Source organism: Diorhabda sublineata, chromosome 5 (assembly GCF_026230105.1).
Source record: "Diorhabda sublineata isolate icDioSubl1.1 chromosome 5, icDioSubl1.1, whole genome shotgun sequence".
Lineage (NCBI taxonomy): Eukaryota > Metazoa > Arthropoda > Insecta > Coleoptera > Chrysomelidae > Diorhabda > Diorhabda sublineata.
In genome coordinates, this window is record NC_079478.1 from 27,648,083 (window position 1) to 27,720,171 (window position 72,089).

At 31.7% G+C, this 72,089-nt stretch overlaps 1 protein-coding gene and 3 non-coding genes across 4 annotated transcripts; 2 read left to right on the forward strand and 2 right to left on the reverse strand.

The window, feature by feature from the left end:
• Positions 1-577: 577 nt before the first annotated feature.
• LOC130443907 (zinc finger protein 888-like) lies at positions 578-13,278 on the forward strand. Its single transcript, XM_056778800.1, has 8 exons — positions 578-951; positions 1,003-1,211; positions 1,320-1,507; positions 1,565-1,850; positions 5,402-5,585; positions 7,627-7,817; positions 8,912-9,067; positions 9,843-13,278. The coding sequence occupies exons 1-8, from the start codon at positions 805-807 to the stop codon at positions 10,009-10,011; spliced, it is 1,530 nt and encodes a 509-aa protein (XP_056634778.1). The 5' UTR covers positions 578-804; the 3' UTR covers positions 10,012-13,278.
• A 13,571-nt stretch (positions 13,279-26,849) lies between these two features.
• Positions 26,850-27,065, forward strand: LOC130444776 (small nucleolar RNA U3). Its single transcript, XR_008909992.1, has one exon. It is a non-coding gene; the product is annotated as a small nucleolar RNA U3 (small nucleolar RNA).
• A 1,156-nt stretch (positions 27,066-28,221) lies between these two features.
• Positions 28,222-28,430, reverse strand: LOC130444768 (small nucleolar RNA U3). The gene has a single exon (XR_008909985.1). It is a non-coding gene; the product is annotated as a small nucleolar RNA U3 (small nucleolar RNA).
• A 1,787-nt stretch (positions 28,431-30,217) lies between these two features.
• LOC130444767 (small nucleolar RNA U3) lies at positions 30,218-30,433 on the reverse strand. The gene has a single exon (XR_008909984.1). It is a non-coding gene; the product is annotated as a small nucleolar RNA U3 (small nucleolar RNA).
• Positions 30,434-72,089: the final 41,656 nt, after the last annotated feature.

The following is a 72,089-nucleotide window of genomic DNA, read 5'->3' on the forward strand; positions in this document are numbered from 1 at the left end:
AGCATTCTGGTTTTTTTATAAAATATGAGATACATAATAGGAGTTCACTTCACATCGGTAGGTACCTAAATAAACTGCAGATATTTTATAATAGGAATTGTATAAATTGCGAAATTGTATTACTCGTATAACATTTTTTCAATAAAATAGTTAAGTAAATTCTCTTATTGTATTTGCACTGAAAGTTTTCAAACAATATATATAATTCTGTAGTTTATTACGACATAAACAGTCTTGTTTTATAAATATGAATGAAAACTTTATGTTATTTTACTGTATGTAATGATTGTTACTAATATAATTTTAAAATAAACTTAATTTCACTTAGGTAGAATCCATATTAATTGATGCATCCAGAGATTTTAGTTTATGAATTTATAAATTCTCAAACTAACATTATTTGTAGTATTTTCAATAATGAATACAAATTTGAAGCTCGCGCTTTTACGGACAAAATTATTGACGTCCATTATTAAATGATGGCGCCACATTGGCTAAAGATTGGAAATTGTCATAAAATGTTTCTAAATTACTGTTCTAATTATGTGGCGTTTTTGCTTGTAGTCCTAGCTTTCTTGCCATATATGTGATTAATGTTTAATCCAATTATGAACACGTGTTCTAAAATAACTGTAAATTCAATTTAGTAGATGTTATTATGTATAAGACAAGACCATAAAAACTTAATAGAGTTAGGGAAAAGAAGTAGTTATTTTATTTATGTATCGTTGTTTGGTCTGTGAAATTTCGTCATGAACATTGAATTTACTAAAATCAAGAGCTAACTATAGTAGTCTTAAAAATATGGATGTCACAGCAGAAATTAAAGAAGAACTCAGAAACGATATAGATATATCAAATTTATGTCGAGTTTGCTTAAGTACAAAAAATTTAGTGCAAAGTTTAGAACCTCAATTGTCCAATATATATGAAAAACTAACAGAATTGAAGGTACGCATATATTTCAAAACAAAACATGTGTATTTAAAAAAGAAATTTTAGATTGAGTCTGAAGGCATATTTCCTCTTTTAATATGTGACGAATGTTTGACAAAACTACAAGATATATCAAATTTTATACAAAAATGCAAAAATACTTATAACTATCTAGAAAAAATATTAAAAAATAGGGAACAAGATAATAATGAAACAGTCATAGACGATACATTCGTGGACAATGATGATGATTCAGAGGATAACTTTGAAATTGAGTGAGTAGAGACATAGATAATAAAATTCAAAAATTATAAAATAACTTTAATCAGAGAATATTTAGAAGATAGGTGAGTTTTATGATTTCTATTTGGTTTTATGTCAAGATCACCCAGAAAAAAGAATAGACTTAAAAAATCCTCATGTGAAACTTGTGGCAAAACATTTTCAAGATGTGGAGCATTGGCAAGGCATATGAAAATACATCTAAAAATTAAACCATTTCAGTGTAAAGGATGTGACAAAAGCTTCACGCAAAAGTCCACGCTTGATAGGCATTTTTTAACCCATACAGGTATTAACATAATGTCTAATTTCAGTTTTCAGTTAGTAAATAAATATTCTATTGCAGGTGACAAACCTTTCCAATGTAATTTATGTGACAAACACTGTGCCAGAAAAAGTCAGATAATCCAACATATTAAAAAGCAACATTCAAAAGTTAATGCAAAAGATTATAGTACTGCATATAGTGAGAGAGATAAAATGGTGTATTTTGATGACAACCAATCTTCCAAACAAACTAGTACACTAGGTATAGATACGGAAGTTATAAAGGAAGAGGATGTGAATGCAAAAAGTGAACCAATATTAGAACAAATCATAGATATAGAAGTACCCAAAATGAAAAAGAAAAGGTATAAAAATCAGAAAACTGTTGCTATGTATATTGTACTCAATTGGCAAATTCAGACAATGACAAAGACTTCAGTTGGATTTATAAACTCTAACGTTTGTGCCTGCATTAACTCTATTTTTAAACTTACTACAATTGACATGAGTAGTTTTAAACCAGATGTTTGGTATAATTCTATGATAGAAAAGGTCTCACATAAACCTGTTTCATACCCCACATTTTAAGGTTGACAATAATATTTTGTACAAACATATTTTCTCGTCTAATTGAATTTTTAGTAACTTATTTAATTGGAAGATTGTTGTTTCTACCTTGTACAGAATTGACATATTAAAGTTATTTCATGACAATTAATTAGGAGCTCATTTGGGTATATTTAAAACTACTTCTCGTATCTCTGAATTTTACTATTGGTCAAAACTCAGAAGTTCTATATATTGCTACATGAGTGCTTGTGTTTCTTGTAAAACCCCAAATTTACATAAGGTTGGTGTTATGCTTCATTATAAGGATATTAATTTTCGCTGATTTGCTAGGTTCCTATCCAAAATGAAAATCTGGTAACAGATTTATTCTAGTAATTACTGATATATTCACTAAATTTTGTCTTGTCCATTCAATGCCTCAAGCAACAGCTCAAGGTATTGTGAAGTTTTTTAGAAAATCAGATTTTTCTTATTTTTGGTAGTCCACAGGTTTTTGACAATGGTACTGTTTTCACTTCATCTATTTTCAAGAATTTAATGTCGCAGTATAGAGTGTAAACAAGTCTTTATAACTCTCATTATCATCCTCAACAAATCATACAGAAAGATCAAATAAGACAATTATTATTGCTCTAAGGTGTTATATTCATGAAAATTCGTCTCATAATAATTGGGATGCTTTTTTACACTTAGTTGCACAAGAAATTAGAACCGTGAAACATGATGTTATGGATTATTAGCCAGCTTTTCTAAATTTTGCTCACAACGTTAAGTGGAGATTTTTATAGTGCAATTTCAGAAAATTCAAATAACATAATTAACACTAGTGATAAATTGCAATTGATCAATAATGTTCAAACCCTTTCTAAACCTTCTGTAGAAATTCAAAAGAAGTTGAAAACTGCATATGAAAAAAATGTAAAACATTATAATTTACAGTAGAAAGATTTGTAATTTCATGTTGGTGACAGGTTATGGACAAAGAATTAAAAGACTGAAGTTGAACTTTACCTTCAGCCTCTGAAGACCATAACTTGGTTATCAAAACGCACGTCAGACAGTGTAATTATAAGTGTTGGTGTAGTGGCAGTGTGCTTATTATTAATATCACCAACAGTTCCAGAAATTAGTTAAGTAAGGTTGTTGTGTGGGGTCTATAAAGCCCTGTTTTATTTTTTAAGACAGTGTTTTCAAATGCCATTTTTTATTTCATTAATTTATAGGTAAGTACTAAATATGAAAATATATTTTTAACTCATATATTAAGTAAATAATATGTCCTTATAACCCAATAAAATTTTTATTTGAAGATACACATTTTTCACTTATTCATATTCACTTTTATTCAGGAGCTGCTACATTTTTTTTTGTATGAAGAAATTTTGTGGAAAAGGTGATTAATATCTAAGTTTCAATTTTTTAGATACATTGATTTATGAGAAGTTATACAAATTAAATAAATAAGCCAACTAAAAATTGTCATGAAAGAAGAGAATTTATTAATGGAACCTCTGAATTATGATGTTACAATAATTTCATATGTTTCCGATCTTGATAATATCACACATCCACTTATTGCAGACGAGGAGAATGTCTTGAAAAAATTGAAGATATATAAATCGAAGAAAGTCAGATTAGTGGAGATTAAGAGAGCCATAATAATGCTTTAGAAAGAAAATCTGAAACTGATAAGAAGAATGACGTTAATGAAGGAGGTGTGTTCAGTTTGGATATAACTGTGACAACAAATCTATGGTGATAAACGATATGGGAACATAAAGAAGAGAAACTTCAGTTGTGTTAGAACAAATGATTCCTAGGCAGAAAATAGAAAAAAAAAAGAACTGGAATCATCTTGCGTAAGCAAAAAAAACAGATGGAAATTGGGACTATCTGGTAAGAAGATAAGAAAAAATTAGTGTAGAGTGAATAACAAAGACTTACTATATTTTAAATAATTACAAAAAAAATGTTAGTGGTCTTCCCAAACTACATCCAGTTAAACGTCGAAGATGTAGAGGTTCAAATTCAAGACACCATTATTCCACAAATTATTATTTGGAATATAAGTATCAGAAGTAGCAAGTTTGTAAAATCACATTCCATACTCTTGGGTTTAAGCATAATTGTACTTTATTATGACTTGAAAATATTGTGTCTGAAGGAGACAGTGAAACAAAGAATAGTGATTCCAAGTACATCAGGAAATAATTTTCATGTTCCTAAGTTATCATCTTTTTTTTTCACAGAATAAATTTTTATTTGTGTAAACAATAAAATAACATAGTTGTTGTTTTGTTATCTGTAGATGACCTTGAATTTGAAACATATAAATGTGATGTTGGGATTATGGAGTATGTAAAGGTGTATTTATGAAAAAAATAATTAAATACGTTATCAATTGGAAGATTATTTTATTTTTATTAGAGTTTCGGAGGTATGCCCTAACAATGTTAAGGATCGGAGAGAACTAACTACCTAAACTTATATACTTAATATATTTTGGGTTTGTATTATCGATTCTATATTTAAACTTATACCAGGTTTTATGACCTGTAGTTCGAATATCTTTTTAGGAAATACCAAAATATATAGATAAAAATAAAATATATAAATAACACAAATGTAGCTATAACTCCAAAATTATGGCATTCAGGTATAGGGAACACTAGATGAAAAATAATAAAGATTTCGAAAAGCGAAAAATATACAGGGTGATCCATTTGAAATACCAAAGTTCATTATTTTCCGGAAAAAGGAAAGATCTAACAACAAACAATGTAAATATCACCATAATACCGGCCGTATCACAAGACTCACTCTGTAACACCAGAAACTATTGTTTTGGTAAGCATAGTAAACAGACTTTCGCTTGATCCATAGTTACAGTACTCAAATTGTTTGTGAGTGACAAAAATGATTCAAAACGTAATTATCAAATAAAAGCGAGAGGAGTTGAGTCTTGAATCACTTAGATAGAAGGATACCTGTATGATACTTTCAAAGAAATTGTGAACGTAAACAAAAATTGGTTAAATTCCCTTCTAAACCATTTGAGTGCTACAGATTTAGCCTAACATTGATATAGATGATTTATTGTATGCATATAAATTGAAGCACTAATTTATAGTGTATAGTTTTCACTAATAGAATCATCTGTCAGACTCATTGAAAATATCCATATGCTTTGTATAAAATTTTACAGCGGGGTTTCAGCAAATTTATAAAGTATTTTTACATAGTATTAACAACTTTCTATTCTAGTCATCTGTTCTTGATAAATGTTGTTGAAAAAATCATTCGTTTTAACGATAGTCAATATTTGTTTATAAGTGTTCACTTACAGGATGGAATTGTGTTTATGTAATCTCTGTGGTAAAGAATTTAAGAGAAGAGAATATTTACGTAACCATATGGCGATACATAACAACATCAAACCATACACATGTCAAATTTGTGGTTCTGGGTTCACTCAAAGGCAGGCTTTAAGTAGACATAAGCTGGTGCACACCAAAGAAAGACCTTACCAAGTAAGTGTACTTATATAACTATTATATTAGTTAAATTGGAGAGAAAGTAAGTAACCCTTTAAAAAAGTAACAAACACATTTGAGAATGTTTTTTATTCTATTAGTTAATCATCTGCCCATATATAATCCTGACTATATGTATGGAATAAATTCAATTTTAACGTTATTATGTACTATGTGCAAAAAAAGCGGAAACAAAACGACTTTTATTATTAAATTGACAACTTATATTGTGAGTATATTATCCCCCTCCAGCACTTTCTCTGAATTATTAGCACCCCTTTGATAAAATTAAATTTAGAGAGTCGTGTGGCACCTTATTGGAAAGGGGTTGTAGTCCTCTATTAGAAAATTAATTTCTAAGATGTAAAATTTTGATGTCTCTATTACAAAACATTATGTAGAATGAAGATAATAATGTCGCATAATATTTAGAATTTATTTTTCACTGTACTGAACAAATAAATTAAATGCTCAAAATTACCACCATTCACTTCTGAGGCGATTTTGGAATTCTCATACAGTAATATTGTCTGGTCTATTGAAATAGGTTTTTGATTTTAAATAACCCCATATGAAGTAATCGAGAGGAGTCAAATCGAGGTTATTCGATCGTTCCTCGTCGTCTAATCCACCTATTGGGAAAAACCTCGTTTAAATAATTTATAACTGTATATACAATATGCGGTGAAGCTCCGTCTTGTTGGTAGTTAATAGATCGATCTCATTTCAATGATTAACATCATGAAAAGTCTTTGTAATGTAGGCATTAACAAATTAACCAAAAAAATAAGGGCCAATTATTTTTTTAGCTAATGATACCAGCCCGAACGTTAAATTTTTTAGGATATTGAGTGTGAACCTCACACATTCAGTTAAAACAAGTTTAAATGAAACGTCGTTCAACTGAACTTTGTAAGGGTGGTGTTCTTCTTTATGCAAAACTCTCTAAATAGATTATTCACTTACATCATTGACCTAAATGACACAGCAGCCTTCTAGATTTATATCAATAGCTCATAAGGCTTTTTGACTAACATTTCAGTCAAAGATTTTTTCCTGAAGTTTAGCAGAACAGATACCAAAACACCTGAATTATTTCTAAAGTATAATTTAATAGTCCAGACAATATTGCTGATTTAAAGGTATTTAAAGTTACTAAATGTCGGTATAATATTTATGCGCGTATTAAATTTAATTATGGATCATTTGTCCAAGACTCAAAGAATAAACATTTTATTATGTTTGGTTGTGGTAATAAAACAAGAACTCAATAAAATCCTAAATCAATAAATACCCTAGAAAACACGTTTTGCAGTCTACATCTAGCAAAATTAAAACAAAAGTTTATTGGAACTGGACATGTGAAGAATATTTAAAAACCACGTAGAAATGTTCGGAACGATTAACAAACAAAACTGTAGATATTGTAGCAGAGAAAATCCTCACTTGATGTGTGATTCTCACACTCAATATCCTAAAAAATTTAACGTTCGGGCTGGTATCATTAACTAAAAAAGTAATTGGCCCTTATTTTTCCTGATGTTAATCATCGAAATGAGATCGATCTATTTACTACCAACAACACGGAGCTCCACCGCATTTTGCACGTACAGTTAGAAATTATTTAAACGAGGTTTTTCCCAATAGATGGATTGGAAAACGTGGAACGATCGAATGGCCGGCTAGATCCCTCGATTTGACTCCTCTAGATTACTTCTTATGGGGTAATTAAAAATCTAAAATCTATTTCAATAGACCAGACAATATTGGTGATTTAAGAGTTAGTATAATGGAAAAAATAGAAATTGATTCTATAGAGAGGGCCATAACATACTGTACATAACAATTCAATGATTTGCCATTTTATAACCATTCATTTCTTAAATATGATTTTTGCCATTAATTTTTTCACTCATATCTTTTAGATTTTGCTTTATCTTTTATATTATTACAAAATTTATTTATATAGATTTTTTTATTTTTGAATTCAAGCATATATTGAAGAGTAGTGAATAGATGCATCTATCATGTGTTGCAGTGTAATATCTGTGGAAAGACTTTTACTCGCAAAGAAAAATTAACAGATCACATAAGATGTCACGAAGAAGGTGTTGATCCACATCTTTGTCAGCACTGCGGACGAAGATTCAAAGACAGAGAATATCTTAGAAAACATTTGAGGTACTACCTTATGGGTGATAAAGGACGATGGAAGAAAGAAGCTAAAAAGTAAGGGACAATTTGAATATACAAATTTTGAATACCTTATCAACCAAATTTCTATCAAGGTCTTGTTGGGCTTAGTTTATTTTTCCACACTTATATATTTCAGTCACTATAGTTTTTTGGTACTAATACAATATAAAAATATTATTGCGTTAAAGACTTTGAAAATGAGGTTAAATGAATAATTTTGGGGAAAATGAACTACTCTGTTTGGTTTTAAATGTGTTGAGTTTCTCTAGAATTATACAAATCAATGTTATCAAAAGTAATACTTTTAATGACATCAAACAGTGTTAAAAGTGATTGTTTACGTGAAAGTATCTATAAGAAAATTTAACACATTTTCTCACGATGAATACTGAATAATTCACTGTGTACACCAGCACTACACTAACATACACTGCCTGACGCGCGTTTCGATAACCAAGTTATCGCCTTCAGAGGCTGAAGGTAAAGTGTTTACCTTACTTGGAAGGCACAGAACATACCCTAACGAGAAATGCAACGGGGGATCAGTCTCACCTAGAGTAGAATCTGGTTCAGACTTTATATTGGTTGCGCTAATACCTTTCAAATAAAAGTATTATATCACATAACGATAACCATTTTTTTTCCTTATTTACCAATTCACTGGAAACATTCACTATTGATAGCTGCCAAACAAATACTAATCAATCTTCAAACTTGAAACATGTGCTGTATAGATTGTCTATTTTCTAATTCGGTAATATTTTTCAAGCAACTACAGTCATCTCTAGGTCTGGCCAGGTACTTCTGCTATCATCCTCGTAGGCTTTTCTGGTGAAGTTAATCCCAAACAACATCATTATTTTTACAGATTTTTAAATATTTGTAGTTTCAAATATAATATTCTATTTATCTAGATTGGCGGCTTTTTGCTGATTGAATGTTAATATTTTTCAAATTTTTGTCACATTAGCCACAGAGCTACTCACAAAACAGTTCATATGCTACAAATTTTATAATAACAATAACAGTAAATTTCTCGAAAAAATATATAGTCAATTTTTCAACCATATTAGATGATATGCAATTGTGTCATAGTAATTGTTTTTATTTTTTCATTTTCCTATTAGATGTTTGTGTCCAGAATGTGGGAAAGAAGTTCATTCGGAAGCATACCTCAAAATACATCTCTTAAGTCACAAAGGCGAAAAACCATTCAAATGCGATCAATGCGATAAGAAATTTACAGTTAATGCAACTCTTCAGCATCATCTCAACATACACAAGTAAGTTGTGTTATCACTTTTTATAAATAAAATGGTTAGTGGTTATGAGTTTCCTGCCTATTACTATTGGAATATGACATATCGTGGAATATTTATTTTATCAAAAATATCTTGTTAACTAAACTTAAGAAATTATCTAGTGGAGTACTATATTGGGGGCCATCAAAAGAATCATCATTTAATTATTCTTGGATGGCTTTGTAATATTGATTGCAAACTATTTCTTATTAAATCAACATCTGTTGTCCAATTATTATCATAAAAATTCTAGATTAACAATTGACTTATTTTTAATTGAACAGAATACATCAAATTGTTATTTTCTAATTACAAATAATAGAGCACGAATCCAAATATAATCTTGCTGTTTGAAGGAAGCCTTATAAGATCTATCATAGATTATCAGTCAATATTTCACGCTACTGCCAGAGATACATACTTAGAAAAATTGATCCATTGAAGAACAAATGTTATAGGCTAGCATTGCGATTATTGACAAAATCAGTGTGTTGTAGTAGATGTGGGCGCTCCACATCTGCTTTTTTTAAGTATGTACTCATGTTATACTGGATATTCTCCAAATAAATTTATAATTTCATTATAAACAAATTCAATTTTCAATAATTTTCCATCTCGACCAATTTAATTGGCTTCTTATATGAAGTTATCAATTATTTAGTTCATAACAATAGTATGATGATTATATTTTACTATACTAGTAGCTGTCTAAAAATTATATCTATCCATTTAATCACACTATTTATTTTTGTTTTAGGGGAGTGAAACCTTTTGCATGTCCACAATGCACCAAAGCATTTAGAACCAATCATTCTCTAAAAATCCATCAAATGATGCATTCAGGAGTGCGTCCTTATAAGTGCAATACCTGTGATAAAGGTTTTGTTAGAAGTAGTCATTTAAAGAGACATATTCGACTTCACTAATAAATATATCATGGAAATAATTTATTGTACATTTAAATTAACTAAAGTAAGATGGTGAATTTTTCAACTATTGATCTCATCTCAGTATTATCAAGAATAGAGTATACTAAGCCAAATACCATAATATCACTATCACCAGATTAATCCTTCAGACGGAACATCAATCTCACATATGGATATGAGAATTTAGCTTCTTTTTTGTGAACTCAGTCAATATTTTAAGGAGTTTATTTACCTCATCTTACTTTTTTTAATAGCACACAAGACAGTGTTCTGACATAATAATTTCCTATTTGAAATAAGGCAACAATGCAGGAATGTTACCCAGACAGAGATACAACCTCTTGTGTAAATTATCTCCCACTCCTGATAGGAATCACTAGGATCTGTTAATCATATAGTTAAGTGATACAAAGTTAAGATTAATACTCCAAGTTGTACACTGACCGCTCCTAATGCTAACCAACGTCATAGTTAAGTGATTCCAAGTGTCCCTTAGACACTTAGTTACTTTTATTTTAAATTGATGTGACTCTAACGATCATAAATATCCCGCATGTTTCTAGTCGTGGAAAAAAGGCTGCCATTTTCATTTGCGATCAGAAATACCGTTTGCTGATGATGCTGTTTTATGATGAACTAACTTTTATCTAGCGGTTTACGGACTTAAACGTCGTATACCAAATCGATGGTGTTTTATGTATCTCTGTATACAACAATAATATCAATCTCAATAGACTGATTTAGTCATGTTAGAAAACTAACTAATAAAACAGGACCCTCATTGTTTTGAATAGAGTCACTGTAATCCAGCCAGAATCGCAACATAAAAATACAGTGTGTATCGAGGTAGTCTTTTCATTTTATTACATAATTACAAGCATATCATGCTACATAATTATTGGTATTAGGACGTTACTCTTTATAAATTTCGATAGAACTCGAAAAGTAAAAAACTAGAATTTGTATTAGTCAAAATATGACAACGGTTAATTGTTCATTCTGATTGGAGGATGAGCAGAAATCAAATCCACATATATGAGCCGCTCAGTACATCGATTAACGCTTGACAATTGAAAAATCTCAAATGTCGAAGCACTTGATATAGACATAACTTTTTATATTTATAATAACTTTTCTAAATAAAAAAGATTAGCACCACTAAAGGGCAAATTATTTTGGCTATTGAATAATAAGTAATTTATTTTTTGCCATTTTGATTTACTCCACACTCTAATGTAAATTGTTTCAGTAACGCTGTATCTGCTCTGGCCGTACATCAACGCTTTTTTTAAACAGCCAAAGATGCTTTCTCCCTTTCAATAATATACTCAATAAAATCGCATCAGTAAACAGATAAAAAGAAGCGCAATGCAAACGTTAATTAATATAGCAGTGATCTCGCGCCCTGAATATACTACACAAATATTATATGGACTACATATTTTCTTGGTCTTTTCAACAATTCTCCCAGAATATTTTTTAAGAAATAAATATTATACTGTTATAATCAAGATGAGTGAAACTAATAACGATGTGGGTGAGGCAAACAGTGAAAATTCTTCAATACGTTTTATCAACACACAGTCTGGTTCAAGAAGACGTTTATCATTTTCCTCGGATTCATCTGATTGCAACAGTACAAACACATTGATTGGAAGGGGAAGAAGTCATTATCCTGATAAATGGATACGAAATTTACAAAGGCATAACAGATAAAAAATTTTGGCACATAGGAATATTAGAGGGAGGAAATTTAATACCCGCAAAAACATTTGTAGATATACAATGCAGATGCCGTCAAAAGTGTAACCAAAAAATTATTTCGGATGAGAGAGAAGCTTTCATGAAGGCATTTTATAGTTTTCATAGTCAACCAGACTAAAATATTTTCTTAAGAGGTTGTATCAAATTTAATGAAATAAAAAGAAAGCGCTCCACGAATGAAACTAAAGAACGAAGATCACATTCGTTTATATATTACTTTTGAACAGAAATAATTGATATTCCTGTTTGTAAAAATATTTTAGAGACACTTATCATGGAAGTGATGGGCGGATTGTTGATCTAAAGAACAAGTTACATATTTGGTTGATCATCGCAAAGGCCGCGTTGCAAGCTATAAAATAGATAATACAAATGTAATAAACATATGAAGTCACTTCCAACCTACAATGGTCACTACACTAGATCTCATAATCCAAGAAAATGTATGCACTGTACGACACACAATGTTAAATAAAAATGTAGCACCTGTCAAAATTGTAATGCTTTTCAATGAAAATTCAATCTTCAGGCGATGAGGGAATTAAGATGACAAAAATTGAAAAGGAAACTCTCTTAGAAGAGGCTGAATGGACTCGCATTCAAATGGCAGCCGATCGAATGGCAACATCAGAAAAAAATTGCGTATTTTCTTTTGGACTTGGACAAATCTTTAGCTGTTATCAAGTTTACCACATCCGTAGCTTATTATAAGCGAAGGGAAAAATAGAGAGTTATGATTAACCTGCTAAATTTCATTCCTCATATTAAACATGATTACTATAAAAACTTGACAACAAATCGAAATGACGGATACAGCTGATGAAGACATTATTTATAATATTCCTGAATGATCCCAAAGAATAATGCCGCTAATATAAAGCTGCTATGAATTAATCACAAAAAATATATTATAACATAACTGCCAACATTCTTTTTTGTGAATAAACTAATAAAAATATATAATAATTAACTCTTTCTTTAATAAAAAATTTAAAAGTGTAAAGAATAAATTTAATTTTATAACTTTTTTCAGATGCCATATTGATTAACTCCACCAGTCACATAAAAACTGTAACATTATTGACGATTATTTGTTGGATATTCTTTATTATTAATTTTACAAACCATTAGATGAAATCTATATCTGTATTTATGCATTCTACATTATATATTTGAAATTATATTATAAAAGGAATTTTAAAAAACAATATACATTATTTCATCGCTTTTCTCAACTTTTTGTTTTATGGAGTTAATCGATGTTTACACTGAGCGGCTCAAATATAAGTAAGCTATTTTTGTAGTTTCATCCGAATAAAATAGTAGCTAGATCTAAAACTCTAGTAAAATGTATTTGCATGACAATTTGTTAATAATGTAAAAAATGTCGTTTTTGAATCATTCCACATTTTTATAGTCTCGACAGTTTATTCAAAATGTGAATAAGTAATGCCTGTATCATTGATTTTGTATAAGCACAATAAAAACTTGAAATTTGAATTGAATTTAATTCATAACACACACTGCACTTTATTCAATGAAACCATGATGTAGGATTTAGTAGCTCAGTCTATGAAATGTTCTACAGTTAGAATTTATTTATTTACCAGAGTAACAGTACATCACATTACAAAGTAATACAAATCACAAGGTAATCCGACAGAGAAAAACGAGTTTCCTCTTCGTCAGTCTGGAGACGCGAGATAAGCATGGCTATACTCCATGCTTGTTCAGCTTGAAAACTAATATAAACAGTTATGTTTAATGTAACAGTATATAAAATATTTTTATACAATAATACTTATTTTAATATACGTCGCTATAATCTCTATGTCCACACTTTCTTCGATAATCTTAACAAATGGTTTAGAGGTAAAGCAAACTAGAAATGCGACATTGGATGATTTGTCCTCAGTAGTATTTGTAAGATCTGTCTCAATTGTAACGTTATTGCAGGACCTTTCACATTTGATGCACATATTGGTGCATTTGACCTTCGCGTTTTTGTAGCTACATGCCTTTACACAGATCTCAGCATCTGCATGCCACTAGATGCACCAATTCGGCCTTCTTATAATTAATCTATCTCAGTCGGTTTATCGACGGTTCAGTCCTGGGTACTCGTACATGGTGATCAGGAATTTCTTCCAATTGCTGCAAAATTTTCTGAACTTGCCTCAGGGTTTTTCATGATATTTACAACATCGGAAAGGGAGGGGCTTTCTGATACTAAAAATTTATGTCTTCTTTATTGGTTTCCAGAGCGTGGGTAAAAGAGTAAGTGGTTGGTGGAACGTCTACTCGTCCCAGTTACTTTTTGTTGGTTGGTAAAGACCCGTAAGGTCAATATCTCCTTCAACCATCACCACAGTAAATTTATTTTAGGAAATGTATAATACCTACATATTTTCTTAGTACCACTTGAGTCCAGTTACATATTATATTGTATCAGATACATTTCACGTCAAGCCTTTATCATATAGTAAATTCCACTAGATATGGAAAAATGGCCTTTTTGAGCGCGTTCTAGCAGCGAGACAATTAGTTTCTTAAAAAAAATGTTAGGAATGAGAAACGTAGAAAATTCTGTCTATTTTAATTTAACATAGAATGGGCTTGTCGAAAAAAAAAGCTTTCCTTCTAAAATATAGGCCAAAAACTGAAAAAAGTGACAGAATTTTGTCAAAAAGTGCTCTAAAAATAATATACCATACTACACAGAAGCGTATATAAAACATATCATAACATCTTCATTCGGAGGTCTACTTTATCATCTTGGTAACCATCGTTTTGAATAATAAATAATTAGAAATTTATTCAAATATTAACAGAAAATTTGCTAACAGAATTGTTTATTAACTTTTATACTCAAGTCAAAGTATATTTATTCTCACAGATGTCGTTCTAGTTTTTTTTTTTATATAGCACTGAGTTTTAAGAGCAACTCTCCTGAATTTTTATCATGATCAAACACAACAAATGATAAAAAAACTGAACATCTACCATTCCTATCATATTCCACTACCACAATCAGCTAGCATATAGTATATAATACGTATCTGTATTTTCATGTACACATGGAATAATGTAAAGCAGAAATTTTTAAACTGTTATTGCAAGCTTCGTCGAATCACAATTCGGGTATAAAATTTAATATTATATGCTTCTACTATGGAATATATTAAAAGTATGGTAAAATGACATTTTAATTTATTCTTGCATATAATATGAGTATGCTTGTTTCCAATCTCTCTACAATTATATTAAATTTCAATTATTATATATTGATATTCTGAAATATCTAGATGACATGGTATGCATTAAATATTTTGAATTATTCTAATAGATTACGAATGAAAATAATTGTAAGTTACAATTAATATCATGCTAGGAAATGTTTACACATAAAAATGGAATAATTTTAAGGTGGTTACAACAAAAAGTAGGATACACAACATTTGTGGGGATATGGGCAACAAATTCTGTTGTAAAATCTGACAGATCTCTCCAGCACCCATGAATCAAACAATTTTTGGTTGTTGTTTGTCTGTATATGTAACTAACCTATTTTTCTGGGCGAAATGTAATATTGATACGAGAATTGATACTTAAGCTTTGAGATATGGCAACACTGATGTGATTATGTCAAATTTGACGTTGCGTTCGATAAAGTTTGACACTTTTAGTGGCTGCGACTTTTGATGATAAAGCACCATGTCGATCCACCGTGCTTCGCTGGTTTTCCGAATTCAATGGTGGTCGCACTTAACTAGAGGATGAATTCCATAAAGATTTGTGCAAGGAAACATCGATGCTGTGTATAAACTGATATTGCAAGATTGTTATGTGACTAAGCGTGAGATTTAGGCTTACTTGGGCATAAGTTCCACTCCCATACATTCAATATTGCATGAACATTTGGCTGTTAAAAACATTTGTATGTTTCGGATACCGCATAATTTGAAAATCGCTCAAAAAAGTTCGTTTCATGCAAAGAAATGCTGAAAAATTCAATCGCGGTGCTTCAGAAGATGTCTACAAAAACTAAATAACGTAAAGATGTTTTTGAACAGCCAAGGCTTTTGTAAATGGAACATTCTACCGTTGACTGGAGAAGATGGGTCAATCGCAGGGACCGCATCTCTTGAGTTGCGGGGAAAACTGCCTGCCTAAAGCTGGAGCCTCAATGCCAGTAATATAATTTCGACACCTAGATTTGGTTAAACTTCCCTAAGGCCTGAGATTAATGGCTTTTAACAGAGTTTGGCATGCCAACCTTTTATATAAATTAAGGTCGTACGGTTTGTCGTCCTCACTTGACTGGCTTAATAACTTTCTCAAAGACCGATCCATTCATGTCCATATCGATGAACACACCTCGGCACCTACTCTCTTTCTCCTGGACATCAACGATTTTCCTTATTTACTACGATTTATAAAAAATTGCGAACCCGATCTTCGCCACTGGTGTCATCGTTTAAATCAAATCAATCGCTCGAATAAACTCGGCTAACACCCAAATCCATAGGCAGCAACAGATCACCACCATCGATCTTAACAATATTATATAGTGGGGTGAAATCAATCTGTTTTAATGTAACAAAGACCCAGGCTGATGTTTTTACAAAGAAGGCCTGGCACTACTGCTCAGGATTTGGTCCTGTCTGGATACAAAGTATTACCATTACCGCAATTCCGCATGTGCTTAAGTTGTGCATGCTTTTTACACAATAAAAGGCAGTATCAAACATTAAGTCACACTGCATTAAGGATCCTACCTGGGCCATCATAAAATATATTTATGAAAAATTTAACATTTCCGCCTATTCTCTGATTTAATCAAGAATATGTATCCATAGTCAACTGATAACACAATTATAACAATCGCCATCAACATTATAAGTGTCCAATAATCAAACAAAAAAATTAACCATTGAAATCAATAGTTTAAAATCAATCTTACAAAAGTGTTTACCTCAGGATCCACTCGAAAAAAATATGAGAAATCATTTAATCTACTTTGCCACGAGGATCAGTTTTTAATAAATAATGATATAAAATATATATACGAGGTATGCTGAAAAAATAGAACGATGAATTTTTATAGCAAAAATTACTTACGCCCGTTCCGGCTTGTCAAATTGCTAATATAGTTTTTGTAAGATCTTGTTGCGGTGTCTTTCGTGAAACATGGATCTTGAAGAAGACAAGTTGAAAAAAATAGCTCACGAAATGTGAAAATTTGTTCAAGCTGATAATATAGTAACTTTGAGAACTGTTGAAAAATTATGGAAATGTGGGATGATCGGGACGACTTCAAAATAGATGATAAAGTGAAAAAAGTGAACAAACTCGTTCACTCAAATAGGAGAGAGTTCAGAGAAAGTTCTAAACAGGAGTCAAATACTTCAACAGATAATTTGCAACAATACAAGTGAGTAACTAGATTGTTCTAGGAATTATGAACAAATAGGGAACCATGTTTCCATTTAAGCGGAATAAAAATATTCCTATTTCAATATCAAAATTGATAATGATAAATGGAAAATGGGTCTATGTTATGATCACAGATCTTAATGGAAAATGTGGTTCACTTCACTCAAAAAAGTCGATCAAGTCTATCAAGGTTATGCTTGTACTCCAATATTAGCACTTCTGGAATTAAAAGATAGGATTACCACATAGATAAGAAGAATTGAGCAGTCACATGGCTTGTTGTATTGAGGTAATTGGACAACATTTTGAGCATATGCTCCAATCGCCTTTATGTTTTCTAAAATTCGTAATTTTTCTACTTCACACATGTGGATCTAGTTCTAACATGACACAAACATTTAAAGATTGAATTGTATTGAATCGTTAAAAAAATTGCTCAAAGGGAAAACCGAAAAAGAATCAGTCAAATTTGATATTTTCTTTTCATTCTTTTTTTATTACGCACTATTCGTTTTGTTTACATCTCATACTAATCTTGGTATCAATGTATTTCGAAAGGAGTGGAATGCCTCGAAAACATTTTATTCATAAGTTTCTAACAATAATTTTTAAATTAAATTAAGAAAAATGATACAACGGTTTTATTAGGATACATATTGAATGTTCAAATTGGCTAGAACTGTAATCAAAAGTTTATAGTGGCGTCATTAGATACTCTAATGAAAACAGGGAATTCGATTTTTGTTGCTGGCGTCATCTATACAGAAGTAATTGGATAAACAGATAAATATTCGTTAGCCAGTTTTCAACAGCAACCCATTCAAAATTGCATATTTATCACTATTGTTTGCAAAACGATTTATAAAACAGAAGTGTACTGCCTAGGGTGTCTTTTATGAAAACATGTATGTGTATTTTTTTCATATTATTTATCAAATATACAGAACCGTAACTGACGTTATTGCAAAGTAAGATGAATCTCAATGAATATTTTCAAATATACTGATTATTGGAATTTAGTTTGGTTTGGGTTATGGAATTAAACATTCTACTTGTTGAATTTTCCATATATTAGAATCAACTTAACTCGAAAAGAAAAACATTTCTAGAAAAAATTATCAAATAGTTCATACCAAAATATAGAAGCCTGTTTCAAATCATATAGAAATTTTAATAATTTACCTAATCTACCCGTTTCACTTTTTGTAACTCCTGGTACTTTCAAATAAAGTTCTTTTTTTAACGCACCATTAAAGGAAACCGTAGTTTTGTGCAAAATGTGAAGCTAATTGTACAGTCTGGTCTTTAGACGGACAAAAATTAGAAATATATTTGGAGAAATGTCAAGGAAAACGGTGGACTTATTAAGGGAAAGGAGAAACTGAATTAGACGTATCATAAATACACTGTTTTGGACCTTATGATGATCTGTCAAAGAGAAGAACTAGCGAAAATTGAAGAATTAGAGTGAAATCAAGAAAGAAAACGACTGGGTTTACCGACTTCTGAAGAATTAAAATTTCATGACACTCAGAAGAAATCTTGGAGTGCCAGTGGTTCACCATTTAATGGACATTTCGATCTAAAATTTATTAAATTAAACTGAAAAATTTTAAGTTAGTGATAGACATTATTTTTATTTTTGTAAAGCTTGTAAAAATTCTTTCATGTATCAAAGACCCTTATGTATAATAGCTTGATGAAAATTTATAAATTTGGAAAATTTTCAGACTAGATTAAAGTTTAATGGTTTTTCTTCAATTTATCAGTCACTACATGGTTTTATTTTTATTGCAGTAATGTATTTTCTTGAATTTGTTCAATGGAAAACCTGTTTTTAAAAAAGATGTGTTTGAAAAGTTCCATTTCATCCATTTGTGTTTACAAATTATTTTTTTTTATTTCTTTTGAGTTACAGATTCATTTATTGTTGATACTCACTATATATGTAAGTGTAGAAAATCCGAACGGAATAAATTTATTATTTTTTGGGTAGTGTACATAATTATAAAAAATTGTGAAATTTGTCACATTCAAATTGAGTTTTTTCAGTGTATGTAGAATTTGGTAAATCAACTCTATTGTATAATATTTTATATTCATAATTAGGATTTGATATTAATTACTTTACCCATAAAATTATCATATTTGTTTTTTATCCTCATAACAGTATATTCTAATATTTTAGTTATTTCCATTTATCGAATTTATACAAATTCGTATAACTGACTGATGTGTATTAATCATCTTATTATTACTTTTATCTTTTAAAACCTATCTACTCATTTGTATTGTAATACATGCTTTGATACGAACTAGAAACTAATCTATTTATAATTTCCATTTTTATCTTTGTACATTTTTCTACAACATTAAATTTATCTTTCTATTCTTCATACTTGTGAGTATTTTAAATCATTCTTGATATTATTGTCCTTCCTAGTATGAAATTTCGAATGGTGTTGTTAGTTGAGGAATCAAAATAAAACTGTCTAATCTAAGAGTTTTTTAAAATGCCAACGTTTCGATCGTTTATTTGATCTTTATAAAGGATTCAACATTTGACTTACCTCTTTGCCATACGTGTTGTCGATAGTTTTGAAAAACCCATGTGATGATGTCATGAATACAAAAAAAATTAAAAATGATGGAAATTTGTTGGAGGGGCTTGAATATTAATTATAAAAGGAAGTCGTGATTTTGGAACATCATCTTTTTTATCATTTTATTACATTTCTCTTTGAATTCCTCAAGGTATATTTTACGCATATATGTATGAAATTTCAGCCACAAATTTCATCACTTCCAGTGATTCACGAAAGAAGTGATCGAATTCTGATACGATATGTCCTTTTTTTAACGAACGTCACTCATATTTAAATGATCAGCCCCTGAAAATTTTTCTAATAGTAGGATATTAGAAGAAACAAATTTATGTTCATATCCATATAGAATATTACAAATTAGAATTTATGTATATACTCATGAGTTGAAAATGTAATTCTGAAAGACAGTTTTACAGAAAATAAGTTATCGATTTTTTTTCTTTAAGTGAAAAGTTTCAATTTATTCGTACGAGACTTCTCATTCAACCGTGGCAAACTAGAATTTTCATTCGATATTAAAGTGTTTTCCCAAAGAGCACATTCATTTTATTAACAGTTTTCCCGAGTTTTAAAGCTGATTTCCTCAGACAGATTCGTCTGAGGTTATTAATCTGAAATCAATAAAATTAAAAACAATATTTGTAGAATTTCATCCGGATTTGAGTTCTATAATGGATCAATTTTAGAAGTATAATTTATCAATGGCACTGTCAGTGCTCATCCGATGGATGGCGTATTTTGAAAGTAATGGAGAGCTTGAATATAACTAAACCATTTCAATACTGAATAATTTTCTTTAACTCATTTATGTCTAAAAAACGTTTTTTATGCAAATCAATTATTTTAACTTATGAGGTAACATTATTTATTTTAGTATAGTTTATCTAATGTCGATGTAAGAAAAATTATTTATATATCTTTATTGCTAAATACCGCCCAATGATTTCCAAATAGTTTTTATCTTCGAAAACTATAAAATAAGTTTTCCGTTGAAATCAGTATAGGATATTAAAATTTACAACCGTACTTACAATGTTTGTAGTATAATTTTTTTTTGCTAGTCAATGAAAAAAATGATAACCTCGATAATATTTGACTATCGTATCTTATATTTAAACAATTTGGAGTTTGTTTTATCTCAATAACTTATCGAATTGTTCTGGATTTGATAGAGATAAATGATTTTGGTTTTATCGAAATTGACTGTGTGCCCGGTATGAGCAATATTTTGTTATAGGGTTGATTCACCCTGATAAAAATACGTGTTTTGGATTCTGTTTCAAGATATAATAGAAAACTTATTTGGAACATCAAATTTATGTGGTTGGTGATATATTTTGCAAGATCTTATACACTACCAGCAAAATGGAACTCAACCACATTTATTTCGTCCAATTAGAAAGTGATTATAGATTTCGTCGAAGAAGTATTGGTCAAAGAGAAATATAGAATAGCCACCACGACTGCCTGACTTGACGCGTCTTGACCTCTTTTTTATAAAACACAACCACTATATTTGAAATATTGAAAAAGAGTAATAACACATGTAAACAACTTCAGGTAGCAGTTCTGTAAATGTAAAAGGGGAGTTTGGGAAAAGTATTCATTATAATAATGGACAAAAATTCGAAAAATGGTTTTTCATTAATTTTGTCATGTTTTACCTTAAAAAAATAATATATAAAATAAGTTTACAGTTTCATTTGATTTCTAGAAAAGCTTTCTTGAAACAAAATCAAATAGTCACCATTTTTAACCGACTCTTCAATCAAGAAATCACTTAATACTCAATTTGTATTTAAAATTTTAGAGGTTGTGTCCGCTGTTATAAAAGGCTGATATGATTTTATTGGAAACGACCCTACACAATACACCCTTAAAAATATGTGTGACTTAGCTTCGTATTCTTTAAATTTTTTCTAGAAATAAAAGTTCTTAAATTGTCATTTTTTATAGATCACGTGCCTAAAATCACACAGAATCTAATAACGACAACTAAATTACGATAGTTGTCAGAAAAGTTTTTGATCTATTATTTTTAATCATGGACTATAGTTTACTTTTATGTAAGAAAGAATAATAAAACTTACTAATCCAAAACTTCAGTCATTTTAAATATTATTACAGAATAATCTAAATATTTCCTATAATGTTCGTGAAAGTACCTGAGCTAATATAAGTTGTCGGGCTTTTATTGGTTTTTTATAACCATAAGCTGTACAAAACAATAGAAAAAGGTTAGGTCAAAAGCCCTTTGTATTGAAGATTACATAGGCGTATCATAAGATCTAAAACCTATTTGCCAATAAAAGCTACAAATTTTCTTTTATTTTAATTACAAGAATCTCTCGCCGAAAATATGATTTAAGCTTTCCCACATAGTAACGAGGTCCAAGCTCAGTATTCTTAACTTGCAAGTGTGCAATCTATTGTGAATGAGTGTAATTATTGGAAATTTGAAAGAAATACTTCTAAGGAAAGTACATACGTTTTTCTTTAGAAAAGAATTTGTGACAGTAGACAAAGTTCTTGTTTCGGTTCAAGATGATAAGGATTACCCTGATTACACACTATGGAAAGTTTTGAAACAAATAGTTTTTCGCTGGAAAACTCATTCCAGAAAATTTATTTTAATAGGAAGAAACGATATTGTAGTATAGAGAAGAAGTCATCTGAGTCTGAGTGTTATAAATAAAATGTGAAATCAAACAAGAGATATATTTTATTTAGATGTAACATGGATCAATGAGGGACCAAGACCAAATAAATATAGTTCAAACCCTTATACCTATATAAGCAGTACAACACAATGTTCTTCTCATTCTTAAAAATAGACCATAAGTCTATTTAAACATTCCAAATAGTAGTGGCCGTGTTTTCCACAAATTATGTGTTCAGATATACGATAACGTCTTTGTCTGATAGAAATCTCGCTCCTGAAATTGAAACTTCAAGGCTAGGAAACTGTTCAGAGAAATATGTTACCAGGTTATCTTGTTGTAATAGTAGAATCATTATTTTGCTATATACATAGCCTTGAACTTCATGAATACTGTTTATTGAAAATTATGTATGTTGGTATCATGTTGCAAGGTTAATTTCATTTTCTATATTATTATTTTTGATTGTAGTTAGTATCTTCTCTCTCGCCTGCAAGGGAACTTTAAGGGAAGCAGGAAAAAGTCACTGGGGACCATATCTGCTGAATATGGTGGGTGATTGACCAATTTGAAAAGCAATCCCACTTTTTCCTCTTTAAATGTCATCGCTTTTGTTATTTCCTTCTTTGCCTTATCCAGCAATGATGCGTGATGCTCTCCTGTTATTTTTTCACATATTATATGTATTTGTATTTGATGAACACAATCCCTTCACTGTCCCAAGAAACAGTTGCCATTACTATCCCGACCGATGAAACTGTTGGCCGTTTTCAGAGCTGGTTCGCTTTTTGTAATCTATTGTCTTGTTGTTGTTCCATTTCAGAAGTGAAGTGGTGGATCTAGGTTTCTTCTACTGTTATGAATCGAAGTCATGTTGCTTAAACCCCAATACAACCTGTGAAACCGGTGCTGGTTCAAAGTATACAAACGCGGCACCAACACCAACACGTGGATAACTTAGGTATGCATAATTCCTTACTCAATACATGGTATTCTTTTGTTATGCTAATATTTCATTATACCTTAATCAAATGGTCTTCCAGTACTATTTTGATTGTATTGCTGGTTGCTGCAGTTTTTGGCCGTCCCGAACGCTTGTCCTCAGTCAATCTGATACGACCAGTTTTGAATTCAGCTGCCCAAAATTTTATCGTAAATGATGTCTTCGTACACAGTGTAAAACTCGTCTTTGTTTTGCATAGGCCTATCATAAAAAAATTTATTTACAGCTCTCAATTTTTTTTTATTTTCTACGACGATCTATTATGTTATTGTAAAAAATTAAACGATTTACAAACTTTAACATTATGATAAAAAATACACATAAATGTTTTAAAGAATTCAATCTAATCTATTAATCTAATCTTACGAACCATTTTACTTAATTAAATACACTCAACTTTCAAAATTGTTATCTTTGTTTGAGTGCGAAATTCCTGGGAGTCCTTATAACGGCAGACATTTCATATTTAAGTCAGGTTACATTAGTGAAAAAGTTTACTAAATTTGCAGGGAAAATACTCTACAAATGTATTTAAAAATATTTGATAAAAGAAGAACGATGGAAATAGAGTAAATTTTTAATTTAAAAAGCTTGTTATTTATCTTGTGACAAAAGAGCGTGATTTCAATAAAATTTGCTAAAAAGGTTTATCTGGAGCCGCGACGTTTTTCCCTTGTACGTGTCAATTTTGATTAAAGAGCGATATTGGAATATTCGATTACAGTATTTTTCCGTATTTTGGATCCTTACATACGAAAAAACTATAAATAAGTGGTGGAGATTCACATGTTCTGAGTTGATGACTTCTAAAATTCTAGGATATTTATGTATGAGTACTTTGGTCTATTATACAGTAAATACTGAAATAACTATCGATACTTTTTTAAAAATTGTGTGCATTTTTTGGGACGATGATGATCATTTCGTTTTTATTAACATGGATACCAATCAAACACGAAACGGTTTTCCAAGATCGAGATATAACCATCAACACATCTGTACATATTAAAGATGGGTTGGAAATAATAAATTATATAAAAAAGGAAATAATAAAATACAGTTTAAAAACAATAAGAAATACGCTACTATTAGAGTTAGTTATACTAAAAAGTAAAAAACGCTTTTAGTAATTCAAACTAAATAAAATAAATTTTGAAAACACTGAGTAGCACGCTTTAAGACTAACTAGAATAAAATTACTGCTGGAAATTAACTATTTTATAAGCGTGGGGTGCATTCTATGACATTGTCAATTTTCATTAATCGAAAAAATCATTCGGATAGTCTCCGGAATGGGTATCTGATTCAGATTTCTTATCTTTAACCCTTAAATGATAACGTGCAGTCTAAAGATAGGTTCGATGGATAATTTTTGGGTGGGATAAGGGAAATTTTTTATGGGGTTTGTTAAAACTGGCACTGGTATACGAGTTGCGCTTAGAAGAATATAACTATCAATTGTTTTTAAGGAAAAAATCACAAGTAGGTAACTAAATTTTCCTGTAGTTTAAAATTAATGTAATTTTGTTGCTGTGCTATAAAATTCTGCTTCAAACTTAAGCATAGAACAACAAAAACGAAAGTTCAACAGGCATACGGAAAAGTGTTTGGTCAAGAGCCCAGGCTTTCACCTGCAAGAACGGATTTGATCACAATTTCTGTTTACTTATGGTTAAAATAGTTTGAACGTTCTAAGAAAAAATATGTGACATTATTTTCCAAGATAATATTGACTGTTGTTTGCATTATTTTCATCTACAGGTTCTAAAGTTTCCTTGACGTTGTTTTCTGGTAACCCACTATTACTGTCATTTTCAGATTCTATGTATTTCTTATCCAGAAATACTATCTACTCGTATATCACATCGTATCCTGCTTCATACATCCATTGTAAAACAGTGTAATAAAATTTTCCATCACAATGACATATGGGCTAAGATGGATCAATTTCATCGATATCACAATATTTATATCGTAGTTTGAGTCATGTCACAGAGTGTTACAATTTGTAGACAAAAGCTTGTAAAACCTAAAAAACAAACATAAAAATAACTAAATGAAGGGATAAATACAATAAAATTTTTATATACAGAAAGAAACCACAACGATCAACAAAATTATAGGTAATAGTAATAGGTCGTAATTAGTATATAAGTCCATAGCAAAATTAAACCAGTATGCAGCATGCCCGGATTTAAATATTATAATTAGAATAAAAGAGTAGAAGGCACTTTCCAGTAAATATGCCCTCAAATTATTGCGGACTGCGGGAAAAGATGATATCGATTTGATTTCAATTGGCAAGTGATTGTGCATTTTTTGCATTGTAAAATATTGAGCCCTTAACTAGTTCTGAACGTGAAGTAGGAAGGTAAGTGTCGTTCCTAGGTAGATAGTCGTGCAACGACCTTTCTGAAATTAGAGAAGTGTGCTTACGAATGAGGTACGCGGATTCAAAGATGAATAAGGATGGAAGAGTCAAAAGTTGGGAATAAAGTGAAACAATTAAACTGAAAGTTCTCTGTCATTTGTGTTCAAATGTCATGAATTATTTCTCATTTTTCATTATAATAAAATACTATAAATTTTACCACGCATAGCAATTAGAAGAGAATGACAATTTTTATGTTGAGAGGTTAAGGGGATTGTACAAGAAGAATATATATATATATATATATATATATATATATATGCACATCGGAGAATTGGAAAAGTTTTCAAGAAGTGGGTTCAACTAAAAAATTGCTTTAAAACTGAGCAATCAAAGACCGTAACCAATGATAATATTTTATCTCTTATATTTAAGTTTCATTTTCACCTTTTGCTTAAATTATAATTTTAAATGAAGGATCAGCATATTTCTTCCAAAACCCGAGTTGTCTAAATTTCACTTGAGTAGGAGAAAAGTGCTCTTACAATACTCAACAAGATCACAACTAATAAATTTCTAGCTCTATTATTTTTTTCATAATAGTTTTCAAAATTTCATCTTTTGTGTTAATTTATTTTGAAATTATGTCATTTGAGAGATATTATAAACAAAAACATAAATGAACTTATATCTCGCGCTATTAATAGAATTCAAATGTGCCAGTATTTTATTAACGACGTAATATTAGTAGAATGGTTCAGACCCCAAAAATAACATTGTCATGATTCGTCTAAATAAAGTTTATCTGTGGTCTTCACAACGTATTTATTGAATAGTGCAGTTAATCGCCACAATGATAATTTAGCAAAATAGCTAAGCATTATATAGGAATTTACCGTTAATTGATCTTTTGGTGAGTAGATGTCGCTACTTACGTCGTTAACGTTTAGTTTCTACAACTGATTATAGATACTAGAGTTTTTACATGATTAGTTAAGATCATACTTCACAGGATCATTTCTGTAGTAGATCTTCACATAATCTCTACTCAAATGTAGAGTTGTCGTAACCATGATGACGAGACTTAGTTTCGGACTCTGAGCGTGAGACAGACACATTGATAATATTTCATATTACCGATGTTGTTATACGATGATCGTTCGCTTGAGTGCTAGCCATTCAAGTCATGGGTTCGAAACAATCTGAGTGGTTTCATTTTGAATAAATTAAACATAATTTTTTGAATTATATAAGATAACAGATCATAGAACTGAATTTATCTGTTAAATATATATTGTATAAAATTATTAATATTTTCACGAACAATGAAAATATTGAAATATGAGTAAAATTTTATTGAATGTACGCGATTTGGATCTATGAGTACATAAATGAGATGAGATGAATTAATACTTAAGTCCAGAACATTCAACTTTCTCTTATTTTTAATAGTACTGCCTACTTTAAAAAATTTATTTCTTAAATATTTATATTTATTGAAATAAAGGACACTATGGGGAAAACCACAAAAATGAATACCTTTTATTTTTATGTTTTATATTCCAATCTCATTAGTAAAAATAATTGTGTCACATATTTCAAAACAATAAAAATATTAAAGTTACCAAATAAATTCAAGTATATTGTTGAGAAGATTTAATGGAATACAATAAAATCATTATTATTTATCAAAATCTAGTAGATTTTAATTTGGTGAAACATAAATAAACTTGGATAATAAAAATACTAAAAATGTAAAAAAAGCATTCGAATATTTTTGTGAAACAGTTTAATTTCAAATAAAATTGATGAGTATGTCGAAATTAATGTCGCTCATTTCTAAACACAGTACAAACTACAGTTTAACAAAAACAATGACTGCGCACGAACTACTGACCCGATCGAGTTCAAACCCATGCTAAACGTACTCATGTTATTATTAAAAATGTCTTTATTTTCTGTTTTAATTCCCTAGTTACATTTCATCTCATAGATTACATATGATATATGTTCTGGCGATCAAGTGTACGTCTGGATGAAATGTTGTGGCTCCTTGCAGCGAGGCATTATCCACAAGTTTGATGTAGGTATATGGCTATGACTTCCATAAATCTTTCGGTTGAAATATTCTGAAAAGCAGATGAAAAACAGAGTTATTTCCTTTTGTCATAGCTCCAAATCGCGTTATTTCAATGTGGCTATATAAAATTTTACGTTTTGAGTATCATCCCTCCATTTTCACATTTCGATTGTGCGTAAAAATATTGAGAAAAATGGTCAAAATATACTTCCACAAATAATTTTTTATATTGAGAATAATCTATTGACTAATACAATTTCAAAAAATCATGTTTGGTTTATTATGAAACTATTCAGAATGTTTCGAACCCATGATTTGAATGGTTAGCACTCAAGCGAACGATCATCGTTTGACAACATCGCTAATATAAAATATTATCAATGTGTCTGCCTCACGCTCAGAGTACGAAACTTTGGCTCGTAATGGTCCTGTGAAGTATGATCTTAACTAATCATCTAAAAGCTCTAGTATCTATAATCAGTTGTAGAAACCAAACGTCAACGACGTAAACGGCGACTTCTACTTACCAGAAAATTAACGGCAAATTTCGATATAATATTTCGCTACATTACATTTACAATTGTAGCGATTCACTCTACTATTCAACAAAAACGAAGTAAAGACTGCTTATCTGAATTCGACGTAGTTAAGCAGAAAACGTCCAACCCACAAATTATAAATAATGAGTTTTTGCTTTAACAAACTTTGAAAATGTCGTTTTAATAAATTGCAGAAATCGTCCAAGTCAAATCAAATGTTTTTGTAACGATATTCTGTAAAATCCTAACCCACATAATTACAAAATGTGTCAATGTCAATAAGTCCAAGTGGTTTGGATATATTCTGTCAGAAAAAATTTGGTTTTGATTTTCTACCACAATAAATTGTTGAAACATCTTAAGTGGGTTCGGATTCATTTTACCAAATAAATTACGTAAAAAATTATACTGATATTTTTTCGTTGAAATCGTTCAAGAGGGTTGGACGTTTTATTCCACAAAATTTTACGCATAACTTTTATAATGTTTAATTTTTCGGAAAGAATCCAAACCTCTTGGATGAATTCGATGTTTTCACATTGAAAGCTACTTGCATCTTATACCAGACGATGCAAAACCCTTTTATACGAATTTTACGAGCTCTCCAAGAATCATAGAAGACATTGATGGATTCAATAATGAATTAGACTTCGATATAGAGTCAGATGGGCTTTGAATTGTTGTTTCTTTTTTCATAATATTTAATTTTTTTGTATCTTAAAAGATATTTTCTTGGATTTTTGTTTCGATTTAGTTCAATAAAATATTTCAAAAATTCACTTTTTTTATTTACCTGAAACGTACCAACCCATATAACCATCTTTTGCCAAAATGTTTACTCACTTAATATTTTTCTCTAAAATCATCTAACCCACAAATTTGTAAATTATTCCAATATATTTGGAATTTAAAGTAAATTATCATGTTATAATACCATTACAGCTGTAGCTACATAAGAAAATCAATGTGACATTTAATTTAATTATTTTTGGTTTAAAGGGCACATCAATAAACTTTAAGTTCAAATTATCAAAATTTATCATTTGTGGGTTGAACGCTTTCTGCTTAACTACGTCCAATTGTAAACATGAGTTACAAAATTCCATTCTTAGGTTATGATCATGTTCAGATATATAATCAATGACGAAGTAGCCTTTATATAAATAAATGCATGAAAAATTATGTATATTATATGTTGAGAAGATGTAAATAACTGAAATAATATACTTTCCACTTACATGTCTAGTATATACTAGGAATATTTATGTGGGTATCAAAATTTTAGGTATACAGGTGTTCCGGGACTCGCAAATGCAAAAAATTCGACAGTGAGTAGATGATGTGAAAATAATGCTGTTACATAAAAGAAATTCTCATACATAAAGATACATTCTGAAGAAAATTATCATAAATTATAATTATTTATTGAAAATACTTACAGGAGGTATTAAAACGCATCAAATATTTCTTGGAGAACTAATGAATAAACATTTGAACTACATACTGTCCAAGATCATATTACTGGCATTTGGAAAAATTGAAAGAGGTTAATAATTAAAATAAAAAAGTAACATTATTATTATCAAAAAAATATGTACCTATTAAATTATTACCCACTTTTCCCGATATTGATTCTTTGTTTGAATTGTACCGTGAGGCTTTTGATCTGCCCATAAATATAAGTTATATATAAATTATCTGTTTACTAATACATTTACAAAAAATTATGTTTATTCAAATTGAAACCATTCAGACTGTTCCGAACCCATAACTTGAATGATTAACACTCAAGCGAACGATCATCGTTTGACTACATTGCTAATGTAAAATACTATCAAAGTGTCTGCCTCACGCTCAGAGTCCAAAACTTTATCTCGTCATTATGGTTGCGATAAGTCTACATTTGAGTAGAGAGTATGCGAAGATCTACTACAGAAATGATCCTGTGAAGTATGATCTTAACTAAGTATACAAAAACTCTAGTATTTATAATCTCTTGTAGAAACTAAATGTCAACGACGTAAACGGTGACATCTACTAACCAGAAGATTAACTTGAAGTTAAATTTCTGTTTAACGCTTCGCTAATTTTCAATGAGCTTGGAAATTTGGATTATTATGTTATAGATAGTGACACTGTATAACTGAAATCTAGTAATTTATTTGATTTCTCTAGCATTTATATTCACTTCAAAATTAATTATCAAAATTCGAATAAATACGTCACTGCACTTATTTTCGTTGTAGCGGATCGGCTGGTAAGTTACGTCATTAGCGCCGATCGCTTGACTAGAATATTAGTTTCACGTAGAAAGTGTTACGCCTTTGCTGTTTATGTATTTTATGAAATGTCTGTTCTAAACTTCGATATAAATATTATACCAAAATGTACAAATACGCCAATAATTACACCAAATAAAGTATTCATTACTTGTTTCGAGTATATCGGTTTTGTTGTGAAGATCATTTCGAGGTAAGTTTATTTTTAATTGATTTAGTTACCTCATTCAGTGGCATTTTGAGTTATATCAGCACAGTGCTAAAGGGTCTGCAACTGCTAAATTCAAATGTCTTGTAATAAAACTTGATTTGAAAGAATGAACGGTTACTTTTCAGATTATTAAAAAGCAAAATACAGAGTAATGGACTAAATACTCTATTTTCAAAATTTTATGTATTTTCTCACTATTACAAAGTAATATAAAATGAATATCTTATAAAAAATTGTTAGCAATGGAAATGTGATAAAAGTAAATACTTAACTGAACTTTTAGATATCTTCGTTTAGATTTTCATATTACTGTCTTTAAAAATTCACCATTGGTATCTTCAGTAGAAGTTGGCCTCTTCGCGATATCTTTGATTTTCAAAAACTCAATTGAAAACAATGTTGATTTCGACCAATAGCACTTTACAGGTGTCGGAGCTGGCTCTCCTCTTCGTCGATGCATCAAAGATAAGACAGCAATAGAATATTTGCAGCTCCAGCACTTGCATCATAATCATGACATTGGGCTCTTTGAATAGATATGTTTTCGTTACAAATTGAAGTAACGTGACATCATACGGTACCTTACGAACCTTACGTTCCAGTATCGCCTCAATTATCTTGGAAACGGCTTGTAAGATTTTTATAAATTTTTGCGTAAGAGAGTCTTGGAATACGGCTAGTAGTATGGTGGTATTTACATTGTTGTGAGATCTTTCCTTTTTCCAGAAAAATAATGAATTTTGTTATTTTAAATGGATCACTCTGTATATTTCTCGCTTTTCGAAGTCCTTAAGAAATACTTATTATTTTTTATCCTATGCTCCCTATGCCTAATTCCATAATTTTGGTTATAGTTACATTTGCGTTAGTTCCGCCGAAGTTAAAATAATACATTTACGAATGGTGGCATTGACTGCTGCAATAACAAATTTGACGTTTCAATAAATTATTATTGTTGAAGTTTATCGAACAATGGATAGTTTATCTGAAAAAGAACGAATTGATCTTTTAATGATATATGGTGATAGGCGTAGAAGTTCACAAGAAATGTATAATATCTTTAATGATTTATATCCTAACCGAAATCCCATAACAAGATCTACTATCAGTAAATTAGTAAAGAAGTTTAACGAAACTGGTTCAATAAAAGATTTATCCAAATCACGGCGTAGAAAAACTGCATCAACTGAAAACAAATCTTTAGATGTTTGTGTCCTGTTAGGAGACAATCCACACTTGAGTACTAGACAAATATCCAGAGAACTTGATATTTCGCAAACATCCGTAATGAAAATTTTACATGAGCATTCAAAGTAGTCCACCTCTGACTTGGCGAACATAGTGTACAACCTTTGTAGCAAACCAAAAAAAGATTTTGTTTGGACACAAAACAATACTAGATCTCCTAGGATGAGATTCCAGCTATGAATCCCACGAGGTGAAAAATAAGCAAGTGGATTAATTTCACGAATACTTTTCCACCACGCATATTCGCAATGATATACCTAACTCTTCTAATTCTGTGAATATATATTTAGTCAATCTCTCAGCTGTGGCTAAGAAACCAACAAAATCTTCTTCAATTTCAGCTGAGCTGTATTTGTATAAAGCAATCTTATAATTATTTATTGAAAGTCACAAAACTCCAGAAACTTCACAAGTACAAATAATCGAGTAATATTTATTATTTTTTCAACAATTTGAGTCTTCACGCGACTTGCCATTAATTATATGAGTTCATTTTGAATATTTTTCCCAATATAGTGGTCATCAGTCGTCTTATCATTTACTTGTTTTAGGTAAAGTCTCAGCATGGAATCAAATCGGGCTATTAACTTTACTAAATATATAAAGTTGTCGCTTGTTTCACTGGAATCTAAGTCAGATGTTAACTACTTTCTATAACCCCTGAAGGCCAAATTGTGAGATGCTAAAAAAATTACAATTGCAAGCAATCGTTCTAAAATATCTTTCCAACGTTGTCTTTCCTGTTCAATTCATGAATGGGCCAAGAAGTCAATAGTGTAACAGGTTTTTAAACCATTCTCTAAATCAACCCATTTCAACATACAATCTTTGTGCTGTCGACTAGATTAGTGAAACTCTAGGTAATCACCCAAGTGTTTCCGATAACACAATTCTTCACTTGATTCAATCTTTGCATTTTCTAGTCCAAAAATTCGACACGGAAAGCAGTAAACGGTATCCTTTGTTTGGGAATAAATCATCCAACGTCTGTCAAACTATTCACCGTTAACTAATATCTTTTTACAATGATATTCGCTGAATCGCTGTCCAATATCATTTACGGAAAATAAGTCAAGTTTAATCTGGATTGGACCTTTTAATTCAATCTCAGGTCGGTCTACATCAGTGATTGTTATGGGCCACAAACTGGGCTCATTTTGACTGAATAGCGTTGACAGAGGCACCGGTGACTTGGGAGACAATAATATAGTTAAATCATCCTCACTGTTTTTAATCAATGACAGCAGTGACACCCATGATGATGTGGAAGGAATGTTTTCAGCTGGATCAGGACTCGAGTCACTTTCAGGCAATAAATGTTTTGTAGAGGTTTTGTTGATCATCAGTATTTATATATTTCTATAAAGATGTATGTAGATTTCTTTTACACTTTTTCAACTTACTCAATAATTCAAATACTATAATTTACACTTTTCCAGCTCAATACTTTTAATACCATAAGATCGTGATATTCATTAAAATTGAAATATATTTTGTAACTCATAATGCAAGCCAAATAAAATAATTTCAAGGTGACAAAAGTTAATAAATGAAATGAATTACTTTATTTTAATTTGCCGTTATGTTATAACGTCAAAAATTAATTAATAATCAAAATCAAGTTCTAAATAGAAGAATATAGTTAAGAAAATCAGTATTTTCCAATATATAAATTAGTTTTTGCGCGAGGCCCCAGGTGATTGCCTTGTTCGCCATCTCCTTAGGCCGCCGCTGCAAAGATTATGTTATTTGGGAAGAGTGGTAGTGCAGAAATATGTTGTTAAAGAGTTGTTAACTCTACCAAACAACCCTCACCTGTACACGGTATTAAGTTTGAGATAGTAGGTATCTACAGACATTATCTTCTCAGTTTCACGCTAGATCTATATACGTCTTTTTTAACTTTCACCCTCTATGATATATAAATTCAATGACATTAAAATACTATAACTATATAAAATTTGCTGGATTTCCCTAAGTGGTCGTAAAATCGACATCTTTTTCTAATTAACTGAATGATTTTTAATAATATAAATACCGAAATTGCACATAATGATAAAATGATGAAAAAGAGTTAATAAATTTTTTTATTGGTGTGCATTTTATTTTTAGTGGTCGTTTCATTTCCTGAAAATGCGGTCCAAGCCTATCCAGAAATATTAGGTAGCTGGTCGATTTGCGAGGCTAGGTGTATTGGATGGGGTTACAGTGATAGATATTTTGGTCATAGAAAATGCCAGTGCTCCAAATAACTCTAATCGCTGAATTCGAGATCTTACTTCAGAAATAAACGTTTTTTTTTTAGTTCAGAGTATTCATAACTCCTAATACTATTCGAACCAATGTTTCTAAATGAACATTTTACTTTGTATTACTCATTAATAATATAACGTCTTAATATTTTATTGTTTCATTATATTTGTATTTATTTCAATTTACGCTCGTGTCTACTTTATTTTATCATATAAATTCTACAATATGTATGTTATATGATGAATGCGCGTCTGGTCATCAGTTTTGTGTCAGATTTGACAACTTGATATTAACTTACGCTGGTACATCCATCTACGGCTATGAAGTTCAATTAGGAAACTGCGTCAACCTTGGGTCATATGTGTGAAACCTCTATAACATAGGTTTGTAGGTATAGTTCCTCCAATATCAATTGGAGAAGACAGTTATGCGAGGAATAATCAACATTTCATAAATACGCACGGCACTCATACCAAATTAAGAAATAAAAATAATGTTTACTCCCAGTATAAAATTCGGTAAACATATAAGAACCGTCAGTCCACGTGGACTCATTATCTCCACTGCTTACCTATGAAAACATCGAAGCGTAAAGATAAATGCATTTCTATTGTCCGAAGCCATATGTAAACAAATTCTTCGAAACATTTCTGCCAGAAAATCTGCAATAAGCAGTGGTGTTGTTTGGCGAGATTAATTTAATTAATAAACTTCTTCAAATGAATAGAAATATGGCGTTCATTAGACCATGGGCGAATGAAGTGATAATAGTGCATACCGATTTCTGAAAATATTTTTTTGTTCAATAAATTTAAATCAAACTTCTTTTCAATCATTTTGATGCAATAATAAGAAATGTGTAGTAATTTTGAGTGATTTTTAATAAGTAAAAAAAATAAAAATAAAAACATTGCAATAAAACCAAATTTTCTTAAAAATAAAACTTGCATTCTAAAACAATAATGTTTCTTTTTTTTAAACGCTAGTAACGTGTATTTCCGTCTCTGTATGTAATTGTTGCTAACATACTCCTAGGAATGCTTTCAATTAGTTGATGTATCACTTTCTGGGGTATGTTTTCCCATTCCTCTAATTCCGCTTGCTCAAGCTCATTTAAATTTTGGGTTTTAAAATGTTCCAGACATGCTCGATAGGATTCATATCTGAATTTCTTGGTGGCCAGTCCAGGGTATGAATTCCTACTCCATTTAGGTAATTCAGAACATCTAACGCAACATGTGGTCTATCGCATTAAACGAAAATCATCACCAATAAATGACCCAAATAGAACGACGTGATTTTCAAGAATGTCAGTGATGTATCTTGCTGTGTTAAGGGTGGACCTAGGAAGAGACACTATAAACATCAAAACAAAGTTCTTCTCAAAACACGATAGACCCTCCTTGGAACGGCTCCCTGGGAATAATACAAGACTGCGCAAATTTTTCTTTTCGCCGTCTTCGAATTTGATTACGTCCATCTGGACCTCTTAGACTGATTCTTGTCTTATCAATAAATAAAACTTGGCACCAATTTTCTAAATTCCAATCTAAATGTTGCCTTGCAAATCTTAGTCTAGCAACACGATGCTGCTTGGTTAGCAAAGGTGCCTGGAGAGCTCTTCTGCTGTGTAGGCCAGCATTCTGAAGGTGTCCTCTTATTGATCTATCAGATCTATATCTACATTTCGGACTTTTCGTAAAAGGATGTTGAGCTCGACATTTGTCATTGACAAGTTTCTTAATAAATTTAATTGCAAAAAAACGGTCATCTCGAGGAGTTAAAGCTGAAGGACGTCCTAATCCAGTCCTCCTAGAATGTGAACCGTTCTATCGCAATCTTTTTAATCTGCCAATGGTTGTGTGGTGTATGCGAAATAGAGTTGCCACTTCACAACAACTTTGTCCCTGTCCAACTAACTCGGCTATTCTTTCAGCTTCGCGTTCACTTAACTGCCTAACTTTATTTTTTGTTTAACTAGTCTAGACTTTAACACATCTTGATTGACTTAAATTACTGCTATCCACAAGTTGGTACAACAATAGAATGAAAGAAACATTAAAATATGCATGAAATTAAAATTTAAAAAAAAAAAACAAAAAACTGTTATTTGCTGATAAGAAATTTTGCTACATTTTATCGCTAACATTTAAGATACTTTAACTTTTGGTGATAGAAAAAAATCATTGTCCAGAATCGATTGCATTCATAGAATATGAATACCATGCAGTTATATGAGAACAGAAGTGTATTATTTACCTTCCCTTCATAAAGAGAAATTGAAAAAAATGTAATCGAAGAAAATCGTGACATGATGGTGGCTAGTTCTCCACCATATCATTGCGAATTGAACCCTTTTGAACTCGTAAAGAGGAAAGTTTCAAGAAAAAATAATTCTTTTGAAATGAGTGATGTTAAGAACTGTTTTCATAATTCAAATTTCAAGTGATTTTTCATGAATATGTACAGTAACCCAAATAATGTATTCATTCCATTTTGTTTTTACATACTATACTGGGTGTCCCAGAAATTGCACGCCAGGCTGACACGGGAGGTAGATCAGCTTTAGATCTATCAAATAAAAGCAACATGACCTCAGTAAAAGTTTTTTAGTTTTCGAGATATTAACACTTTTAGGTTTTTTCAGAAAATCTCTACTTTTTGCCCTATTTTTGTCTGTTATGGGCATAAAAAACCTCTAATTTATAATTCTTTTTTTTCTGGGCTACCACTAATAGTTGGTTGAGACAACCCAGTATTCATTTTAATAAAAAGTAGCACGACATTAATAAAAAAAAAAAACAACTCAATCTTACCTTTTGTTTCAAAGCGAAAACCTTAACTAAAGTTTGGTTAGCGACTGTGAAAAAAAAATGTACCAGACTGAGTCAGAAAATGTTTTTAAAAACTAGCCTACTTAGTGCTCTTTAAAAAATGGTATAATATTCATAGCTTTTTTTTACTAAAATTTAAATAATATCAAGTATAGTCATTGAAGTCGTACTACTTTCGCAATACTTCAAATAAAAAATAATACGTAATACAAAGTTAAGCCGACTTTTGTCTTCAACTTACAACTTTTTAGTTACTGTAATCGCTTTTTAGTTTAGCAATGTCTAATAGAGTTATCCATTATCCTTTTATAATTGTTGTTGTAGGCTGGCATCAAAATAATTTGGGTACAGAACATAGGGTTGTACTTTTTTTATTTTCATTAGATTTTACAATTACAACATTCAAATAAATATTTACCATTCAGAATTTACATTGAATAAACTATTATAGCAGATTTTCAAAATTTCGGCCACCTGCTCTTATGCATAACCTGCATCTTCTTAAAAACTGTGTCTTTAAACGTCCTAAACTTAAATTAGTAATTTCGCTAGATGCTTCATTGATTCGTTGCCGCAATTCATCGACCGATCGAATTGGTTTACTGTACACTTTATCTTTTAAACATCCCCAGTAGAAAAAGTCCAGTGGGTTTAGGCCTGGGGAGCGTGGGGGCCACAAAATTGGTCCTAGCCGGCCAATCCATCTACTTGGGTATGTGTCATCCAGATCATTCTGCAGCCACATTTTTCTTCTTGTCTCAAGAGACACATCTTCCAAAAGAATGGGTAGATCATTTTGTAAAAATTCTAAATACATTGCTGAATTAAGGGTAGCAGGGAGTTCGAATGGGCCAATTATTTGCCCATTGAGGATCCCGGTCCATAAATTTATTTTAAATTGGTGCTGCGAACGGTCTTGTCTTACTTCATGCGGATTTTCTAATTGCCAACTGTGAATATTATGTAGATTAAGATACCCATCTCTTTTACAGGCCGACTCGTCGCTCCATAAGACGTAGTTGAAAAAATTTGGGTCTTCCTCATGCTTCTCCAGCATTGTACGACAAAACGATACACGTTTTGTATAATCACTGCTTAACAGCGTTTGAACCCTTTGAATATGGTACGGGTGATATTCATACCTCTTCAAAATTCGTTGCGCTTGCAAATGACAAAACGTGGTATTATTCAATTTTTAGTAAAAAAAAACTATAAATGTTGTACCATTTTGGAAGGAGCATTAAGTAGGCTAGTTTTTAAGAACATTTTCTGACTCAGTCTGGTACATTTTTTTTTCACAGTCGCTAACCAAACTTTAGTTAAGGTTTTCGCTTTGAAACAAAAGGTAAGATTGAGTTGTTTTTTTTTTGTTAATGTCGTGCTACTTTTTATTAAAATGAATACTGGGTTGTCTCAACCAACTATTAGTGGTAGCCCAGAAAAAAAAGAATTATAAATTAGAGGTTTTTTATGCCCATAACAGACAAAAATAGGGCAAAAAGTAGAGATTTTCTGAAAAAACCTAAAAGTGTTAATTAATATCTCGAAAACTAAAAAACTTTTACTGAGGTCATGTTGCTTTTATTTGATAGATCTAAAGCTGATCTACCTCCCATGTCAGCCTGGCGTGCAATTTCTGGGACACCCTGTATATGTACAATTTTATATTTTCCATGTTTAAATTTAAAATGAACCTTAAGTAAAATCAAATTTTTAGTAAAACAAAGAATCTTGGTTACCTGATAATTTGCATGTAATGAAGTACAGCGCTACTAGAAACCGTATACATTATCCACCTTGAGTGTAATTAAAATTTCAGTTAAAACAAAAATATGACAATCATTCAATTCTTTGTATGAATGTCTTATTTGTGACGTATGCAGATAGCCAATATAAGAAATCTAGTGTCTGGTTTCTGTTTCTTACAAATAAAAAACAAATAAAAGAAAAAGGTAATACGCATACAACACAAATGTCGGCAGTCCTAATATAGGTACGAATGTAACACCTGGTGAACAACATTCGGGTGTAAACGTATCGATCTTTAAAGTACATAGAACCGCGGTTGGCCAAGTCGGCTTCGGATTCGGTATTAGATGGTTATGCACAAGCATCCATGTAAAAAACAAATGTAAATAGCACAGCGGCAGTCTTAGATTGCTCGCTTTTCTCGATATTAGTTTGGAATGTTTTTGAATATGAAATGGGATAGTTTCACGTTGAACAGAAAACTAATAATTCAGGTAGGGTAGTCGAAAATGGAATATTTTCACCTTTAACTGTACCGGAAAATAATTCTCAGAGGAAAAAGTTCATTCACTTTTAGAGAATACTTATAATGAAGATTATTTAACATATTCATTTTTTTGAACTCATTATACTAGAAGTTATCATTTCAATTTACTGCCATTTTCCATTTTCGTAAATCAAAATGGAATTTAATTCAATGGTGTCACAGTAACATTATAATGAAATCATATATCGATACGATTTCGACGTTCGACTTAAGATATGATACTTTTATTGAACCACAACTTCCTTCAGAGTAACACCTTGAAACTACGTTAAAAATTTAGTATTAATTGAATGAAAAAAAATATACAAATAAGTGCTTAATTAAATCCTGTCCAGATATCTTGACACAAATAAAACTTTGTTTTTTTATGGTGCAAAATAAAAATCAAATTAAAGTTCAAATATTTATATAAACGAAACAATATTCCTGCTTCGTTTATACCTGACACTGGGCGTTTTACTTCCCCAAATCTCATGTTTCTTCTATTAACAGTCAAGGAATTATTCATCCCAAGTATGTTACACATAAGTAAGTTTGGAGGAATGACCGTTGGTATTGTCATAGGGTCACCTGGATTTTTCTATGCTTGATCCATGCTACTGTATCAAATAATTTTTGGAGTATTCTTCTCCACCTTTTGATTATCAAAAAGTATTATAAAAAAATTAATAATGTTATTGTGTGGTCGTAGTAGTGGAGTGAAAGAATTTTATGCAGAAACATCACGATCTTGATTTTACTACAAACATTAATAATGCTGATTAATTTTCTGATTGTTATGGAAAATTTGTTACACTAAAAGCGATGTATAAGTAAAAATTGAAAAGATATTACGTTCAGAAGGTGTAAGTGTAATTTTATTTATAATTCTATAGAATACTATAGTCTCTCGTTTCATATTGATGATATTAATACAATAAATATATATATAAAGAAAATGATGATAATCATTATAATGATGATATTGATAAAAATGATGAAGATAACAATTACAATGAAACGTATAATAGTGATCATGAGAGAGAGAGAGAGAGATTCGTTGGATACAATTTGGTAGGATAAGAAAAATTTTAATAGGAGAAAAGTTTGTTGGAGTAACCCCTGATATAGGACTTGCTCCTCTGCAGGGCTGGAGTTGTGGTGGTTGCGTGAGGTTGTGTTTGCTAACTTCACTGGAGAAGGAAAAGCGGATATTTAGGATTTTTGGCTAGAAAAAAACGAAACGAGAACTTGCAAGTAAAACAGCTCTTCTTGGCTTGGGGATATTTTTGATTTTTTGGAAAACATTTTTTATTTTTTTTTTGAGAATTTGCAGAAAACCGACGATCATGAACACGATGATCATAACGATAGTGAGGACAGTAAATGGCACAAATGATTAATATGTAAGGTCGAAGGTATGTTTACAAATAAGTAAAATTTAATTCAATGTAATATGAGATATATGTAACAGTATTATGTCTGTATTCACTAAAATGTTTAAATAAATTGATACATCTTATGAATAAATTGCTATTGTCCATTCAATTATGATTTATCCCTAAATTTGAATGTAATTTTTTATATCAATCATAGCATGATATTTAGGAAAGTAAAGCGCTCCGTGCCAGATATTAAAAACAGACAGGAATATTTTTTTGCATATATAAATATTTTAACTGCAATTTGGTTTCAATTTTATGCTGTTGGATGTGATCTGTAAGAAATCTAAAAAGATTATGCCAAAATATCCGGACAGGATATAATTAAGCACTTATTTAAATCACTTGAAACTAAATTTTAGGCATAGTTCCAAGGTGTTACTCTAACGAGAAAGTCAATGGTAAGTACTAACATTCTACGTTTTATTCTGTTGACTTATCGTCGGGTTATTAGGTATTATTAAGTAATTGTAGCAGATGTTAGAAATTGTAGAAAATTTTCGCGTAAACGTCGAAAAATCGGTCCTTTAACAGTTAATGAAAAAATATAAACATGGAAATTTTGATAATATAACTGATTCTGATTTGGATTTGTAAGGAGTATGTGGAATTATAAAATCAAACTCAAAATCAAAAAAATTATTTTCTCATGCTAGCCTACCAAATTTTTCAGCCCACCTGAAAATATTTTAACGAGGCCTCACTAATGATTAAAATGTAACGACTGATTTTTAGTTTTATTTTTACTTTTATTGATTGCCCTAGTCACTAATATGGCGTTCGACTTTTCTATTTCAACTAATGAATGAAGATAATCCAGTCTTTATCCAAAGTTGAGAAATACAAACACATATATTCAGGTAAAGTCCCTATTGACTAACTTTTCTGTGTTATATTCCCAACTTTCGGCAGTTCTTTATAAACTTGAACTTCAATTTATTAGAAAAAACTTTAATGCGACCGCTATGCAGTCGTTCTCGTTGAAATACCCGACTACATTATTTTTATAAATTCGTCTCAGACGAAAGTTTCGAGTAGTTCAAATTGTATTTAGAGTTTTGGGACAGAGAGCACTTGAAATGTGTATTCAAGTGTACTTTCAGTTAGTCCAGTAAGAGTTTTTTTAGACTGGAGTATTTCATGTTTGGAATTATTGCCGTTATGAATAGAATGTGTAGAAAGTCAGATGAGAAAGATTGAAATGATAACCACCCCTATAAACATTTTATATCAGTAGGGTTGGTGTATGATATCGCGTTTAAAAGGGTTTTAAAACATATAATCTAGCAATATTGTTCGTTTTGAATTTTGTACGTAACGATAGGTTACGTTGTCAAAGTATGGAGTTAAACTGTTATTTTCTTGACTAAGACTAGATAATGTTGCGACTTGATTAATTTTTTCCTTTCAATCATTAAGAAGATCTGATCGATGCGGAAAACTTGATAAGGAATAAGCTCGTACTGATGTTATATAGAGAAATGTTATCATTATGTGTCAATTACACTAACGGAATAAACATTATAAGAAAATAGTTTTCTTGAATCAATTATTGAAACATTAAGCGAAAAATCTTGGTAACTATTCCCAATTAATGTCTCAATTATTCAGTTATCAATCACGAAAGTCCCAAAATTAATTATAACAGGATATTGACATACTTTCCTCGCCCAGAGTAGATTTTCCATACCCTGAATGCGACTAATTCATATAATAAATATTACCCCATCGGAAAAAATAATATTTTTAGGAAACATTAGAAAATATATCTAATTTTGATTATCATGTCCTGCTAGCGACAATCTTACGGATCCGAGAGCCTCTGACCCGAGGGTTGAAGAGTCATCTAAGGATATATGTGTTAATGCCCCTGGTGCGTACAAACTTTATTATCAGACCAGTTGGTTTTTATGAATAAATATACCTTTAAAGGAAAGTAAACAGGAAGATAGATTATTAAAAATTAATGAGTATTCATGCAAATGTTTTATACGAGGATGGTACCAGAAGAGCTGGATTGACCTAGAGATGGCGCTAGTTGCTTGAAAAATACCACTTTATCAGAAGGTACACAATCTATACAGCATATGTTTCAAGGTTGAAGACGCTACGTTGTTTAGTATTTGTTTGGCAGCCACCAATAGTGAACGTTTCCAGTGAACTTGTAAACATGGAAAAATTGATCATCGCTATGTGATACAATACTTTCATTTGAAAGGCGTTAGCCAAACCAAAGTAAAAGTTGAACTAGATCTTATTCTGGGTGAGGCTGCTCCTTCCTTATCAACAGTAAAATTTTAGGTAGCAGAGTTTAAACGAGGTCTTAGGACCTGCGAAAATCGAAGATGGTATGAGGTGACAACTTCAGAAGTGTTGGGGAAAATCCACAAATCGGTACTGGATAATCGTCGACAGCATATTTCAAAAAGTGCGGTATATTGCATATTAACCGAAAATTCGCATATGAGAAAGCTGTGCGTAATATGGGTGCCACGCTTGGTCACATTGGAACAAAAACAGCATCGTGAAGATGTTTCCATCATGTATTTGGCAATGTTTCCCAGAAATAAAGACGAATTTTTGCGCCCTTTCATAATAATGGATGAAACGTGGGTCCATCACTTCACAACCTAAATAAAACAATGGACTGAAAAGGGATAACCAATTTCAAAAAAGGCAAAGACCGTTCCATCTGTAGGCAAGGTCATGGCGACCGTTTTCTGGGAAACGCGAGGGATTTTGACTATCTTGAAAAAGGAAAAACTTTCAACGGCGAGTATTATGCGAACTTATTGCAACGTTTCAGCGAAGAAAACAAGAAAATACGGTCCCACTGAGAAGAAAGTGCTGTTTCATCAAGACAATGCACCAGCTCACATATCCGTTAGTGCATTGGTCAAAATTAGGAATTAAAGTTTGAATTGCACCTTCGGATTATTTTCTGTTCCCAGACTTGAAAATTGGCATCGTGGTCAAGATCTTCCAGCAATAAAGAGGTGATGTCGGCAGTTAATAGCTATTTTGAAGAGCTTGACGATTCTTATTTTGAAAAGGATATCGCACTTATTGAACAACGCTGGGAAAAGGGTACGGAGCTAAAAAGAGATTACCTTGAATAATAAATACTATCATCGTAAGCTTAAGTTCTCTTTAAAATCATATATTAATTTCTGTTAGAATATATGGAACGCAACCAATTTTTATTTAACTGTCAAATGTTGGTAATGTAAGTCGATCTAATCAATCTTGCTCTTTTGTGTGTAAGACTAAAATTACAATAAATTGTTTGTACTGAAAATCATATCAGTTATTATTTTCAAACCACGTAATTTTCCTTTAATTTCATATATGCTTGGACGAATTGCATATGTCTTATGTAAGAATAAAAGGTGTATTGTTAAAAGTGGGTCTAATCTATATCATCGAATTTTAAATGATTAATTTTTTTCGTGATTTCGAACGAACCCATTTTGAATAGAAACGATTCACCATTCGCTTGCTTTCTAGGCGCTTTCTTTCTTCCTAACAAAAATTTTTAGTATATAAACAAATGACAGTTTTTTCTATAGGTTTTATTGTAGTTTATTATATTCATCGAGAATTTTCATAGTTCACCGTATATTAAAGCTGTTTCAATTATGAACTGATTCTGAATTGACTGATACCCAATTCTTCTTTTGTTTATCACCGCCAGCAGACTTCCAGAGCTTCCACCGCCGCCAAATTCCTCTCCTAGAAAAAAGTGCATTTGTCCGGCAATCAAAAGTGAGATAATGAAAGTTTAAAGGTATATCGGAAATGCTTTCATTCCTGCCATTCTATATCGACTGGCATTCATCTAACGCTGCGTTGTCATGACGACCAGTAGCACTCACGTTCGGGTACAGTCGACCGCAAAAGGTTTACTAAAATAAAATTGTAACCGCACTAACTTACTTTAACTTTTGAGACGAAATTTAAAAAAGTGGGCTTTAGAGATTATGGAGTTTGACGATATCACAATTTACTCAATTATATATCATATAAACCCATTATTTCCTTCTCCCTTGTTGTATACTCAATTATATTATTTTATTATAAAATAATCTTCCAGCGCAGCGTTCTGGGCTGAGAGAGGAAAATTTTATCACAGTTAATTGAAAAATCTTTCACGTTGACTGAGTGCATTTTTAGAAATGCACTTCTCTTATGAGCAATAGATGTTTTTACTAAAAGCAAAAATTTTAAAATATAGCAGGAATTGTCGCTGTTCATCAGAATTATGAAAAACTATTGTACTCTATTCTAGTAACTCCATTATCAATAATCCCATAGTTACTCTCAAAAAAGCCTACAGTCGAATTCTTATGACAAAACTGTTTTTGTAGTAGCAAGCTAACGTTCCTCTAAAAACAACTATAAGCATTTAGTGGAAATGAAAAAATAATAAGCTTTCTTTATTAATACGTAATTAACCACAAACCAATTTCAAATGTGCAGGTATCTGCGACAACAGGACAATTTTGATGAGGGAACATGGAAAAAGTCATTTCTGGCAAAGTTATGACATCAGTAATATGGAATACTTACTGTGTTTGATCGACTAAATTATAAATGACGATGCATTCGATGGTGTTCGTTATACAAAATACACCACGTTTTAGCTGGAATTTCTGGAACCGTTGGTGATATTCATATAGAAAACTCTGTTTACGATACCACTGCATTAGCACTGGCCATTGTAATGTCTGATGTGCGATTCGATAACCAAGTTATCATCTTCAGAGACTGAAATCAATCCAAATTGGGTACTTGTTGTGCTCATATTTACTCTTAAAGAGACTTTGGATGAATAATTCAGAAGTAATTTCCAAAAAATACTTATTTTGAGGCCAAAGTTAAAACGTGTCTAAAAAACTATTACTTATCAGATAAAAGCCGAAATTATGGTATTGCCCTCCCAAGAATTTTAGGACGGTACTAAATCTTTGTTGGGTTACTTACAAATAACTTATACCTAGCTGTCCCGATCAGAAATCGCAATTTTTTATTGTGTTTCTCTTATACTTTTGATCATTAGAGATTTCGAAGTTTGGTCCTGTTTTCATCAAGTTGTTAACTCTCCCGAAATAGTCCTTTTGGTCCATTATAACAACGTTGTTTCCTTCATCTGCTTTATAGTAAAAACAACTCTTGATAACGTTTAAATCTTTTTTGTTAACTGATATATTTCATCCTGAATAGACATGTTTTTCGAGATTGGATTCTTTGACCCCTCCCGGACGAAATTTTCAACGACATGAGTGACTGAATGGAAGTTTAGATATATCCAATAAATTCGCCAATATCGCTATCGCCAGAAACAGCAAAACCCAAAACCCTATTTCATCTCTGTTCTGCCAAAAGCCGTAATTAAAACAATTCTTGGATAATACTAAGGATAAAATACCAAATATGAAATTATCTGTAATGATTGTAACGGGAAGTATGTGGGAAAGACTAACAGATCTGTTAATGTCAAGTTTAAAAGCACATACGCTGATTCAAAATATGGACTAACCGAAAAATTGCTGATCACGCAACCAATTATAATCATTAAATAAATATAAACAATGTAAAATTGTTGAAAAATGTATCCAATAATACATTGTTTGATGCATTTGAAGATTCAGATTTTTAACAATAAGAATAGTTTGAATAGGGACAAAGGGCCTATTCCTTACAGCGTACAGTATACATTATTAGTCAAAGAATAAATGTGTAATTTCCCGCCGAAAAGGTGAGGCGGTTTGTAACACATTGGGTTAACTTTTTTTAACTATTGGTTTATGGCATATTGGTTGTTGTGTCGAATAGAATACAAATACCACTATAATTTAGAATAATTTTCAATTCTCCATTATTCTTTCATTTTTTCTGGTTATGATTTTTCAAATTTTCTATATTTTCCCTCGAAATGTAGAAGAAATACGCCGGGATAAAGACCAGAAGACGGTAGATTAAATAAGATTCAATAATACCCAGGAACTACTCAGAAACGCAGAAAAGCAAATATTATCGACGTGCTTTACAAATTTAGTGTACATATGTAATTTTCAAAATATGCGAACGAGTCGATTTTGCAAAAATGGAGCCTTTCAGAAATACAGTATACTGCCAAACATTCAAGTGATGATTTTTTAAAAAAGGGGTTTTGATTCTAGTTTAATACCACTATGCTCCAGATCATTGGAACACAAAGTGTAGACGGCATATGGCAAAACGCTATCTTGTCAATATGCTCGACATTGAGTGCCAAAGAATACGGTTGAGAAATGTGGGATACATTAGAATTTCATTGATAAGAGCGCAACCCACGCGTCTACTCGTTGGTTTCTTTTGTTATTGTCAAATGAAGAGAGAGATTATAAAAATATAAAAAAAGACGAATAAAACAACGGAATTGTGGGAAAAAAAGTCGCTAAAAATGCAGTTTTATCTGTTTGAATAAACAATGACACGTGAAGATTATTGTAAATTATAGTAGGTACACATATTTAATCGGCTATAATCCAAAAGAAACGCCATTAAAACCGAAATGGAGGGCGAAGTTTTGCTTACCCTGTAGATAAGAGTTATAAAAAATACTTAGCGATTTTATACACATAATTCGATATATGAGTTATATATCGTTATATTTCGAATAAATTCATAATTATGAAAGAATTTTCCCCATATCCTTCATAAAGCTCCAATACAATCGTTATCCCGAGGGTGTTATTTAGACACGTCAACCTAACAATAACCACCGTCTTATTGAATTACGCGCCTGAATGGACTTTCTGGGACAGTCGATAAGGTAGAAATCATGCTTGTCAGAGATAACAGTTTTACCCTGATGAGCTTTGTGTACTGATGTCAGTTTGTCCGTCCATCAGTTTGTCAGTTAAACTCTGTTGTTCGACGTTTCCTTTGATTTTCTTGTTAAATATTACTCAGTTCATGTCTCTATTGTATACATATATATATATATATATATATATATATATATATATATATATATATATATATATATAAATTGTAACGACGTCTTTACCAGCTATATTATGAGCGTTTTCTTATTGGAAACGTGGCAATGAAACACCAAAGTAGACAAATTTTAATATTTTCCAAACTTTCGAATACTATAAGAATTTATGCAACTCAAAACCACTAAAAAACTCAATTAGTTATTTCCCATACGATGAATACATAAGTATTCGAAAGCTCGGAATATATATTAAAATTAGTCTACTTTGGTGTTTAATTACCACGTTCCCAATAAGAAAACGCTTCTATATATATTCATGTTGAATCCCTGCGACAAATATTTTATTTTGTTTAATTCAGAAAGAATTCCAAAAATTCTGAACCTCTAAAATTAACCACACTTTTATTTCTTTGATCACTTCACGTGCAATGATGGAGTAATCAAAAATATTTTTATTTCATATTAAAGAATTTAATTTATAGTATAAATTCTATAGATGAAATTATTCAAAGGATGAACGCTGAGACAAACCATGATAAAAGATTGTAGGATGTAGATATTGAAGATCTATGTGGGGTGCACATAACGAATAAAATAACGTGCATGAAACACCACCGCATCGTTATACCATACCACCGCAACATAATCAAAGACTTGTCACTACTACAAAAGAAGAAGGATCTCAGCAGGCTAATAACAAAGCAGCATCGCTGACGTTCAGGATATTAAAAAACGCGTCCTCATCATTTCGAACTCGCTTCAGGTTACGACAGGAAAACTGAAAAAGCGGAGGGAGTTGCGACGTTGGCATACATTCTACATGCGTCTCAGAAATTACGTACGAAACACTAGAAAAGTCCAAATCCTTTTTAAACTTTGAACACTCACTTAAATGAATGTTTTTATTGTTCCTGATATTCTTTTTTCACTAAAAAAGCTCCATTTAGCTCCAATAATTAATTAAAACACGGAGTTTTCTCATGCCTGACTGTCCAAAATTATTCTCGACTAATTATTCAATATATATTCAGTTTTTTAGTGAATAATAATAAAAAAATTAAAAATAATTAAAAAAATAAAAAAAAAGTTTTTCTAAAAGTTCAATATATTTGAATGAAAAATTCAAGTCGGCTATGTTAGATATTATGTAAGTAAATATTCAGTTTATATTGTATTCAATGAGAAGACGTGTATATGAAATTGAATTCATGAAATTTACTAAGAGGAAAGAGCAGCAGTTACTCCATCCAATTTAGACAGTAACTATTCAAAAATACGAGATTTTATGAATGTTTGTTGAAGAGTGTTATAAATATAGAGTAATCGGGAAGTTGTAATGTCTGCCTTAAGTCTTGACCGAATTAATAATCTGAAATTTGTTTCTACATTTTTACTTACCTAATTGTAAATTTAACTAGCCATCTATATTCATTCTCAACTACTTGCCATAGCAATACTCTTCTTAGCATTTTCCTTTTTAGTATTATAAGGTTTTCTTCTTTCCACGAGAGACAGCTAGTTTTTGTAGCGTATGTGGCAAAAGGTCCAATGGCTACTTTGCAAAATTTAACTTTTTGGTACTTGAATCCCTTTATATTTTAAATCTATTATTTCTTTCTATTAATGTTGTCATTTGAATATGCCACTAAGTATATAGAAGTTTGAACAAGGGCTCTTTGGTTAGTACTTTCCATTTTGATCTTCCGTTTATCATTGTTGTTAATTCGATAAATATGTTAGCACTTCCATGTCTTTACATGTTCTTCATAAAATTTTTACTCTTCACAATATAGAGAGACAATAAATAAAATTTGAATATACAGAATAAAATAGGTGGGTAGCCGTGCAACGAGCAACAAGCTCTAAGAACTTTACAGGTTCAACGACGCGACGTCAATCGTGATGTTTTTAATAAAAAAGGGTACAATGTATTCTCATATGATAAAACTTTGGTTTTAGAAACATTGAGAGAAAGATGATTAGAACCGCACCATGATTTGAAGGAGATTAGGTCTTTAGATATGGTCCTATGAAACGCCGTGAGATCATGGTTGCTCCAAGAAAAGCTAGTGTGGACTACAAATAGACATATTTTACCATTGATGTCTAGATAGGCGATGTCGTTTATAAACCGAAGAAACCAAATAAGGCCTAGTACTGAGCCTTGGGCCACTCCACATTCTATTGGCTTGGAAGATGACATCGTTGTATCAACCTTCACAATAGCATGAATAGCTCTATGTCGTATTATTAAAACTTATAAATAATGCTATACAAAACACAAACATAGCTAGGGCAACGCAATATATTGATGCTGTAGTAGCACAACTGCTTCATACTGACTGACCACTTTTATCCGCAGTGAATTTGCAGCATGCGACAAGTTGGCGTCTGCAGATGCGACCTCTGTGATCAAGATCAACACCAACAACTATATATGGATGAGATAATTGAATGGAATTGTGTGATTTCGGGCTTTGGGCATTCATTAATACCCAGAGACACGAAACAATCTTAATCGTGATTTCGTGAGTATCGTGTTTTAAATTAAATTTTAGAACAGTTTACGTTTTCAGCAAACAGAAAATATGTTGTCTCCGATAATTCCAATCCATACATTTCAAAAACCGTTGCTTTACCATATTATAGTAGTTTTCTTCTGCCCGAAAACAATATGTTATCTGGAAATTAAAAGTTTCGTCTGTAAATTCACAAAATGCTATTCGCTGAGATCAATCTTGACGAAAAAGAGCTAAAGCTCGTGAAATGTAGTGAAATTATAATTGCAGCTTTATTAAAACACGCTACTGGGATATATTGCTGATAGCAGTACTTCTTTCTGGTTGTTGATCAATTTGATTCAGAATACCTTGTTCTATCCTTCTAATTGTACAGGAAGACCAAATTTTGTTAAAATTGGTAAATAAATACTAGTTCAATATGATGAAGCGTCACTCGCTGCTTTTTTTACCAACATGAAGACGTTTAATTATTAGATACTTTTTGTCAGACCAAACACAAAATGCTTAAAGGTCATTTTAACTTATGTATCCATGTTGTAACTATTAGGAAGAGTTTCATGTCTGTATTATAATTTAAGTAAAAATTGAGAGGAACAGATGAATTGTGATTAAAATAAGTTATCATAAAAGAGTAAAAAATGTTTTTAAATGAACAGGAATTTTAAGTAACATTTTTATTTTATCATACTGAATCTCTAAAAAAAGATTGATGATGTTAAATAAAGTTAAATACCGATAGTTAGGCTAATTCGAATAAAAACCAATAAGATATATCCCCAAAGAGGAAATAGAATCATTCAAACTGTCAGTTATGAGATAATCACATAATTTCCATTTTTTTATATTACTATTAGAAAACTAATGTGGCAAATAACTGATATCAATTAACGTAGTAAATCACAAATGACGTTCTCTATATACTTTCTGATTTCGATTGATATCAAATTTATTGATACTGGCATTTAACTCATACGAGTTAGTCCTTTTCATCTTTCCACAATCATCATTCATTCACTGATTTCTTTTCCATATACGTTCACAATTCATTCCTTTGGAAAGTCTAAACTTCTACAAACTTCTACATATTCATCGAGCAACTTGTAGAATGCACGAGCTACGATAAATGGAAACCCCACAATAACCCTCACCTTAGATTACGCTCCGGTTTGTAGCACGCCAGACAGGATTAGAAATACTGGTATCCAAGATAAATTATTAGTTACCACCCATCGACGTAGTCTATTTTATATACAGATCACGATTCACACTGTTTTTGATCAAACCAAAACGTGTGTTAAGATACGTGGAATTTAATTTCCAGATGAGTATATATTTGAAGCTTGTTGTATTAAAAAAGTTGGATCAATTTATTTCGATTTCATTTAACTTCCATTGACGAGATAATAATAGTACACACGTTTCCCATTTACTCTTTTAATGGTATTTAGCAGTAATTTATTATGTGTACGTGTATTTAGTTGGAGTGTTTCTACGGAACTACCTTCAGTGACATAGTATCCTAACCACCCAGTAAATATTGAATTGATCAAAAAGTCATAATTTGAGTGCTGCATTTCAACATTTCCCGGTTTAACTCAATTGGCTTTACTGGATGAATCAGGAATCAATAACAGAATAAAAAAGTGGGCGAGTATCAGGGGGACTTTAAAAAGAGGAAGTAAACTAGTGATAAAATTTTCTTACTGAAGGCTATCCAGAACAATTTCTATGACCAAGGAATGAACCTGAAACTCCTCTATGTGGATTTCAAGCAAGCGTATGATTTAATAAGTAGAAAACATTTGTTCTAGGCGCTAGTAGCACTCTGAATATCTAAGAAAATATAACATTTGGTAAAAATGATACTGAATAACACCTAGAATGAAGTAGCTGTCTATCGGAAAAGTTTGAAACAAAAAGGGTGTTATAGCAAGGAGATCCGCTATCAAAATTGCTGTTTAATCTTGTATTAGAAATGATCCTGGGAAGTAGTGGCATCCGAACCCAGGGGATGATTAACGCATTTATAAGACAGTTGTACAACCAACGGTGCTGTATGGCAGTGAGTGTTGGATCATGAACAAAAAAGAAGAAAACAAAATAAACATATTGGGGAGAAAGGTACGGAGGAGGATTTTCGGAGGAGTGCGTATGATTTACTACGAAATGAGTTAGCATTGAAATATATAAGCTAATTCCGAATCAGTTCAGACACCAAAGTGTACTGTCAAAATTATCGATTACTCCATCCCCCTGCGATTTTTAAAGTGCGCATGCAATTGATCCTCAAACTGATTCGGAATTTGATCCGCGAAAAAAGCTATATTAATGATCAGCTGCGCATGTCAATATTTGATTGTTATTTGTCAGTTGAAAATTTGATTGGAAGTCGTTTCAACGACATTTTAAGGTTATTTAAACTTGATCACTTTAACATAATTTAATATATAAACTCTTTTGGAAATTGGGTTAAAATGACCAGCCAAAAATCCGTCGTTGTATACTTTTTGAGTTGAGGGACTGGACTAACTGTTAATTCAAATCTTTGTTGCAATCAACCGAATCAAACAAATCACTCAAAACTATCCATCGATTTTCAACAGAACATCTGTTATTCTGTACCACGAGAATCCAAGACCTCATTGTGCAAGACGAACCTTTGCCTTGAGATACTGTCTAACCCACTATACTCACCCGATATGTTACCTTCGGATTTATATTTATTCTTCTCGGTACTTTTTCTTATTGGTAAGGATTTGAAGATTTGGATGATGTATAAAATACCATCTCGAAATATATTTCTTAAAAACCAATAAACAAAAGTGCCATTATTGATAAACATTTTAAAAACTTGGTTTTTAGAGTAATGCTTTGATTTTAGTTTAGTCAAATTGTATATGTCTCTAATTAAACATTCTTCATATTATTAAAAATGGAAATTTTGGACAAGAAGTTTATTTAATACTTTTCTAACCCACCTCCGTCTGTTTTCTATTCATTCATCTAAAATATGTGAACAATCTCGTAACATTTTGGCTATTATTTGCCGCATTATCGCTTTACTCATGCTCCTCCTGTTGAGATTAAACTATTTTGTAACTTAACAAAACACGTAGAATGGCGCTAGAGACGAGAAAGAGTCCAGAAATGTTACCCACAGACCAACAATTAAATAGTAGTACAGACGTTCGGAACGGTTTATACAGGGTTTATACAACTGCTTTTAAATTTTACTATACTAAGTTAGAGAAATCTACTCTTTCCTTTAGTTTATAGCAGGGGTGCTCAAACTTGAACTGCTGGCGATCTACCTCAATATTTTTAGACTACTTACGATCGACTCTGAGAGGCTGCAAGTATGTGTGATGCAGGGTTGTCGTACATACACGATACACCCTACCTACCTAGGTAGGGTGTTCCGTAGCATATATAGATATTAGCTTTCTGCACAATATAAAAAACTCATAGTTATTCAAAATTGCGAGTTTATTGGTTGTTACAAAACAAAAGAGTTACATATGGTGTTAAACCTAAATAAAGAGTGGCTTAGGATGTTGAAGCGTGGCACTGCATGTCCTCAGCATACTTTTCATAAGATGGTACGTAACCACTGAGTGCTAATCGCAAGCATGATGACATATGATCGTCAGTTAGTCGATTGTGATATTTTGACATAATTATCTTCATTTTAGAAAATGCAGACTCGCACAAGTAAGTTGACCCAAACAATGCCGTCAGTTGAAGGGCGATTTGCCTTAGATTCGGATATTTATCTTCAGATATAAAACACCAGAAATTTGTATCAGATGCTGTAGCTTTGAGATGTATATCTGATATAATCTGCACCAACTCATTTTCAACAGAACATGAGTTCATATTAAACTGACTTGTTATTTCAGTAGCTAATTCCTCAATGTTTTTACATGAAAAAGGATAACTCATAAATAATGCTATATTTTCCAATTTACTCCAATCATAAAAACGCATTTCGAATTGTCCCAAAATATTTGATAATTCAGCCTCATACGTATCATAATTAAACTGAGGAATCCTTGCTTTCAAAGACGGAAAATGTTTCAGATCCTTTCTTTTCAGTTGATCTATCATAAGTTGCAATTTACTTTTGAATGCGTTTACTGCGCTAATCATCTCAATAATAGTTTTTCCTTTACCTTGAAGCTCCAAGTTAACGATGTTTAAGTGCATTGTGATGTCAGTCAAAAATGCCAAATTAGTCAACCATTTTTCGTTTTTCAAAATCTGAGTGTCATCACCTCTTTCGTCTAGAAAAGCTGTTATTTCGGGCAATAATTCTTGAAACCTTTGTAGGAACTTTCCGCCACTCAACCACCTGACGTTTGTGTGAAGAACTAAATCAGTGTGTTCAGCTGACTCCCTATCTTCCAACTGCAACTGAAAGTGCCGCCGTGCACGGATGGAATTCACAATTTTTGTTGCAATGCCCATAATTTCCTCCGTGTTTAAAACTTTGGAACACAAAACTTGTTGATGTATAATACAACGGAATGAATAAAATGAAGGAAATTCTTCATTAGCTCGACACAATGCTACAAAACCGGTTTTATTTCCAGTCATTGCTGGTGCTCCATCGGTTGTAATGCACACTAATTTATATATTGGTAGCTCGTAGTTTTTTACAAAATTAAAGAAAACTTCATATATATCTTCGCCACGGGTCTTCCCCTTCAGAGGAATGATTGTCAAAAATTCTTCCTTAGCCGGCATGTCATTGAATACCATCCGAATAAAAATACACAGCTGGGCAGTGTCTGTCATATCGGTGGATTCGTCGAACTGTAAAGAAAAGTATGTACATTCCATGATATCATGTTTTAGTTTATCTGCGATGTCCTGACTCATGACTTCAATACGCCTTGTGACAGTCGGACGAGATAACTGAAGTTCTCTAGTAGCAGACATGATTTCTGTTTTATTTTTAAAATCTCCAAATAAAGTCTCACCCGCTTCAATAAATGCTTTCTTCACCACCGATCCATCTTCGAATGGTTTCTTGTGTTTCGCCAATATATGAGATATTTTAAATGACGCGATCGTAGCAGCTTTTGATTGTTTGGCTGGTCTTGTGAACATGGTTTGTTGTTTTTTCAAACAAGATATAAAATCACTTACTTTTCGTTTTCTTAATTCACTCTGTGGCGGAAAATCCTTTTGATAGTTTTTATGAACCGTTTTATGATGCCTCTCTAAGTTACCACGCTTAGGTATTGCAACTGACGCACTACAAATAACACAAATGCACTTATCCTTCACCATACAAAAGAAAAATTATTAAAATGATACGTTTTAGATTTCTTCACTGCACTCATTTTCCACTATTTAATAATAAACTTTGTATCGATGTAGTATCGCTAGCAAGTTACAATTCAGAATGACTCCAATTCATGCAGGCGCAACATTTATATCGGCGTGAAAGAAAGTCACGAATGTTCCCGTCAAACGCGCCGCCCGAAACTATACAGTACAGTCTAGTCTAGAAACAACGCGGCTTTTCTTTGACAAGTGCCGCGCGTTCCTTTGATAAAGCCGCCTTTTGCCGCAAGCAGTGTTATTTTAATACGTAATACATTTTTGTAGTTTAGTTACCTACCTACTTATTAAAAATTTTTTTCTTCTCGAGATCTACTCAAAAAGCACTCGCGATCGACTGGTTTGAGCACCCCTGGTTTATAGCATCAACTTTTCATTGGGCTTTTCCGTATCACACGTCTAGTCTCACTTGCAGGTAGGTTATTTTTTTCTGTGTTTTCTGATTTAATATTTATTTATAAGTTATATAATAAGAAAAGACAAATGATGTATGCAGGATATAGGACATGGAACTTTTCATTGAATGTTTTGTATCACACGTCTAGTCTCAGAGGAAGAGAAAGAAGAACAAAAATATTCTCTATTCTTGCAGGTAGGTTGTTTTTTTCTGCGTTTTCTCATTTATTATTTATTTATATTAAGTTATATAATAAAAACAAAACAGATAGTTCTGTGAAACTAGGAGATATAGAAAGTATTAAAACATTATCCACAGTATGTAAATAAGTTGAGCTACAAAATTAAGAGTCTACAAGACGCCGATAAAACTAGTAACTACATACGTAGCAAAAACTAGAAGATTAGCAAATTCAAACGAAAAACAATTGAAGATATTTGAAAGGAGAGAGCTTTGACACATTAGTTCAAACAAAAAGTTTTTGAACATTAATATTATCAAATTTATGGGTCATCCGCCTTATTTGGCATCCAGTAATTTCTTATTATTCCCGCAAATCACAAATAAATTACGCGGTCAACGTTTTTCTACACCTAAAGAAGCAGTGGATGTGTACCTCAATCGGAATCGAAAGAATGCTTCAACAATTGGTTCAAACGTATGCAAAAGTGTATTGACCTTAATGGAAAATAGTTGGAAAACAATAAATGTATATCCTATCATAAATATTAGTTTTGATTTCATAGAAATATAACAAGTAGCTTGAAGACAATAGCCGAATTACATGCTTAATTAGCAAATGTAATATTTAAAATTTACTCAACACATGTTTTTTATAACTTTTTATAGTTATATCTTTATTATAACCGTCAATTGCTACTTAAATTCCAAGTAAGTTTATGATCAGTATTTCTTTTGAAAATATTTTTTAAAAGTGACTATGTTGATACTCTATTTATGTATTAAAATAATAACTTCTTACTGTTTGTAGTATTTTAAAATTTTATTTTTCAAAATTTATTCGATTATTTTTTTCAATACTGTACTTAATATATTAATTATAATTATTAAGAATTCAATTATTAGAGTATTTTATTGTAGCACATTTAATATGTTTTTTAGTTAATTAAAAATTTTTTTCTTAAATTATCATAAAAACAACGATAATCATTATTATTCGAAGAATTAATTTTGAAATTTTTAATTCTTTTATCAATTAACGCTCTAGTGATAGAGTACGGAAAATGATTTATACTTCTGGGACGCTCGCAACACATGACGATCGTCCTCCTCCGTTATATACCGCGAGGTAGACCGCTCGAGAAGACAAACTCGCTTGTCTTCAAAAGGGGGCACACGTGGCCTCTCAGAGGGCTGCGAGGTAAACCTCTATGTAGACCTCCTCACTATGCGCACGCCCATTACACCCTATGCATTTGTGTTACCTAGAAGCCCTGCGCCCTGTATCTCTACCTGTATCTTTACCTCCTCACCCTTACAATTGATTACCTTCTGTTCTCAAACTTAAAATGACCTAGTGCAAAGCGATTCCAGATTTCTGAAAGATTATTTTTTTCTGGTTTGTAATGATTGGAAACTCGCTGGGCTAAGTGTGTAGAGATAAAAAGAGTTTATTGAAGAGTTACATATTTATTTAAAGTAAAGTAAATTTTTCATTGAAAAGTGTAGCCACTCTGGTGCAATTAGACGTGAATTCTGCGCGTATCAGGCGCTGTTGTAAATGATGTCTTGTATACGTCTAACTCCAACGCCTTAACTTTTTTTCTCACTGTAACTAACCCATTTTAATTACACATTTTCTGTTCACCTCGTTTTTAAATGTGTAACACAATTCTCATTTCAGTTTATATTATAAATGTATTCTAGTTGGCTATATCTATTTAGGAATAACAACTGAAGTTGAAGAAAAATTATTTTATTCCAACAAATATACGCGATGTTAAGGACGGGGATTCAGGATTTTATAATTCTCTTTGAATCGTGAAATTAATGAGTCTCCATCCTGACACTTTTCGATTTCGAAAATTAATGCAATTAGTGAAAACTCTGATAAAATTTGGAATATCTGGATAACACGTTCCGCGAAAATGTTTTCTTCCGCTACTCATTGATTTCTGGGCTTTTCAATTTACATCAAGGCTGATGTAAATGCAGGGAGATTAACTTTTTTAGAATTTGTCTTTGCTCTTAACTTTTCTCTCTCGTGGGAAATATGAGTTCAATATAAAGTGGAGTATAAAGTTTTCATATATTTTTTTTAGAGAAGGGTCAATGATCGTTGTATTGATCACATTGGAGATATGCGGATGATAATGGTATCAAAGTACCTGTTGCCTTAATCATATATTATATATATTTTTATTGCTACTATTTAAATTCTCCTCATTATTTCAGAAGTAAAACATACGATTCAATGTAATGAAATAAATATCAGTATGATCATTAAATTATTAATAAAATTAATTTCTCAACATCATTTAAAACATGAAAATTTATTGTAGAATCAACATATTTTCTTTTATTTTTTAGCAAAGGTGGCTTAGAACAATTCCTCTCAAATTAATGTTTTCTGGAGTGGTCATCGTCACAGGACCTCTCCCGCGTGAGTCATCTCTAAGATTCATGTTTCCAGCGGAATAACCCAGACCAATTTTTAATTGTTGAAAATGATGGACAGAAGCCACCGTAAACAGCATTCATTCTGTTTTTGATTTTTGTTAATCTTTATTAAAAAATTTATAACCGCCCAAAACTCAATTTGAAACATTTTTCAAAACAACTTGAGTTAGTGGTCGTTTGGGCTCTACTATAATAAAATGGATCGAAGCAGCAATTTGTGACTTTGTGTAAAGCATGTTGACACTTGTCACTGACACATTTATGAAGATTTTTGCGAGCGCACTCTATTTAATATACACTTTATAGAACGCACTAAGTATATTTGTATTCGGTAGATTTTGTTAACCAGCTCGATTTCCTATATCGTACCTTTTGATTTTGATATTGACTCTAGTTATTTTTCATGCCAGGTCCACAGATTTTTGTGCCCAGTAGATTAGACTAATATTTAATTCATTCATGAAATGGTCTAAATGGAGTATTACGAATTGCAAGTCCAACATATTTTGACTCACTCTGAGTCAAGACGTGAAGAATTTTTTTTCCTGTTAAAAAAAAGAAATATACGATGCAGATAGTATGACTTAGATCTTATTCTCTAATACCCGTCCACATTGGCTCCGCGATCTTAATACTCCATGTGTGGACTTTCGATTGGCCGATTATACCAAAATGAACTTAGATATGTACTATTATCAAATATTCAATAGTGAACAATGAAATAAGATATGTTTGTACAATACGTGGAGATCTAAGGGCATGCATGTGATTTGGGAGATAATAGTTAAAAAGCATTTATAATTTTAAGTAAAAAACAATTTTTTAAATTAAAAATGTTTTATGTACTTAACAAATTACCATGAAAATCAATTTCTAAAATACATTTATTATGATTTAAGTTTTACAACTCTAAGTGTGCGTTCACATTGGCAACGCTCAAGCGGTGAGAGTCGAGTGATGCCGTTCCAGTTTGCCGTTCTGGCTATAGTCTTTAAATGATGTGTTCACCTTGCAAAAGACCACCGCTCAACTTTGCACCGCGTCGCTCGAGCTTCGATCTAGTTCGTTTTTTTGAGCGGCATCGCTTATGTGGTACGCTCATGTTTATATTTTTATTCAGTATGGAGTATCATAAACATGCAAATAAAAATGTATAACTGTTACCTTAGTGTCAAATACAACCTTTCTGACGGAGAAATAGGCTTTTTAAAATTAGTTGTTTTCATTTGGAAGCGATGCTTGATTTTTCCCAGAATGTAATCAAACGTTTCCACTGACATTCTTAAAAACTAAAAAAATCTTATTGGATCACTGCGAAGTTCGTGATAAAGGTAATGGAATTCGCCATAAGCAAGTCTATTTCTATTAAGTTCATGAACGCCTTGTATTTTTTTGCTTTTCTTTAAAATTAGCCTGTATTTTCTGAAAGTAATCATCGTTTGGATACCAAATTCATTACGTTCTTCTGGTTCGAAAGCTAGAAAATAACTAAAACGACGCTTACACCAATTTGAACAGGACAACGCGCGCGATGACATCGCAAAAGCAGCATCGCTCGACGCTTGAGCGCCGCCAATGTGAACGCACACTAACTTTATGCTTATACTCCAATATATTACCTGAGTTTCTTTTCTATTAAAGAGTATTCTCACCAGTCCGTCTGGTTCATAGTCAAGACCTGGGGGTAAGTCTTTACTGCCCTAATATAATAAACCGGCCCAAAAGTATGCGCCTTTTTTAATATTAAATTAAATTGAGCAATTATTTATATAAGGTGATTAACTATCAGCAAATGCTTCTCAATTGCGAATGAAATTATTTAATGACATTGAAAAACTTACCTAACTAACTAACTCTTACTACTAACTAACCCTTAATAAAAAAATTTCTAACACTGATCAATTAATAAAACCAACTGACCTTCTATGATCAATTTCTGACCTTTCAGATGGTATAATTGGCCTATCGAAATTGCACATATTTGGTACTAAAATCGCTGAGTAGTACACATTTACAGAATTACACGCCATAACTTGATAAGGAATCATAAATATTTAAAAGTAGATGTTTCTGATTTTAAATAATATATTTAAAAATATTTGTTCCGCATCACGTTTATCTATCTAATATTGACGGTATACTCTAAATGAAAATTATGAAGGAGTAAAACGGACTATTTTCAGTGATATTTAACTAACGAATATACAAATTGAATATCCCCTCAAAAGATTTGCTGTTAAAGCAATAGCGTTTTGTGATAATTATAAAAATGTAAATATTTTTCTACATCGTCGAAATTTTTACCCCGCATTAGCGATACCCTTTTGTCCATAATGTTGGGGAATTAGTGGAAAATGAAGGGAACTAGAATATGTTTAAATATATCAAGCGAATGTGAGGCAGCGGATGTTGTAGATGTGAATGTACGTTCTATTATCTTGAAAATTAATACCCGCTCAAAATTCATATGCACGGAGCCAACACAACAGTAGCACATATTCATTTGATCTTTTCGTGTACCGGGCACGTACAACAGAAAGAGGGTGGAAACGTTTAAATTAGACGAATACGACCATGAGTATTTAAATAAAAATAGAGTTCGTTTTCTTTGCATTATTTATTTTCGAATAAATATGAGGGTTGCTACTTAAGTTTTGAGATATCAACACTGAATATGTCAAATCTGCCATTACCATCAAGATTGAGATTTTTAATGGTGATCGAACTCAGAACGTGTTGTCATATGAGTGCTATTTAGATTGTTTACATTCATCTTAGTCAAAAAATGTAAATTAAATTCTATGACTATTTATGTAGATTAAACCAACAGCAGTGTGTCGATCAACATCTCGAGCCACTGTGTTTTGCTGGTTTTCCTAATTCAATCGTGGTCGCACTTCGCTACATGATGAATTTCGTGAAGGTTGTCCAAAATCTGCTGTTGTGCTATTAAATTTCGCTGCTGTGCGTAAATTGATATTGCAAGATCGTCATGTGACATACCGTGGGATTAAGGTTTATTTGGGCATCAGTTCCATTCCCATACATTCAATATTGCATGTCAATGGCTGTCAAAAAGATTTGTTCATGGTATATACCGCATAATTTGACAATCGCTCAGATCGCAGAAATACTGAAAAAAATTCAATCGTGGTGCTTCACAAGGCGTGTATCAGATCGTGACAGGCAATGAATCGACTGTAGAATCATTTCATGACGAATCCAACAATAGTTGTTCGCGCACGAAGCACTTGGAAGCAAATGGTCCGCCTGAAGAAGTGGTTGTTTTGGAGGTACCACTATCGGAATGGAAAAAATGAAATTGACAATTGGTCCAAACGCATACAAAAGTGTATTGATCTTAATGGAGAATATTTTGAAAAATAATGATCCATTTATAAGTATTTTTTTCTATTTGTCTATCTCAAAATTTAAGTAGGAACCACCGTATTTAATACCATTATACCAACACACACAGAGAATGAGATGGGCCAGATTGAGTGCAAAAGTTAGAAACTTGATAATACTTTATGTACATGCTACAACAAAACAACGAAACGAATGAAGAATTCTACGAACAAATATCTTTACTATGATACAAATAAGAGAGAACATACAAGAGGGATATAAAAATAATAATGGGAGACTGGAATACAAAGTAGGGAAAAATAATTACGAAGAAGAAGAGGTGATGAGTTGCTACTTAAGATCGGAGAAAGAAATGACAATGGTTCCAGATTGATCGCCTTATGTCTAGAAAATGAACTAGTTATAGATAGAACACTATTTCATCATAGTTATACATAAAACTAAATGCACTTTCCAGGCACCAGGATGAGAAACAAAAAACAAATACACCACATACTCTTAGCAAAAAAATGATAGAACTCTTTAATAGATGTAAGATCAATAAAGGTAGCAGAATGCATGTCCAGAGTCATCTACAAACCGAATATGAGAATGAAAAAAATAAACACAAAGGAATTGAATAAATCGAATAAACTGAACAATTACAAGAAAAATTTGGGAAGACGTTCTCAAATCCATGTAGGCGATATAGGGAAATCCTACAGTCATACTTAGAGAGACTGCATAAGAAATAACGGGTTATAAAAACAAGAAATACCAACCGTGGATAACTGCGGAAACGAAGGTCAAAATATCAGAAAAAAAATATTTAAAAAATTAATTAAACACATACGAGATTTGTCCAAAATAAAAGACTTGTTAGAAAAACATAATATAGAAAAAGAAGTAGAAGACAATGAGAGACAAGCGACTATTCACGAACAAATTAGCTCAAAACGCAGAAGAAGCAGTGAATGCTCACAACATAAAAACACATTATAAATAAATAGAAAATTGAAGGTTGACAAAAATCTGCCGCAAAAAATAAAACTAAAAGACAAATCAACTCAAAAAGACATGGAACAAAGATGGGAAGAGTTTTTTTTTTAATTATATGAATAAGCAAATGTCGATCCAGTTGACTTCTCTGAAATAACGAAAAGCAAAATATAATAACGGTATTCTAGCAGAGCTAATACACATACATCTCTCTCAACAGAAATGTTTCATTCACTCCTCAATAAAATCTAGAATGATGGGAGAATCCCAAAAGATTGGAACGAAGGAACAATGATCAACTACCAAAAAAACGTGGAACAATTAAATGACACCCTACATAAAAACCAAGGTAGATTCCGAAGTCGTAACTATTGCATTAACCATATCGAGTCACTGTGAATAATACTGGGGCAACCAGACAACAAAATGGATATATTTGGTTGAATTTTATAGATTTTGAAAATGTGATATACAGAAAAGTAATGTGGAAAATCCTATTAGATAACTACACCAAAATAATATAACCATTATACACCAAGGATATAACATGAAGAATAATGATCCCAGCTAACCAAAATAGAAATGGAAGATAGAGTGATGTGTTGTGTTGTTGTTGTTCAATGTTGTAATAGATTGGATGATGAGGAAACCAGAGGAATAAGAGGTCAGGAATCAACTGGAACCTATTTGAAAAACTGGTAGACCTTGAAATCGCAGATGATATTTGTCTATTAACAACAAAGAGAAATTACTTGCAAGAGAAAACAAACAGGCTAAATAATAACTCAACATCAGTTGGACTAAACATTAACAGCAAAAAACAGAGATATTACGACACAGCAAAACCGATACCGCAAGCGCCAAATACTTGCAATATAACTGAGGTAGAGAAAATATACGTGACAATTACGAAGCGAAAATGAAGGTAACAGGTGATACACTACGGAAACCAATAACAAACATAACCAGACAAGCACTAGACTAAAATACAGCAGACAAAAGGAAAAGAAGCGGACCTGTACGAACATGGTGTAGAACTATCGAGAAAGAACTGCAACATATGTCAACAAAATTGGACGAAACCACAAAACGACGTATAAGGCTAGTGACACTGAACTTCACACTAGTTAATCACCCTGTAAATGAAGTCTATATTTTATCAATTTTTTTCCTGGTGCTAATTAGACTTCTATATCTATAGATATATCAGAATACCGTCCCAAAAGTGAATCAAGTCATCAGAGCTTTCATAGTTTTACTAGTAATTTTAACATAAAGAACTGTTTTCATGCACATGAAAAAAATTTGTGTTGTAATATTTGTTATTAAAAACCTGTGAAATTTTACTTTGCGAAAAATAGATTTTGATTGTGCGTCCCGTTTCACAAATTCAGTTATTCAGAATGAAGACAGAAACAAATAATGTGTTTCCAAAGTTGGATACTGACGAACTACAGGTCCATATGAACTGAGTTTAACCCGTATTGACGCTTCGTAAAAATTCATCGTGCACACCGGACACAACATTAATTAAATAACAAGCGGACTAGGAAGAGAGAAAACTCGAGAGATCAATACAATGTTTGCATTTCGCATTTGCCGTTCGATTTTTGCCCTATCAAACATTTACTATACTCGCACCTGCCACAATTTTTCGATGGCGATATATTTCGCCATTTGCTCAATTTTCGAAGAGAAAATATGTGATTAATCATCATGTCGCGAAAAATTAGACAAATTAATCGTGGTTTTCATGCACATCCCTGAAACATTGCAAATTGTTTCAATATGATTCAACAAATTTCTTTTTCGACGTTTATTTTATTCACAACTACGAATTGGTTACTATTGCTTCATCTATTTAACATTAATAATAATCACTGAATAATCCTCAGAGCGAATTGCCAGTTAATACGAAATTTTTTCAATTACCAACGCCAATACGGCATTTCTTATTTATAAGTGCAAATGTTTGCTACTATTTAAAATGCATTCGCTGTGGAGCCTGCCACTGCAATTGTATTTAAGGGCCTTATCATATTACTGGATTGCGAGCGTCTTCAAAGCGGAACGATCATGCCCCGCGAGCGAAATGAGATCGCTGCGAATAGCAGTGTGAATGCCATTTTGTACTGTCGCGTACAAACGCCAACGCCGCCTCATTTCAGTCCGTAAAAGACACGAATGTGAGAGGACGTAAGTGCTCACTTCTATCATCAAACCAAAAAAGAAGAGAATTTAGTGATCCTAATTTGAAAAAAGGCATGGGAAGAGGAAAAAATGATTAAAAAGTTAATGCAATGGATGGGCGAGAGGAAAAGTAAATGCAGAAAAAGTGGTAAAAGTGAATGCGAATACAACTTTGAGCTGTCTCTGGTTGATGATTTAAAATCAATTCATCTAGACTATAAAATGAATGCCAAAATGGAGATCATGGAAATTTTGAAAAAATACGAGCATATGTCTAACATCAATGCATCGCGGAATAATTTATTTCAACCAATTAAATCCATTTTGTTAATAAGTGTACGGGATGCGACGAAAACGTTGCATTTCTGCCACGCGTGAGCGAAGTACTAGCGGCGCAGCCGCTGTATGTTCGCGTTGCATTCGTTGAGCGCCCGCTCAGCCCCTAAGCCGGTCGCTAACCGCTAGTTTGATAAGACTGTAATGCATTGAAGCAATTGATGTCTATCCTGAATAAAACATGTGAAAATGTTTGGAAAGTATGTAAGTTGTTTAAAAATTACCGCAACATCTAGTATTAGGAACATTACTGACGATTTAGTGAAAGAGGTTCATCAACAATTTCAAGACAACAGAAGCCTCACGATTTTGTTATCATATGGACAGTATTTCAAGTTTCTCGAATTATTGTAGTCGAGATTGGATAGTGGTGATTCCTGATGTTGCTACAGGACTTTCTCTTTAAAAAGAAACACAATTGGTGCATTTTGATCAATATTAATTCTGAGAGCAAGTTTATAATCAAGACTTCTTACATTACTATTTTTATTAAAAACACCCTTTTCAAGTTTTTTGAGCTATATTTGGTTGCTGAGTTGCCTTCAACTAACCGTATGTTCAATTTCGCAACACTTTAAGTGGAAATTGATTATTCAGAATAAGTTGGTATTTCTTTTACTTATATATTTGGATGGCATCTTTGTAAAATTGAATGATGTTCAAGTTCACTCGAAATTTTGATTAATAAATCTAATACTGAAAAAAATATGTTCAATACTACTTTCTACGAACCTTGTAGATAGCGCCCTCTTTGAGAGACAGATATAATAACTCATTGGATGTATCAGCTACTAAAAGATATTCGTATAAAATTTAAATACATTGTTGCCATTGGTTGCGGCAAAATCGTAAAAAACATGTATTTTCTTTTCTTCAACGCCCTTTATCTTGATTACGGTTGGCGTTACGGAAATTTCTTACTGAGCAAACCCTAAATATTTTTCAGTTTCCTATTTATCCTAGAGACGGAATCATCTTTTTTTGAAACACTCTGTATACATGATTCAAGATGTACAGAATGGACTGTATTTTTCTGACAACTTGTACAATCAAACAACTCAAATAGCATTCGTTTGACAACACGTTCTGAATTCGTTCACCATTAAAAATGTCAATCTTAATGGCAATGACAGATTTGACATATTCACATCAATGTTGCCATATCTCAAAACTTAAGTAGCAACTCTCTATCGACGACTTATTCTGTTGGATTTTTCATATATTCTGTTCGATTCCGCAACAAGAAATATTTTTAAAATTTTGGGACGGCTATGATTTATCTCTATAAATAGACTATGCCAATGTAAATAAAATCAATGGATATTAGTATTAAGGGATCGATATAAAATATCCTATGAGTTTATTACCAATGAACAACCCGTCACGTTATATTGTCACTTCGTTCTCACCCTTAACTTGTACCAATCGACTACCCCGCCCTCATTTGAAGCCGAAAACGCTTCCCGCCGATCACTTCACCTAAATAACAGCAATATCTGTAATGATACCCATTAGAGGAAGAGGCCAAAATGGCTTTTTACTAATAGGAAGACAGCCACGAGTGGATCGCTTTCCGACACTAACATTTCCTGGATACTGGATGTCCTTAATTGTGGCGATTTACGAATAATCCGAGAAAAAAGAAGAGATAACTCAATTAAGGTGAAACGTTGTATTGAATTTCCGTTATTCCAGGATAATACATTAATCAATGAATTATATAATATGCCAATGTAACTACTGATTAAATTCATATCTAACTCCAAGAGAATCAATAGAAAGTTTGGCTACTTTGACACATCTGCTCTGCTTTTTAATTTCTTTTACTCTTTTACCTCCTCGTTTTCACTTTTCCTGACTCTATTCACTTTTTTTCAATATTTTCTTTGTTAATAATCTATTTTCTTATTGGTAAAATTGGTCGAGTGTCTTTTTAGTTAAGTACATATTAACATAAAAGTAATAAAATATTTTCTCTATATAAATTAGTAAAGGTGTTCGCAGAAAAATCAATCAAACACTCCTTGTCACCAAATTATAGTTTATATTGAAATGAATGCTGCTAAATTTTGTGAATTAAACGAGGCATTTGAAATATACTGACTAACTGTCTACTAATTTTAAGGATTTAGTAAAATAAATAAAAGGATAAACAGGATCTGTTCAAGACTTGGGTAATTGGATATTTTTCTTTCCATTCTCATAGAGTTTCCTTCTTTTTGTTTGGAATTTTCTTTTGAAAATCTGCCTCGGCGGCAGAAAGAACAGGCAATCGCTGTCGCATCTTATTGGATTTACTTTGTATCAATAAGAAGTAGACATTCAAGGCATTTATTTCCAATAGGCTTCCCCTGACATCGTTATTGTGTGTGAAATAAATGCTGTCAATATTTTTTTGCTTTTTCTGGTGTGACTTGCTCTCGTGTTTTCTTATTATCGAACGGACAGGATATCTTAGAGTTTGAGTTTCAGTTAAGAGAAATGATAATACCGCGGGTATATATAAAATGCATTATAGTAGAATATAAAATTTATAAATTTCTTCATATAGAATACCTCTTTATTTTTGACGTCATCGATGTGACCTTGAAGACGTTATCGCTAAATTTTTTTAATGAAAATATGTGTATTATAATACATTATTTGAAATGTCTCTTGAATACCAATTCAATTATATTAATATGTCCAAATAATTGATGTTTGTATTTGTTTGAATAATTTATTAATGAAATTAGTATTACAATAAATTTTATTATCATTAAATTAAGTGCGCAAATTGTTTACTATTAGCTAAAAAACAATGAGAAAGACTTGACCCGCAAAATCTCCTCAATACGTATCCTTTCTTTTTTTGAGTTCAATGACATTTTGTGGTCTATTTTGGTACACTTTACTTTTCAAGTATCCCCTTTAAAAGAAATCAAGACAATACAGGTGATCTCGGCAACCATTCTGTTGTCCTCTTCGACCTATCCATCGATATGGAAAGTTGTTCAAGTAGTTGCGTACTAAGACAGCATAGTGTGGAGGCGCATCCTCTTCCTGCAACCATAAATCATTTATGTTTGGAAACAACCGTTTCAATTCGAGAAGCAATAAGTTTTAAAGAAATTCTAAATTTCGAGGATCTGTTAAGATTTTTTCGAAAAAGTATGGTTCAATATTCTATCTATTACTCCCACCCAAACATCAGTTTTCTATGAATATTGAGTACGGTAGTCTTGCGTGAATTTTCCATAGCTCAGTATCGATAAGTTTTACCATTCACATGACCGTTTATTAAAAATGTAGCTTTATCGGAGATTGAAAACATCGTGTGACGGTTCTTTTGTTCCATTATAGTTTCACAAAATTCAATTCGTCTATAAAAATTATCTTCCATAAGCTCTGTACTAAACTTTTTTTGTAGGATGCCATTTTTCCGAGAAGAACTGTTGAAAAATCCATGCCATTATCTAATGTTACTTGCCGTGAACTGATATGAGGATTATCTTTCAAGGCTAAGAGAACATCTAATTGTTTGTTTTCAGATATTTGCTTCCTACTACATTTAGAGAGGTTTTTGACATGATCCGTTTCTCTGAATTTCTTATCAATTTTTTTTCACGCTGGATTGTGAAATTGGTTCTCTGTCTTATTATTATTAACTAACGTATATACTCCTTCTTTACGTTTCAGTCCGCAGTTTCATGTTGATGGATACAAAGATTTTTTGGAAATGTCTACTACTATAATATCATAATAAAAGTTGATTACGTTTGAATGTCCAAGTATCAATGTTGATGTTGATAAGGTAATTAGATTTTTAATTAACACGCTTTTATTAGCTTTACCTGTATGTGGGTTTGTGAGTTCGTGAGTTTGTTATAACTCTCTTTTAAACTAATAGCAATAGGATTATTTTAAAAAAATGTACTTCGACATGATTCGATCCACCGATCTCCGTGTTGGAAATCAAACACTTGGACATCCTTCCCAACTACACTGCTACTACTCGATGTACGTTTCGACGAGAGGTATATAAGTAGCGAAGCAATTATACAAAGATGGTATCAATTAAAAAAACGTGATGTGTAAATTTACTCAAACGGGCCGTAGGAAAAAAATGATTATGCGGCGGCGCGGCATGAGATAATATTTTAAAGGCATATTTAAAGGCAAAGACATATCAAAAAGGCACACAGGGACATAGAAAAAACCATTCATTAAATATCATCCAGTTAGTGGTCAATTTCCGGTGAAGAAGAATAATCGTAGCAACAAGAAGTAGCTTCTGGATATTTTTACAAGAAATGAAAAAATCGTATTTGTCCACATGTCAACAATTTTAAAGTATATCAAACTATAAAGTGGAAAATAAGTTTTAAAATATGCTCAAAACAATAATGAATGACATATTCTAGTAGATTAATCTACCCACCCTTTTTTCACAATAATACTGGTATTCATATTGTTTTAAGCTTATTTTAAAAATTATTTTTAACTTTTTAAATTGATGTCATTTAAAAGCGTTTCTTTAAGTTTTCTTAAACTGTATTTATTGAAAAAGGTAAAAAGTAGATTGATAGGAAATAGATAGGAAATTTCCATTACAAAATCTATTTTTGGGTGTCAATGAATACATCATACAAATATATTTAATGAATTTTATTGAAAAATCCGTTGAAATTTTATCAATAATATTTGTGACAATACGCAAATTAATAACTGCACATATTGATATTGCTGAATAGGTATTTAGAAAACTTTTATATATTGAAACACCTACATTCCCATTAAAAAACTTACGCTCACGTCATTACCCTCACATAGATGCCGTCAAAATTAAAAAGGTATCCTTACGAGTGGCCTGTTGAAAAATGAAAATCGACAGGTTTCTGGATTTTTCCTCAAAGTTGCCGGCTTACGAAGTAACGAATTCATTCTTTTCATTTGTACCGTACTGTATAATAAATTCCGATGTTTGTATGAGAAAAATGGGTCTTAAAAAGATACATAAACATACATAAATTCTATAATCTTTCTACTTGATTAGAAAGATCTTCATTTATCTAATTATTAGATAGTTCGTTCATCAGATTACGAGAGCAGTACGATAAGTACTTAGCCCGCCCGATGTTACCAATATCGCTAGAATAATCTACTACCGCGTAGTACTCTTTAGTAGAAATCTTCAGCCGGATTGAACTTGTAGTTTTATTTTTCTCGTGGACGTGTTTACCCATTTCATAAAAATGTATGCATGTTTTTGGAAGGAAAAAGTCGAGCAGCATCATGAAACAACATTTCGATGTATAGTGACTTTTCCCTTCAATGATTTTGTTAACGAGTTTCGACGAGGTCGGTCGTCGGTTTTTGATAACGCATGTCTAGGTGTTCTGAAAACGGTTACCGTGGAGGATAAAGTGATAAAAATTTCGTATGGACAGACCACTGATTGAAGATATGAGATAGCTGAGACCATAGGAATGTACAAGATCGCGTGGATAATATTTGCATGAAATTTTGGGCATGCGCAACCTTCGGCACGATGTGTAGCAAGTTTGTTTACTCCGAACAATAAACGGAACCGCGAGATCACTTCTGAGCACTATTCGTGGAACCGATGAAACAGTGGATTTCAACGTAGCGAATGTGTTCAAAAAAAAAAACGAAGACTGTACAGAAAGGTGATAGCCGCTTTTTTCAGGCACATGTCTAAAGGTGAATCGGTCCGAGGATTGTACTATGGAGAATTTTTTGAGAAGAATTAAATGTATTAAAGAAGTTGTAGCATTCTGGGTCAAGTGATTCGAACTAAACGGAAACATACAAAATATTTTGACAATTTTCGATGGCTAAGTACTTATCGGTGCCCCTACATATTTTCACTTCAATTAACAATGAGTGCGATGTGAAGCTTAAAAAGTATTTCATAATAAAGCAACAAAAAGATTTGGAACTGTCAGATCACCTTCCCAACATTGTTATTCCAAACCTTTGAAGTAAATGAAGAAAAAGAAATCCAATACACGGGAAACTATACTTGTCTAGTTATTTTGTTATTTATTAATGAGAAATTTCTGTATATAACAAGTTACTAGTTGAAATACGAGGGCAGATTGATGTACTTTTCAATAGAAGAGTAACTTCATTGTGAAAACTCTTTCAAACTTCATACACTTTGTTTGGCGAGTTTTCAATTTTTTCACGCCATTCAAAAAATAATTTGAAATACAATCCAAAGTGCGTTTGTCTCTACCACCATCTCTTCATTTGGTAATCGGTTTTCTCCAAACTATTTTTGCTTCACTACTAGATAATAT

What these genes read in the sequence shown, in the direction of transcription:
- LOC130443907 (XM_056778800.1), top strand. Translation starts at nt 805, where the DNA reads ATGGATGTCACAGCAGAAATTAAAGAAGAACTCAGAAACGATATAGAT. An exon ending in GCATTTTTTAACCCATACAG is followed by an intron (nt 1,508 to 1,564) that starts GTATTAACATAA and finishes ATTCTATTGCAG; the next exon opens with GTGACAAACCTTTCCAATGT. An exon ending in CCCAAAATGAAAAAGAAAAG is followed by an intron (nt 1,851 to 5,401) that starts GTATAAAAATCA and finishes GTTCACTTACAG; the next exon opens with GATGGAATTGTGTTTATGTA.